General features: G+C 45.2%; 8 protein-coding genes and 1 pseudogene across 10 annotated transcripts; 3 read left to right on the forward strand and 6 right to left on the reverse strand.

Moving 5' to 3' along the window:
* Window positions 1-1,390: 1,390 nt before the first annotated feature.
* Window positions 1,391-7,023, reverse strand: LOC135802621 (slowpoke-binding protein-like). Of its 2 annotated transcripts, none has more exons than XM_065316224.1 (7): window positions 5,199-7,023; window positions 5,056-5,126; window positions 4,649-4,855; window positions 4,279-4,582; window positions 3,913-4,133; window positions 3,479-3,850; window positions 1,391-1,906 (listed from the first exon to the last, which is right to left on the reverse strand). In XM_065316224.1, exons 1-7 carry the CDS (start codon window positions 5,292-5,294, stop codon window positions 1,663-1,665), a joined length of 1,515 nt encoding a protein of 504 aa, XP_065172296.1. In that variant the 5' UTR covers window positions 5,295-7,023; the 3' UTR covers window positions 1,391-1,662. The 2 variants fall into 2 exon arrangements, with proteins under 2 accessions (XP_065172296.1, XP_065172297.1); XM_065316225.1 differs by lacking the exon at window positions 1,391-1,906 and adding an exon at window positions 2,068-3,200 and having other exon boundaries at window positions 5,199-6,642.
* Window positions 7,024-9,904: 2,881 nt separating this feature from the next.
* LOC135802624 (uncharacterized) lies at window positions 9,905-13,026 on the forward strand. Its single transcript, XM_065316229.1, has 5 exons — window positions 9,905-10,401; window positions 11,649-11,790; window positions 11,852-12,202; window positions 12,301-12,415; window positions 12,517-13,026. The coding sequence occupies exons 1-5, from the start codon at window positions 10,338-10,340 to the stop codon at window positions 12,649-12,651; spliced, it is 807 nt and encodes a 268-aa protein (XP_065172301.1). The 5' UTR covers window positions 9,905-10,337; the 3' UTR covers window positions 12,652-13,026.
* Window positions 13,027-13,662: 636 nt separating this feature from the next.
* On the reverse strand, window positions 13,663-18,617 carry LOC135802619 (ubiquitin carboxyl-terminal hydrolase 7-like). The gene is given in 7 exon segments (XM_065316221.1): window positions 13,663-13,985; window positions 14,049-14,214; window positions 14,216-14,570; window positions 14,572-15,616; window positions 15,619-17,020; window positions 17,200-17,405; window positions 17,824-18,617. Coding segments are annotated over 7 exon segments (3,393 nt in total). The 5' UTR covers window positions 17,945-18,617; the 3' UTR covers window positions 13,663-13,887.
* Window positions 18,618-18,745: 128 nt separating this feature from the next.
* LOC135802625 (B9 domain-containing protein 1-like) lies at window positions 18,746-19,460 on the reverse strand. The gene is made up of 3 exons (XM_065316230.1): window positions 19,223-19,460; window positions 18,955-19,164; window positions 18,746-18,895 (listed from the first exon to the last, which is right to left on the reverse strand). The coding sequence occupies exons 1-3, from the start codon at window positions 19,458-19,460 to the stop codon at window positions 18,777-18,779; spliced, it is 567 nt and encodes a 188-aa protein (XP_065172302.1). The 3' UTR covers window positions 18,746-18,776.
* Window positions 19,461-19,610: 150 nt separating this feature from the next.
* LOC135802622 (adenosine kinase-like) lies at window positions 19,611-21,489 on the reverse strand. 2 transcript variants are annotated; one of them, XM_065316227.1, is made up of 4 exons: window positions 21,262-21,489; window positions 20,412-20,895; window positions 20,178-20,348; window positions 19,611-20,094 (listed from the first exon to the last, which is right to left on the reverse strand). In XM_065316227.1, the coding sequence occupies exons 1-4, from the start codon at window positions 21,273-21,275 to the stop codon at window positions 19,729-19,731; spliced, it is 1,035 nt and encodes a 344-aa protein (XP_065172299.1). In that variant the 5' UTR covers window positions 21,276-21,489; the 3' UTR covers window positions 19,611-19,728. The 2 variants fall into 2 exon arrangements, with proteins under 2 accessions (XP_065172299.1, XP_065172298.1); XM_065316226.1 differs by lacking the exon at window positions 21,262-21,489 and adding an exon at window positions 20,962-21,206.
* A 547-nt stretch (window positions 21,490-22,036) lies between these two features.
* On the reverse strand, window positions 22,037-23,159 carry LOC135802623 (tRNA (cytosine(38)-C(5))-methyltransferase-like). The gene is given in 3 exon segments (XM_065316228.1): window positions 22,037-22,561; window positions 22,563-23,004; window positions 23,062-23,159. Coding segments are annotated over 3 exon segments (1,038 nt in total). The 5' UTR covers window position 23,159; the 3' UTR covers window positions 22,037-22,062.
* A 209-nt stretch (window positions 23,160-23,368) lies between these two features.
* On the forward strand, window positions 23,369-27,823 carry LOC135802620 (protein CLEC16A homolog). Its single transcript, XM_065316223.1, is given in 11 exon segments — window positions 23,369-23,890; window positions 23,950-24,089; window positions 24,394-24,772; window positions 24,837-25,531; window positions 25,593-25,950; window positions 26,194-26,320; window positions 26,387-26,537; window positions 26,701-27,204; window positions 27,207-27,332; window positions 27,404-27,464; window positions 27,466-27,823. Coding segments are annotated over 11 exon segments (2,982 nt in total). The 5' UTR covers window positions 23,369-23,687; the 3' UTR covers window positions 27,704-27,823.
* Window positions 27,824-28,225: 402 nt separating this feature from the next.
* LOC135802618 (myosin heavy chain, non-muscle-like) lies at window positions 28,226-42,595 on the forward strand. The gene is given in 15 exon segments (XM_065316220.1): window positions 28,226-28,699; window positions 29,251-29,620; window positions 34,759-34,915; window positions 34,980-35,104; window positions 35,394-35,408; window positions 35,831-35,923; window positions 36,000-36,162; window positions 36,225-36,299; window positions 36,302-36,994; window positions 36,997-39,387; window positions 39,390-40,130; window positions 40,209-40,508; window positions 40,572-40,828; window positions 40,830-41,188; window positions 41,743-42,595. Coding segments are annotated over 14 exon segments (5,880 nt in total). The 5' UTR covers window positions 28,226-28,699; window positions 29,251-29,254; the 3' UTR covers window positions 41,888-42,595.
* Window positions 42,596-45,107: 2,512 nt separating this feature from the next.
* Window positions 45,108-47,104, reverse strand: LOC135802617 (actin-5C-like; annotated as a pseudogene).
* Window positions 47,105-55,500: the final 8,396 nt, after the last annotated feature.

Raw genomic sequence — 55,500 nt, forward strand, 5'->3', positions numbered from 1 at the left:
CGCATTGAACGTAGTTTTCCCTTTGATCTATAAATATTCTGCGTTAACGCGGGATTTTTCAAGATAACAACAAAAAATTACGTCTTCGCGGCTGGTTTCCACATTAAGGAAAAAATACAACGCTATTGAGAGGATAGCCAAGAGCCCGACAGTGGCGTACCACACCGCCGCGGTGAAGGTGACCGTAAAAATGGTCGTCACGAAGCTGGTAGGTGGACGTCGCAGGGTGTAACACAACTTTGTCGGCGGTGAGACTTTTATAAAATCAATATATGCTAACATCATTTTGGTCATATAAGGAGCGGTAACTGTAAAGAATCAATCAATCAAGTAAGACACACAATCTTCAAGGAAGTATTTGGAAGGATACCTGTTAGTAAATAATTGTTATCAACAGATTCCAAGTGTTTGTAATCGGGTACCACCTTAAACTCCGGTGTAATATTAAAATAAGCAAACAATTTCATGATGGGACCGTAGTTAGCTTTGGTGTACGTGTCTGTCCATTGATCACGAAAATCTTCCAAACGTGGTAGAGTTCGAGGACTACTCAAAACAATCGCAACCGGAAGTTTCATACCATTGAAGTTAATGCGTTTTTGTTTCATTTTCAGCAAGTTTAGGTCCACTTTTCTCCACTTCTCCATGTTAACAAGTAATCGTCGTAGATTTTCGAGTTGGGGACATTCCCAAGCCGATATATTCGTGATAATTTAACTAGGATATTTTCATTAGCGTTAATAAACCTCGCTGTGAAAATATTTCGACTTAGTAGGACATCTAGATCCTTCAGAAACTGATCAATCGGGGTGTCATTTTGAATTAATAACAGTTTTACGGCGTTATCAGAGAGAGTTTTTAAACTTTCATTGTTAGCAAGCATGAAATCGTAAATACGGATTGATGTTTCATTGTTGGTGAATTCCGCCGAGGAAATTTTAAGCAACTGCGCTGAATTTTTGAACAAATTTTGTTGTTCTTTGTCACTCCAAGACGAAAAATACAAATCAAACTTTCCATGATTTGATGTGATGAAATTGGATACAAATTCCAGTTTAATACTGAAAGCAATGCCGAGACTTGCAGAAAGTTGAATTTGTAGAATACATAACGCTGAAAATATGAGCTGCCTCATTGTTATGCGTTCAAACTCAAGACTGCGCATAAAACTGTACAATTTTAAATTCAAGCTTAATAAAACTAAAATGCCCAGCTTTTGTTATTTAATAAGGTGTTATAAAGTCGGCTGCAATGTGCAATTTTTCATTGATTTTTACGAATCGTGTCGTTGATTACGGTAATTTTTATCTTGCACATTAAAAAATTGCAGGTATTACTAATGCCTATACTGAAACGTTATATTTTTATAAATAAATGATTCACTTGTCCATTTGCTTGTTTTCTTACGTGATTTAATATCTCATTTCGTTGTGATGATTGTGTTACACTTATAAATATTTAGAATTCAGTTACAGCTTTCACAATCTCGAAAAATTGCAATACAAGGACGAATTTCAGGAGTCTAAACTGCATACAAATAGCACATGCAAAGAACGTAGAATTGCTAGCAGTTCTAGATATGTACATCATTAGAAAAATAAGCGTCCATCGTGTATAACGGAGGCTCTCAATGGCGGCGGCGCGTCGGAATGTTGCATTGCGTCAAATCTCTATCATGGAATTCGACGCGAGGTACGTCCGGCACTTATCACCGTCGTAATCTACGCGGCAAAATGGCACATCATCGTGCCTCGATTGCGACGCCAGGAAGGCGCAATCTTTGAGATCCGTGGTGGGAAAGACGAAAAAGCGTCTTGGCACGTCATCGTCATCATCATCATCATCATCGCTGCAATCACTGTCGGCGTGGGTATCGGCCACGGGCGTGCAACTGCCTAAATAGTCACTGCAAAAAGAGCCATTAAACAACACTGCTAATTGACATGGGCACACAGGGTAGCTCGGATACCACCATTCAGCCATCCGGCGCGCCCTGCATGCGCTGAGGGAAATGTCAGTGGTGTGTACTCGCAATAAAACCTCTCGGAAAGCATCGACGCTTCGGTATTTTTTTTTTTATATTTTGGGACGGTTTTATTGATTGTTTTTGATGTTGTCTTGTTTCGCTTTGTATCGTGTTCGCCTCCGTGTGTAGAATCGAGAAGTGTAGACGCAACGTGTGTATAGACGTGTAACAATGTGTGTTTTACAAAATCTACGGTCTGTTAAGTACATCGATCGGCACACAAATCCACAAGAACGAAAACACGCTACGCACTAGAAAAACGCTATGAAAACCCAAACGTAGTACTCTCCGTACGCATGGCACTTTGAACAAATCAACTTACTACGTGGTAGAGTTATGCCTAAATGTCGAGATAAATCAATCAGTTAGTTATCAACACTACATTCTATCGCTAGGTGGCTAAAGTCTCTAGTTTTGCACAACTTCTTGGTCCAAAATCTTGCATTTTTGGCCTCTTCGAATTTGTTTCCAAAATGTATACGTTTATCTTACAATTTGCGTTGCTTTGCTTTTATACTCTGCGTTTGCTTGCTTCGTTTAATTGGCATAGTTTGCATGTAAATTTTAAATTTCTTGAAAAGTTTAACATTTTGACACGTTTTTCTTTAAATATTTATAAGCATTCTTTCGTAAGAGAATAAATGTCGCTTTAAACTTGATTGCTTCAGAAATTGATTTGCTTCATTTGTATTCACTAAGTTTATATATTGCTTATCATGAATTCATACCAAAGCTTTGAAGCTTAACAATTAACAGTAGACGAGTGAAATGGGACAATGTTCAGTGTGATGTTTGAGGTGTCGACAATCTGAGGTTTTTGAAGTTTCGGGCTGAATTCATGGTAAACGCTTGCTTAAAAATTGATTATCGCTTCGAAAAAGTATTAAGAATATTGCAGATTATAACGAATTTTAGTTTGCTCATTAGATCCTAGTTGGTTTGTTTCGTTGGAACGCTACGACTATAAATCGGATGGTGTTTGGTTGCGGAGTTGCGCGTCGTGCTGCCCTGTAATCGCTAGTGGCCTACGTAACGAGCGCTACTGCGCCGGCGCTACCGACCCAGCTCGCCGACGATCGTCACCGTGAGCGTTTCGTCGCACGCCTCGTAAGCGTCGTCGCCGTGATGGTATCGCCGTCGAAAGACGTCCGTTTCTACCTCATCAGCAACGATACTACAAATGATAACGAACTACAATTACTAAACGGGCTACGAGAACGCAAGAGGCGACAGATAGAAACGCAAAACAAAATACGGAGCTTTCGAACGTAACGCAGCAGGAGAAACAAAGAGACAAGGAGATAGAGAAATAGATTAAGAGAGAGTAGAAAATAGAGACAGAATTTCAGAGACTACGCTATCGGTCAGCTGCCGCTAGGCGCCGCTTTGTGATCGCATTCGCACTCCGCGGGCACGACCTCCTCGATCTGTTTGTGTTTGCGTTTTCTGTACCTTGCGCCCCCGGCCGCCGCCGGCGTAGGCGCACGCGGCGCTGCGGCGGCGGTGGTGGCGGTTGCCGTTGCAGTACCGGCACCCGCTTGCAGATCGCCGATGAGGTGCAGCAGGTCGGCCACCCCCTTCAGCATTTCCGGCTGCAGCGCAGTGGCCGTACGCCGGCACAGCTCACGCAGCTCGACCCCCTTGAACATCTCCTGGCGCACGATGTCGTCCAGAGATGGTCCATCTCCTGGGTTGGTGGCGGCAGACGCATGCGCGTCAAAGATCAACGTGAGCACGTCGGCGATCTGTTCAGGGGCTGAGGATCTGTCCAGTTCGCGTCGCAAAGCGGTTGGGGACGCGAGCAGCGCGTCGGTCGGTTCACAGCTGAAAGAACCCACCATATCCACATATACAGATAACCCTAGAAGGGTACCACGTATACATACCCAGTGGTCATTTCAAAGAGGAGGTGACCGAACGCGAGGACCTCGTCCATCGCCGGTTTCCGCGCGAGTGACAGGCAGAACAACGTGTTTTCCAGCCCCGCCAATCGGGCGACTCCGTTTTGGATAATCACGTTACCCGCATGCAGGTGGTAGAACTTTGGAAAGCTGCGGGCGCGCAGGAACGAGAGAGCTTCCAAGATTTGTCGAGCCAAGTACTGTATCTATAGCAAGAGTGGGTAGAATGTATTGATTTTCAGCATTTCTTGGGAATATTTGAGCCTTGACCTCACTCACAGTTAGAATCTATGAATAGCTCACCCCATGTGGGAAGTGCTGATCAAATCGATCAAATATTGATCAACTCACCTGCCTATAGGGCAATCCACGGCCTCTGCCCGCATGCCTCCGTTCGTAATGCTCCCCTCGATAGATCAAGTCCTTCAAACTGCCATCAGCACTTAGAGGTGATACCACCGCCGCGCCTGCCCCATGCGTCAAGTCCCAGAATTCAACATCCAGGATAGGTAGGACGTAGGGATGATGCAAAGACCGGAAGAGATCCATCAGAATCTGTTTGGTGGCAGCGTTGGGCTTGATGGGCGCCGCGCTGGGTAAATCCACTAAGGACAACAGGCGCTCTGCGTCCACATGCTTATCCTTCACTATAAACCTGATAGCAAATCGATGAAGTTGTGAAGAGGAAAAAGTAGAAGAAATATCCTGAAAAAATGTTTACCATTGCTTGTTGAGTCGGGCGCCGATTTTGCCCAGGCTCCCAGTGAAGAAGTACCGACTTTCCAGGCCAAGGTGACGCTGATATTTGGCGAGTTCCTCATCGACCTGCTGGCGAGGACGGTCCTCGATCGACGGCGCCTGCAGGCAGTGAAGGCCCGCCGTGTTATCGAGACTCACCGCCGTGTATTCATGCCTTGGCACATTGGACCTTCAAATAAAGCCCCATCAAACTCAACAACACTCACGCTTAACATTTAATAAGCAATCAATGAACCACTGAATTAAAAGTGCATTTTTCACATGGGAAGCCATTTAAAATTGATGCAATGGATATTCCCTATTCATCATGCATGAGTTTCCCGTTCACGTGGGAGGAGATGTCTAAAAACAGCAGCGTCTGTTACTTACTTGCATCGCCGGATCCAGAACACGGCGAGCGCCACGACGCCGAGTCCGAACAGCACGCACAACGTGATGAGCTACGAAATTAAATTCCATACGCGCCGAATGAAAGAAACTGATTGGATTAAATTTGAATGCAGTCCACTCACCCATGGATGATGTGCTGGTGCATGGTGCACGTTGGCGGCCGCATGGTGATGCAGCGCCGTGCCCGCCGCACTCGCCGCCGCCACCGACGCTTTCATGGCGAGGTATTCGTGCCCGCATCAACCATCGCCGACGAAACGTCTCCCTGCATGCATGCGAGGCGCAGGAAACACAGCGGAAAATTGATCAGCGTACACGCAACGCGCTCGATTGCTGCAGGCGGCCTGGCGGGATGATCAATAAACCTCTCGTCGTGGAAAACGCGCATTTCCCGACGCAGCGAAAAATTTCCCGACGTTAACACTAGTCGCGCATAGGTAGCGCTAGCGAACCGCCGCGTAGTATTTATCATAAATTTAAACATAAACAGTTAACATGTTTGATTACACACACTCAAACCCACACGCCGGGTAATCACATCAACCAAAATTGAGACAATTGCTCGTTAAGCAATCAACAATCGCTTAGATTACAATTCGGCGCGCACTGATATCTCGTATTGTTTTGTTTTGCTTTTTTCGTTTACACGCCGCCGCCGGGCGCAAAAGGAAAACATCGTGATTGATTTGATATTGACGTGACCGGCGCGCGGTCCTGCTCCTGCACCAGCACAGAAATCAAACGAATCAAGCAGCCGGCGCAAATGAACACAGAGGTCAAATCGCGAACGCGCAATAAAAAGGAACACAACAAGTCGCCGGCGCGCTCCTCGACGCCGTTAATCGATTCAATTAATATCCAATTATTAGTTGGCTTATTGCGCGTTTACATCACATCGAATGCTTGTTGCATGCATTCACACTCCGATGCAGACGACGCTTTTTTTTCAACATGTGCGTGACGATCTCGACTCAAATTAGCACACAATAACATTTATTGTTTATTTGCGTATTGCGAGATTTGGATGAGTGATTGCCCAATCAAGCGTGTATCAAACACTTTAATCGGTGATTCTGGGGTGTCATTTCATTAATTACGTAACACATTCATAGATTTCGTGTGGTTTTTTTCCGTTTTTTTGCCAGCGCAACTGATATTAATATGCATGCGAAACTTGTTTTTTTTTCCACGACATTTTTTTCGGTTGTTTTTCAAATTTCGAATGTGTATCGGTCGAATACCTCGCCTGACCCTATCACGCCATCATGCGTTCTTCGACGATATTACCATAGTTATCTCTGCTTAACATTCCGCTACAAGTTCGCACTTTTAAACAAATGCTAAGTAATTACATGCGGTTGTTATTGTCACTCGACCAACGCGCGCCTCCGCCCGTATTTATTACAATATTTATACGAAATACCCTATCATCGGGTATTAAAGCCTTATCATACAAACGTGTTGTGCGAACTTTTTATGTTAAACACTCGTATGTTGCTGAAATTTGCATGCGTTGTGAAAAACAACTCGAAACTAAAATCCAACACTTTTATTAACATTTCATGATCAATTAAATAAATGTTTTGTGCACCGTTTAATTGCCCGCGCACAAAGTGTAATAATCGTTTGAATTTTGCATTAAATTGAATGAATTGCGTAATTTCAGCGGATTCATTGTGTTCTGATGCAATTACAACGATATCGATAATCTATTACGGGAATTGCCAAATTTCTGATCATCCGATATCGTATGATTCGTCTGCCGATAAATATTGATAAGGCGTGAATGTGTGCATTGATTGTTTAAGTTGTGCTATGCGTTTTGTTTGCATTCCAGCTGCAAGTTTTGAAGTTTATGTAACGCGAACTTGACTAGTTGTTGCCTTGGCCTTAAACTTCAACCAAAACACAAACAGCGCGCGAGCGCAAACTTAAGACGCAATTACCTGTATGAACATTCTAAGTACATAGAGAAAAAAAAGTTTAAACAAGGTAAAAGGCAGAGCGTGCGAAAGTAACGCTTGCGTATGCGGTGACGTCTTTTGTTGGTTAACTTTGTTTAAATACCAGCTAGATATTGATATAGATACAATATAAGTCGACAAGCACACATTTTTTGCGGATGATAATGATAAATTATGTCTGGTGCGATTAAATCATTAAGTTTTTACGACGAGGAAACAAATTGGAATAAATTAGTTTAATATTTCAATCATTAAACATACGAAAAAATTTGTGGCAAATGTTCCTTATTCCAACAGGAAAAAAATTGCATTTTGTAATTCATTAGGTCGAATTGAATGCATAATACAATGCGCAACTTTCTTTCTTGACATGGTAACGCACGCCCGCCTGTTGCCACCGAATTGTGACAATCACGGTGTGTGCAACGCATTTCCAATGATAATTTCGTGCCATATACTTCTATCGGGTTACGTCGGCTTAAGGTTGCGCCCCATATTCAGGCGCAGACGGCATCGAAATCGCATTTGACTTGTAAATCCACGCGCGCCGATTGTTATGCAGTTTCACTACCGTTGCGTCTGTGTGCGCGAATATCGAAAAGATGAAAACGCAATTTTATTTTTGTTTTTACAGCGCAATTAATATTCACTTGTGTTTATGATGTAAATTATTATGAGTCGTCCAATCGTGCGGTTTTGCGATGCAAATCTCGACTGACGTACATCCAACACACTGAAAACTAGCGTGAAATTTGGAAAGCAGAGTTTAAACATTCGAAAAAAAATTCTATTCACAAATATTCCAATAATTTCGAAGGGATAAAAATGTATTGTTTTCAAGCGCACCGCAATGACCTTTTGCGTCTCGAATATTAATAACTGGGCCAAAACCAATACTAACGGTAAGGTTAAAAAGTGAATAAGTAAACATCGAAGTAACGAGCAAATATTTGAAATCATCATCATACGAAACTGAAATTTCAGCTTTTTGATGTACATAAATTATGCGCATCTGTCAAAGAAACTCCGTCGTACATTCAAAACCCGTAGGAGTTGATGAATTCGCCGCTATACAGTTTGTTTTCCGCGCTTGGCAAATCGAAATCAAGCGCCAAAGGTGCCAAAGTGCATACGTTATGAGTTATGAGGTTTCTGCGCCGCCATCGCTGCCTCCGCAACCGCCGGCGTGGCCAGATTCGTCGCAAACAAGCAGCGCCCGGCCTCTCCTGCGCAATAAAAATAAACATATTCACTTTTATTTTTACCACCATCCTCGCTTCCCATCCGATTCAGCGACGGCTGAAAGACGCAAGTGTCTCCGGACATATTTTACAAAATAACAACCTGATTACGGTTATCCTAGAATTTTCATGCGCGGCCTTCGGGAATTGATTAACTCACAGTGTCATGGAAACCTTTGTGTTGTGATTCGAACTAAGGCTGCAGCAATTAGCGACCGAATCACAACACAATTTCGTTCCGCACATGGTAAACGTTGAAAATTGCGGGAAAACGTGATGTGCGCGCTATAGTTTTGAATACCGCGAAATGCTTGAGGACGACGCGGACGTGCGCCGTAGGTGATCGAGGTTTGTTTGATGTCTGACTTGTTTATTGCCCTCGTCGCGCAATTCGCACGTTTTTCGGCGAAATGTGACCGAAATGAAAAGCAGCATTATATTTTCATGATTTTCAGAAAATACACATCAAAAACAAACAAAAACAACTCCGCTCTCCGCTGTTGGTAAACAAATCTTCCATTTTGTTTTACAATCAGGCGCACGTCAATCCGCCGCACGTCAAACGGTTTTTTACGAGCCCCCAAACGAATCAAAATAACAACATTACCCGTGCTCCTCATTCACGTTCCCACCGATTGTCTCTCATGCATGCATGTGCGTCAATTACCGCTTAATTTCTTTAGCGTTCGCTGGCTGCTAGCCGTAGGTAATTAAGAATCATACGATGTTTAGTTTTTGTGTAATTCGAATTATAATTAACATTTAGCGTTTAGCCGAATAAAAAGCGCGCTTTATTTTGTAACCAAATCAAATTGCAAATCATTTCCTTAATTGTAAATAGTTTTTTAAGTAAAAACTCACCTACGAAACGCGGAATGTGCTTCGAAATATGTAACAGTTGCAAGTTATAAACACGTTCGGCTGTTATCTAATAAATAACGAATATTGATACGAAACAATTAATCAAGAATGCGCGCAACATTAATAATAGTTGGAATATGTTGGAATATGTAAATGACTAGAATGTACGGCCGACAATCGGATTGTGACTGGACGCGGACGTATTTTTTGATAAGAATTTAATCGCCGCAAGGGCCAATCGCCGCTGCTGGGAGTAAATACCCTTGAAAACCAGTCGGCTGGGATTAGAATCGTGCGAAATATTTGACACAAAATTTCTTTCGAAGGTGAAAACGAACTTCACCTACTTACAATGCCAATTCCTTTCGATTTGTAGCTTAAAATATAAAAACTAACATTTTAAATCAAAATAAAATGTGAGGAATGCGCGTTGGCTGAATTCAAAACAGAAACAATAAATAATTAAATGGAAGCTGTTGAATTTATTCGAGTTGTTCCCATGTATGCGACACGATCCGAATGGGTCTGAATGGGCTGTAGTCGATGCAATCGCACGCTAAAACTTGGTGGAACCGGGGGGGACCATGGGTTTGGTGGGCGCCCGGTAGAAAATCATACGACATGACGTCACCCAACCAGCGGCATCACACCATCCATACGCAAACGCGTCAGGTGTGTGCGCTGAACAAGGAGCAATGGAGTTGTGTGTGGTTGGGCAATGGGTGCGAGCGGTGCGGCGGCCCCTATATAGCACCGGCGTCCGTGGAGCGGCGAGAGGATCGCGGATCACCCAGCTCGCTACGTTCGCGCCGATCGCGCCTTCGCTCAGTTCGCTCGAAGTCAGTTAGTCGGCAGCATTCGACGTGTTTGCACGCGCACCGGGCCCCATACCTCTATCTCTCGCGCTCCCTACCTGCTGCTGCTGCTTCCACGTGGTCGTGGTCCGACTCAACTCTTACTTACAAAAGTCCAACTCACCGAATCGCTGAAAACCAAACATTTTCTCAACAAGAATTATTATTGCCCCTGTTACGTAAACGTTTAAGAAGATCTATTTATGTGTTAAGACGAAGTATTCAAAGAGAAAAATACTTAAAATTCCAAAGATTAAGTGCGCTAAACGTCACTTACTTACTACTTACCTACAACAACTTACTACCGACCGGAAGTACCTAAAGGGAAGGCCTGAAGAAGAATGAATACTGTGATTAAACAAATCAAAAGGTGTTTTACCATCTATACAGCATTATTTATAACACGTAAGTCGACTTAACTGCTTTATACTTGGATTAGACTTAAGATGAGCATGATGCGCACTGAAATAAATCAAATCTTCGGAAGTAAAAGTCATGCATGGTTTTTTGCACGCACTGTCATCACTCTTCAATGTTTATTTATTTATTTAAGTGCGATATTAATGCTCTTTATCTTAGTATTAAATTTCTACTGAAATAAATTACGTAAAACGCGCGCAATTTTTAATTACTCAATAAAAACGCGATTTTCGAAACTGTTAAAACGTTTTTTACGAGTTTAACTTTTATTTCTGCCCCGAAATCAGCGAAAATTTCAACACTCGACGGAAATTTTGTGGCGGCTAGATAAGTTTTGATTTTATTGCGGCTGGCCTTGGGCGCTGGAAAGTTTGACTGGAAATTTTCGAACATCTTGATTTTTTTTTCGAGTTTCGTACGATTGCATCGCGAGTAAAGTAGGCATGAATGGAGTGTTAATTCATGGCAATTGTGCATTTATCGGCGCGCGTTTTTGTATACCAATTGAGCGCCGTACTGAGCTCCTAATTGACGAATAAGGACGATGATCAATCATACCACGGACCAATAACAGCGCACTGCTGAAAATCGTACGATGCGTGAATCATTGATTTGAAAAAAATGCATCATGCATGCAAATACTATTTGTATATACCTACTACAATATCGCGTGTCTCCTGATAGTCACCCACGCCGGAGAAATGAATTGGTGAATCACTGGCGTAATGATAATCGGTGCGATCACAATCGTGCGAAATACGGCGATCACGGACAACGCTGATGAGTTGTAAATAGTCGCGTACTCTCGCGCGTAAGCAAATTGTGAATTGGCGAAGCGGCGCGCTATTTTCGTGCGCTCGGTGCGAGCGAGCGCGCGCCAGGTGAGGAACACACGTCGAAGACATCGTACGATACGCGTCCGGCCAATCGGCGGCGAGTTTGAGCTGGGCTCGACCGCCGCGCGCGCACCAGACGGCATTCGGCGCGGGCAAAACACTTGTATCATCGGCGCGCCGCGCTTGCTAAACTGATTGTGCGATTCGATTGAGTGCCTTGCGCTCTCATTCACGTTGAGTACCGAATCGGCGCACCACGCTTATCTATCCAGTAGCACTATCAGTTTTCTGGTGGACGCGCGCAATGTTTACGCAGGAATTTGAATGAATGCCAGGAAAAACTTATATTTGTCTGTGACAAACCTTGAGTTGACGTGTTTCTCTGTGTTTTTTCAGTGATTACATCGCGGTTTGCTCGTGCGATTCACACGCACTGCGAGCAGGAGCGACTTATCGAATGCGCCAAGCCGATTTCGCTGATTACTGAATCCGGCATGACATTCGTCTCCAACCGCACGGACCTAGAAAGAGTTTGCCCGTAAGTATCAAATTTTCACGCAAAAAAACAACGAAATTAATTGGAATTTACCTGTTCGCAGAGACTTAAAAGGCGCTATAAGATGTATCCACTCCTATACACGCATGTGCATGAGTATGCACCACCGGAAACACTTCAACAAACTCTTCCAAGGCACCAGCATGGTGGTGCGCGAATTATGCGACAACGCCACCTATCAAGAGGAGTACCTCAAGTATGTGCCCTGTATGAAGCAAGTGGCGGATAAGAATCAGGTCTGCTTCGATCGCTACTCGCAAGCGATGAAGGAAATCCAGGGACGGCCGCGAATTGATGAAGTCGCCGTCGAGGATGTGCCCGCTGTCGATATGGTTGAATATCAACGCAAGAGGAAGCGTCAAATCGCCGACGAGGGCATCAAGAATGTTTGCTGGTGAGTGGTGCGCATGCGCAACTTTCATCTTCACGTCAAATATTTATCGCACAAAAAGTTTCGAAAATTTACGTTTGTTTTGTGCGCTTCTTTTGCAGCACCTTCCAAGAATACGTTGAGTGCTCAACGGAGACAACGGAACGTGCGTGCGGTGCGCCCGCCGCTGAATTTAGTCGGAACTTCCTCGACAGGATGTCCTCGGCCATGATCAAGGTATGTACTACCTGTTTTTCAGTGTTTCTGGAATGGCAGCGGCCGTAAAACACGTTTGGCGGGCGGTTTTTGCTCATGTGTGTCACTCTTGTGCGTTACAGAACCACTGCTCGGAGTACAGCTCGGCGCAGTGCGGATTGGCGTCCGCTTCGAGTTCGGCGTCGCTGTCGGCGAGTTTCTTCGGCATGCTGACGGCGCTGATCGCCGCCGGCCTGCGATACACGCTTATCAGCTGAAGTGATTCCGACTGGAAGTTTCCACACCGACGCCACCGCATGAACAAACTGAACGCGCTCGCCACGTTCGGCTCGACTCAACCAAGACTGATCTTAGCTTATTATATTCGCGGCGCACGCATCGATCCTTCAAAGTGCGCTTTGTTAATTAATTCCTAGTGAAGATTCAAATATCTATTTATTAATTTAAAGCAATTGTAATATATATTTCGTAGTGCAAATGTTGTAATACTAGGGCGCAATAGGTTGGAATTTATTTATTTCTTATTTAAACATGGAAAACGGAAAGGAAAGGAAAAAGATTGTCTCAAACATGAATCTCATTCAAAACTGAAACACTGTATCTAAACAAATAAACTAATAAATTTAAAAAAATCAATTTACTTTTACCGCGACCGGAATTATCAACATGTAATTACCGAAAACATGTCTGCCGAGAAGCGATAATTATAAGTAAAGGGTAGGTGTGGATGACGCACGCACGCGTTTGTGAATTAATAATGATTATATTATTATTATTAATATTATTCTACATTGACATATATGATGATCAATCAATAATAAGTATTTACAAGTTTATTTCCATCCGCACATTGACGACACCTGCTGCACGTTCTTTTAAATCTTTAAATTAATTACTTTAATAAAACTTGCGCTCGCGTTCTCGCATCGCCCTGCATCCCTACACCGGTGAGTCGGCGCTCGATTTCTCTCTCTCCTCACGCACATTTAACCATAGTTACACAAATAAAAAAGAAATTAATAATCGACGTTCGATACTGCTGCGTAGAAAAAAAAAACAAAAACAAATATTATAAATTATATACGATTTTGTGATGATCAGCAGTAGTAGTGTTGGGGGTTGGAGTAGTGCCACGGCGTAAATCCAATCAAATCAGCCATAAAAAATTGTTTCAACTATTCGCCGCCTTCATTCTCTGTGTGTTTGTGTGTGTGTTTTGTGTGTCGGTGGTGTGTTTTAGAGCTGTTTTTTTCTGTTTATCATCCATGTTTTGGGTTACATCTAATTATTTGCGTAAGCTGCGCGCGTTTTTCATCCGCTCTTCTGCACACATAATAATTATAAATTAATTTTCTCATGTAATTATTTAGTAGATAAATTGTTGCAATTATTTATGCATCGTAATATATAACACAGTCCGTTGAATTTGAATTTATCTTGCATTTTGACGTTATTCGTAGAGTTACAACAGCGCGCCGGCGATGCGATGCTGTTCAGTTGTAGATTTTGATCGCCTTTTCAAGACAGTTGAAGCGTGCCCGCTTTGGCGCTTTGTTAATGTGTTCAAGCCCCAACCACGGCTTGTTATTGCCTGAAATACACAACATTTTTTCATATACAATCGTCTCAAATCTAATAAATAATATTCAATTACCTTGGGGCGGCTGCGTCTGAGGCCGAAACTCGTTGAGGTTGATCAAAGCTTCATCGTCGGAGAAGAAGCTGGGGCGATTCATCGAAATAACAGCGAACTTAAACTTCTCGAACTCTTTCTCCGGGAGGTTCAATTTCTTCTGAATGCGCTCGCGCACGCGCCCAAAAAGGCTCGCCCTGTTTTATCTTAATCAGGAAGGGTGTACCAAATGTGGCGTAGATATCTTTATAGAAATGCGCGCAGGACACCAGCAGCTCATCGTCGGCGATGTGCACCTCATCCAGCGGCACCTCCTCAATACGGAATACCTTGTTCGTGCAGATGGCGAGCGCGTCCAGTGAAGTATCCTCCTTGGGACCCAGACTCACCTTATTGGAACTCACCTCGGTGAGGCGCAGTCGATTACTACCGCCTTCAGTCAACTCCACCTGCTTTTTAGCTTCATCTAACAAATCAGCAACAGTACCGCCCTTGCTCGGGTACAGAATGAGTTCCTTCTCGTCCTTCAGCTTCGGCGAGATACACGCACTTGAACTGTTTCTTATTCTCCAGCTCATTGACGCGAATACTTAACTGCTGGTAGAAGATTTTCTTCGGCACCTTCGGTTTCGAATACACGAGTAGGTCTTTCAGCGTACCTTCGAAGGTGCATTTGAGCGGATTGCCGGGACTATCTTTGTAGTTCTGCGTCTTGAAGAACTGCAGCAGGTAGGGATCGGTGCCGACGCGTTGCGCCACCGAGCGCGCGATCTGATCATAAGTCATACGTAGTGACAACTCCATTGTGAAGCCCTGATCATTCGGTATGCACTTATCGACGAAGGTGACCTCCACGCGGAAGAATAAATCCTTGAAGAACTCGATGCACGTGGGCAAATCGGAGAGTTCTTCGCGTTCGTCACGTTCAAACACGAGTATATCGCCGTCCATCAACTCCTCGAGCACTTTTTCAAGCGGATCAGCAAGGCTGGTGATCTTCTCTGTCATGTTCGGGCGTATTTCTTCATACAGCGACAATTCGGTGTCCGCTGAGAACCCAGCGCGTTCATTCAGCAGCGGGACGATGTCAGCTAGCTTCGACGTGACTGGCAGATAACTATGACCGCAGTAATGCATCTTCTTCTGTTTCGGGTCGTAGAGTTTGAAGAACATGAGTACATCGGTGTCTTTATCAAACGCTGGCAGCGCGGGACTGCCGGAATCCGGCGGTAACAACTCGAGGAAAATGTGCCACGGGTTTTGATTCTCGGACGCCTCAATCACGCTCTTGTGTAGATCAGTGTCGAAGTCAAGGATACTGGGACGATAAGTGTTATTGGAACGTGTGGTGAACGGCCACGGCCGGATCTGCTCCAGCGGATACTTGAAACTATCAGCGAGCAGGTCCATCATCTCCGCCACGGTCGCCGATTTCTTGATTTTGAACACCCGATACAACGCTTTCTCTTGATCATAGAGGTCGTTACCTTGGTGGCCGTCGAATGAGTCCTCCAGGACGATGTTGAGCGTCATGTAGAGATGCGCTTCGTTGCGCTCCTTGCGTCGCACCTGTTCCATGCGTTTTCTTCAGCAAGGCGATCGCCTAACTCAGTTGGGATGTCGGCGTCGGTCACCTCCTGCAGGACATTATGCAGTTCGGAATCGCGGATGTACACCAACATGTAGGCGTTGGTGCAGTGCTTCACCGTCATGTTGATATCTTCATCGTGCCCGCCGTAGTTGTGATCGATGGCTTCCTGCTTGGTGCAACGCGAGACAACATCATCGTCGAATTTACACCATTTGCCATCACCTTTCGGGTTGATGAATACAACGTAGTGTCCGCCGTGGTTATCGCCAGAGTGTACCAGCACCGCATGCAGAGTGTAATTCGCTGGGTTGTGTGGATTCTTCTCTTGCAGGTAGGAGTCCAGTGAGATTTTCTCGTAGAACTCAAAACGATCGTTGAATTTAACCGAGCAGTCGGTGATTGGGTCATACTGGAACCGCATCAAGTGCAGATGTAGGACTGGTGGAAAGGCCGAGAAAATGACACCCTTCTCGGCGTCCTGCAGGCCGTGCTCGCCGGCGTCATACTTATTATCGCCATCGAGCGTTTCGCGCGCGATGTAGTCCTTGAATGATTCATCAATGTTCTTCTTGCCTTTTATATTAAGCTGGATGTCGTAGAACGTCTCCGAGCGGGTGCTGGTATAGTCGACGTTCTTGCACCGAATGTAAGACATCATCTTGCCTTCGAATAACTTCGGCACCGTGCCCTCGACACAAGTGCCCTTCATTTTACTTTCGAGTTTGTCGAGTAGAACGCGCAAGAACTCCTGCACGTCATGCTGCATGAAAGAGTCGAGCGCCTCCCAGCCGAAACTCTTCGTCAACTTCTTGGTGCCGACTGGCTTATCGCTGAATTGCAGCTCGTTGAAGACGCGCTGCAGCGCCAGCGCGACTGACTTGGTCGAGTCGTCCGACTCGGTGGGCATTTTGTAGACCGCCTTGCGCAGCTGGTTGGTGAAGTAAAGTGTCTGAAGCAATGAGTTCATGTAACAAGTCGCACCCTGGTTCTTCAACCCGACGAAGCCGGTGTGCTTCTTGCTGTCCCAGGAGACGCCGTGCGGCGCATCGGCGACCACGTGCACCTCCAGTGTAATTGAATCATCCTTAATGTACCCCTTTTCGGCGTCCAAGACGTCGTTCCATGCCATAAAATGTGAAAAACCCCAGTCATTCTCCTTGGAGTAGAAAAGATGCTGGATCTTGCGCGAGAACGGCTCGATCTCAGCGCGTACGGTGAGTAGGCGCAGCTCTGCGACAGCGTAACAGCTCCACGAGGAGGATTCACTCTCGCCGTTGCACTGCAGGAAGAATCCCAGCGAGCGCGACGAAGGTGCACGCTCCTGTCCATGGCTGGTACGTGGCATTACCATGATTTTCCATGGTAGATTTCGCACGTAGCATGGCGGGGAAAGCACCGAATCCTAAAATAAGCGCAGTAATAAAAATAAATCCAACGAGAGCGACACACACACACACAGGAATCTACCAAAGTCATTGCAATGATTTGCACTTTTTTTGAATGAACAATATTGCGCTGCGTGACAGCTGCTAATAGAGAGAGCGGCTTTTGACGAGCTTTTGTCATGCGAATTGCGCTTACCTTAAGCTTGCTGAAATGTTGCACGGAAAAGCGGAAAGTGGCCTCGGAGCGTGCCTCGTCCTCCTCCATGTCGGCGTCCTGCTGCATACTGCCCGTGGTGGCCACCAGCGCCGAATTGGGGTCGATCTGTGGCCCGATGATCGCGTCGCCGTTTTGCGAATCCATCTCACCGCCACCTGCATCTGTCATGAATTCCATTGGAGTGACTATTGTGACCATGATAACGCCGGAGACAAAAATAAACGTGAAATAAACGTAAATATCACGGACGGACGGGGGCGGCGGTAATTAAGCATGCATGAATCGTAAATCTAAAACCTGGTGCAACCGCGGACGCGAACTGCGAGGGTAGTACTTATGTTAGTATGGCCGGCGGTGATCTTGTTTTGTTTCGGGCATGGCCGACTGCGATTCAGATTTCTCTCTCGCAGTAAGGTTAGTGCCGCCGACGATGTCACCACCTCGGCAACCTCACCACCGACCGAAACGTCTCCCGAAGGACGGCATGCATGATCCACGACATGCCTGGGGCACAATGTGTGCACGTGCATGCATTAGAACCGGGAGTAGTAGGAGAGGAGGCGGTGAGGTTAGGGAGGGAGGACAATTGGGGGCGACACTCACCTTCCTGTGTTTCCATCTCTTCGATATCGTTGTGGGTCTGCTGCTGCTGCTGCTGCTGCTGTACCAAAGTGGTGTCGTTGCGACGTCGCTGGTCGTCCGTCGATGTCACGTGGTGATTCATCTCAGGCGGCGGCGTGTGCGCGGGGACGGTGGCGTCTGAGCCGGGGCCGCCGTCGTCGTTGTCGTGGGGCGCGTCGCCGCTGCTGCGGCTATTGCGACGCTGCCTGCTGCGTGGGCCGTCGGGGGCGGCCGGGCCGGTGTGAGCGGCTCTGGCGGCGGGGTGGCTGCTCGCGCTGTGCGTGGTCAACTTGACGAAATGCTTGCTCGCGATGCGCCCAATGATGTCTGCCGGTGTCGTCGCCCCGGGCGCCTCAAGCACATGCCAATCGGCGGCGGTGGCGGCGGCAGGTGCGGGAGCGGCGCACGCCCGCCGACCTCGGGATCGTGGGGCGGCAGCCGGCTGCTCGCCCGGCGGTTTGCTCGATCGCGGCGCGCACACACGAGAAAATAAACAAGATGGTGGTCGCGCGGCTCGCTGCTGTCGCTTTTGTCGGTCAAGGCGCGGTGGTTCAAAAGGCGCAGAACACTACTCACCGATGGGCGCAGGCAGGGACCGTCTAGCTCGTCGGCGCGCCGTCGCCGGGCTGTTGTCGTCGGCGGCGTAAACTTCTGCTGGTGTCTCGCCGGTGTAGCGGGCTCGTTTGCTACGCAGCGCTGGTTCGTTACGACTCTACCGTGGCGCCGTTCTCCACGACTTCTGCGGTGCGCGAGTGTGTGTTCGAGAGTGACAGTGACTTGACAAGCGGCTAGCCAATCCTGGGGATCTTTCCTGGTGACTTTTCTCACTTATCACCAAATGGAGGGGGAATCCCGCATTTGCCATGCACATTTCACAACCGTTACAGGATAACTAAATAAAAGCTTTTCAGCGCTAAATTTCTTGTATTTGTATATTAAACACTATTCAGACTGCGACAATTGTTACTACCGACGTCGTATCCGAGTGACTGCAGATGCTGCGTAATCACATTCAGCGTTAATTGCACCTCACCGCTGGAGACCATTCGAATGACTGGTAAAAAAATGATTAATTAAATTTCAACTGACAATACAAAGCGCAAAACAACATACGATTGCTGCCAGCCGTGGTGGCAATCATGGTCGGGCGCACCAATTCCGGTTGATAGCCGAAAAACGATCCAATGTATCCGAATAAACTTGATGCGATCGGTTTCGATAGATGTGCGCGTAGCTGATGAACACCGGCCTGCAACGGCACGTGCAATCTTCCATAACCTGCTAGCTGCATGTCGCAGTATACGCTCAGGATAATCTGTGGCCCTGCACAGCGAAAAAACGCATTGGTATTGTCGCCAAAAATTAAAAACTCAATACTCACATCCATAGGGATTAGTAGAACGAAAAACTATTTGTATCGGTAGATTCAAAACGACTTTTTCACCATTTTGAACAACATTGGCGATCTGCGAGAGGCCAGCCTGCACGCCGCCGACGCACCGCCAATCAGCGCCGTGTACAAATTCATATTTGCAATGCCAGCGCGATCCGGCGCCGGCAAGGACCTCCAAACACACCACTTGCCCAGCCAGCGATACCATAAACGAGCCCTCCGACATCCTACTAACCGGATTACTCTCCCCGAGCGCAAATACAAACAAATACTGTTATTCTGTTGCCATGGCGACCAAATACAAACTTAAACTAGGGAAATAACTAAATTTTACATCATTTTCAAATTCTCACATGGAAATAACGCCAATCGTAGGTTTAGGCACATGAAATAAGTTTATTTGCTACTCTGATCAGTGTGGAAGTATGTCTGCGACGCTTTTAAGTACGTCGGCGCCGGCCGGCGTGAATATCACGCTGGCGGCGCGCGGTGGGCTACGCTTTGAAGTCGGCCTTGCCTTCGTAAGTACAGCCCGATCGCTGGATAATCTGCGTGGCCGTCCAGATGCCGCAGCGGATGCACACGTCGAGCGGCTGCTCGCGAATGTATTGCGCGAGGAAACCGCCGACGAAGGCGTCGCCAGCGCCATTCGTGTCGACGAGTTTATCCTCTTCAAGACGCACGACGGGGAATTCGGTTATCTTGCCGTTGCTCGCTAATATCACCGGATTGGAGCCGGTCGTGAGAATTACAATGCGCGGTTTCGCCTCGTCCTGCTTCGGCAGAGAGCATATCTTCAACGCGATTTCTTTCAGATCCTTCGTGCCAAACGACTGTTCATTGGCGAACGTCTCTGCCTCCTGGTAACAAAAATGGCGGCGTTAGTAACTTCTAGGGAATTTTTTTTTGCGTGAATGTTTATAAACTAGTCTACTTTACGTACAGTCTCATTTCCGAAGAGAATATCGATGTAAGGCATCGCGTTCATTAACGGTTCCTTATAGAATTGAGAAATGAAAGGAGCGCTGAGGTTCATGATGAACGTCCGCTTCTGTGCGTGAGAGTACTTGGCCACCTCCATGATCGTCTCGGGATTCACAGTGAGGAAGAATCCCTGCGTAATAAAACGTAATCGTAAGATAATACTGTTTGAACAGATTAGATGCGTAATACTAACGGATATGTAGTAATATTGCGCCAACTCCATGAGTTTACGATTCTCCGGTTTGCGGATGTGATCGACTGTGAAACAATTCGCCGCAGCCAGATTGGCGCACAGCGACCGATGATGGCCGGTGATGAGTACTGCGCATGTCCCCGTGGGTTGCTTCACGTCGTACTGATACTGTACATTCACGCTATCTGCGCGCGCGCGCTCCTCAAGAATCTTCGAGTATTCATCCTCGCCGACGCAGCCGAAGAACGTCGCCACGCGCGGTTTGTCCAGAATCCACTGGGCGACGCGCAGCGAGTTCTGCACGCTGCCGCCGGCGATATAATCGGCGTTGTACTTCTCGACAATCTCTTTGTATATGGGCATGTGCTTCTCGTCGGCGAGGATGGCATCGTTCGCTTTCATATCGTACCGCTCCAGGTACGCCTCGTCGACGGACGCGGAGATGTCCAGCAGCGGGTTGCCAATGCCCAGCAACAGGCTCTCCCTGAAAACCGAAACATTCGGATATTAGTAAAGCGTTACTTGGAATTGTTATCGTAGGATTAATTACATATCGTGCTTTTTTGCCATGCTGAGTTACGGCGCGAGACTGACGCGGGCCGCGAGCCAAGCGCTTAAATCTTATCGCGGCGCAAGGTCAAAGAAAGCCCCATTGTCACTGGGAGACCCCGGAGTCAACATTAGCATGATAAGAGCGATTTATTAAGCCCGGCGGGTTATCTTGATTATGCAACGTGTAAACAACCGCTGCGGGACTCCCGACTCCGGGCGCGACAATTCCAATCGTCGCGTCGCGCACCACCGCACGTGTGGGCTACCAGGCTACACAAACCTAACCTTACATTTTTACCTTGGTGCTTCCATTTTCACGAGAACGCTATGTTACGATGAGATTGCGATGCGAGCATTTAAGACGAATAGAGTGTGGCGCGTTTCCCGACCGCCTGTGCCTCGTTTACGCGCTCAGTGGGCTGGAAGCGGCGATATAAATAAACGTCTCACATGTGGTTTTAATGTCAAAAGCGTCGCGCGACATCACTGATCCCTATAATAACACTGGATAGTCGCGGTGACCACGTGATCCGCCAGCGCTGGCTTAGTGTCACTTGTCATTTGCTGCTCGCAGGCCGCGCATACCTACGCGTAAATTACAAAAAGTGGTGGTGGAAGGCGTGTAGGCAACCCAAATAACAAAAGTGAAGGAAATATGGAATTATTTTTTAATTGTGCATAAATATAGCATGTATTATATATGATTATTCCAAATTCTTTACGTTTCAAACAAGGTTTATAAATTTCTCCTCTTGACATGCGCTTTACTATCCAGTGCATGTTACAAATAAATGCGTAGCTTGCGAATTCAGGAATGTCACCAACGACCTTCAACCTACAAGGTCGTTCGCACTGGTGCGGCACTTTCATGTGTTTTAAATCATTGTTTGTTTTTTTAGTTTTCAGATACACTTATCATACAATTATTCGAGATAAAACCGTTTGTTTATAAAATGCACTTTAATATTTACAACCGGCTTACGAGACTGTGCACATGCAGCTTATTCAGTTTAAAATTAAAATGCACGGATGCAAAGCATTGGAATTGTCGTTGTTTACATAAAAAAAATCAATTTCATTCGGTCGTAAAAAATATTCATTATAACAGCTTCATTAACTCGGCAACAACTTTGCAGTTAATACTATTTCCGAGAAGTGTATATCGCTGGCGATTTGTGACGCTTGCCGGGAAGCCGAACTCCTCAGGAAAACACATCAATCTGCAAATTTCTCGTGATGTAAAAAAGCGAAACTGCAACGATTTTAACAACTCCGTCTCGATTTTTATCCGAGTTTCAGGGTCTATTTCATCTTGTGTGTTTTCATTTAATCGCTCATAGACATCATCTACTTCAGCCATGGTTTTTGGAGTAAAAATACTTCCAGATCCTTCAATATACCTTCCATAACTCTTTGTAAAGCAACAACTTCTGTTGGAGTCTTTGTACACAATATCAAACAATTTCGACTTGTTTAATAACATTTTAATAGGCACATTATACTCATCTGTGGTCACATCTTCCAAAATCTTCTCTAAAGTGTATGGATCTTGTATAACTTCATCATTTTGAGGCAAGTTTGCCACTGCAGCCTCATCAAAAGGCTCTTTTAGCCACGCAATAATATCTCCGGCGCCTATTTGGCTCACCCAATTGATTAGGGCTTAACATAAACTCTTTATAATGAAAACCACACTTTTTCAGTGTTGTAATGAACATATTATGCACCTCAGACAGCTCAAAACCCCTCACATTCTCTAGCAAAAGCCTCTTGATGTCAAGTTCTGGTAGAATTCCAAGGAAATAAATGAATGATTTTGTTCTGGGATCATGAATGTCCAATTGCAGACCAAGTTGAGTGAATGGCTGGCATGGAGGAGACATGAAGACGGTGTCAATGTTCATCTTCTTGATTTTATTCACAGTCAGACCTTCTATGTTACCATTGATGCTATTGGTGGTCGGAAAATTGTGCGCGTAAACTTTGTTGGCTGTTGGGTTGATGTCAATTGCACAAACAACTTCTCCTTCAAGATTCGCCCCTAAAATATCAGATACAATTTAATTTTATGATTGAAAATGTTTATTATAAATATTACTTTTGAATGCAGTGTGCATTCCTCCTATTCCACTGTATAATTCTAAGATTTTCATGTTGATTTCGTCGTCAATTTCGTAAACAACTTGTAGTCGCATGCAACTTATTTGGGGTTATGTTAAGTTGTATTTTGAATTCATTTTTTGCTAAAATAAGGTAAAATAGTGGATGTAAGTAAAGAATAAAGGTTTAATAAGTGAAAAAAAGAAACAATCAACAAGTTTCGTGTGTTTTATTAATGATTTTAAAAGAAACTACAAAATTCTCGCTTTGCCCCCACCGCTGTAAGTTTTGCAGGAGCTGCAGGATGAGCAAACGTCAGAAAACAGCTGTTCGCGCGCTTACCGCGAGGCCATCCGTCCACTTGCGCCAACGAAACCCAAATAATGAATCAACCCAAATCAAGCGAGCAAGATATCCAGAGTTTTGGAGTGACTAATTAAAAAGAAAAGTGCTACGCACAACTAGAACAGCGTAGAATTCAACATACAGTGCAAGTGCGTGAATATGGACGCGTAACACTCAATTCGCACGCGGGATCAAAGTCGGCTGGCGCGATGCGAGCAACAGTAATAGTGACATTTTCCTCGTAGTTTCGTTTGCTTCCAACAAAAATTACCGTACGCGATGTTCCGCAGCCGCAGCTGGTTCGGTGGTGGCTGGGGCCGCCCGAAGAATCCGCACTCCCCGGAGCATCTGAAGTACCTCTACAATGTGCTGGTGAAGAACCACACTGTGTCTGAGTACAACAGGGGCCTGCTGGTGGAGTCCTTGCGCTCAATCGCCGAGATCCTTATTTGGGGCGATCAGAATGATTCATCTGTATTTGAGTAACAATTGTTTGATTTTAATTATTAATGTTTTTTTAATGTTTATTGTGTGTTTGCAGTTTCTTTTTGGAAAAGAACATGCTGTCGTTTTTCCTGCGCATCATGCGACAGCGTAGCGGCGGCTCAAGTTTTGTCTGTGTGCAGCTTCTTCAGACTCTGAACATTCTCTTCGAAAATATTCGAAACGAAACCTCACTTTGTATGATATTTGCGATGAAAGCCGTTTGGCCGTCGTCGTTTCGCCGCGAGAGGCGCACATTCACCGCGATTTGATTTGATTTCACTTATAAACATAATGCATGCTAAAGATTCAAGATTGAACTTAGATAAATTAGTTTAATATTCTCTTAAATTGTCAAAATCATCAACGAAGTCATAAATTGTTGTTGCAGCGAATGTGTGCCGCGTCCAAACGACTCGCGACGAATCAACGACGGCGAAACGACCTGTACCCTGATATTTATATTTATTTTTGTATTTTTATTGATTTTACTCGTCTACAGATTATTTATTATCAAACAATCACGTCAACTCAATCATCGTCCATAAGTTTGACTTCTCCGACGAGGAAGTGATGGCTTATTACATCTCCTTCCTGAAGACGCTCAGCCTAAAACTGAACGCGCACACGATTCATTTCTTTTACAACGAGCACACGAATGATTTCCCGCTGTACACCGAAGCGATAAAGTTCTTCAACCATCCGGAGTCGATGGTACGCATTGCTGTGCGGACTCTTACGCTTAACGTCTACAAAGTGGAAGATGCCAGCATGCTGGCGTTCATTCGTGACCGTACAGCAGCTCCGTACTTCTCCAACATAGTTTATTTCATCGGCAAACACATTCAGGAGTTGGATGCGTGCGTGCGCAATGACGCAGAGTAAGAATTTTTATTTTAAAACATCAATTATGATTTTTAACTGTGTTGTTTTGTTTTGTACCAGTCATCAATCACAAAATCGTTTGTCTGACTTGGTGGCTGAACACTTGGACCACCTGCACTACCTCAACGACATCTTGTGTCTGAATATAACCGACCTGAACCAGGTGCTCACCGATCACCTCCTGCATAAACTGCTCATCCCGCTGTACATCTACTCACTATCACCGCAACACAAACGCGATACGCCTAGTTCCACGTCGTCATCGAGCAGTACACCGCCTTCGACTTCTTCAGGGGTACCTGGTGAACTCAACGCGAAGGTATCCAGCGTTGTGGCGCTGTTTCTGCTCTCGCAGGTGTTTCTGATCATTTCCCACCCGCCACTTATTCGTACACTAGCCTGGATTATACTCAAAACAGACAAGGTTTTAGTCACGAAAGGTGTGGATAAATTACTAGAACAATGTGAAGAGGATGCCAAAGACACGCCGACAGGTGGCGTTAGTAGTACACCCAGGACAGAAAAAGAAGAGTCTGAAAAGGATGAAGAAGAAGAGTTGAGTGAACCGGATGTTACGAATGTGACAGATGAAGAGAAGGAAAAAATGGCGACGCCTGTGCCTGTACAAACAGAAGCGGCAGCTATGGCAGAGAAACCTTTTTTGGAAGCGGTGTTAAATGCACTCGATTGCAACGAGAATGATTATGCAGCCCTCTTTGCATTTAGCCTACTCTATGCTATGGCGAATAATAAAGGTACAATCTAACCAAAAACTCATAATAAATAAATAACATTAAAATTATTTGTATTGCACAGGTGTGACACCAGATTTGATCGAACTGATCCTCCGGCCGAAGAAATCAGTCATCGCTGCGTCTAATTCATCCGCAGGCGCAGGCGGCAGCACAAAAGACGTAAAATATGCGTATAACAACTTACTGGTAGATCGAATCCTGCATGTGATGATGCAGAGCTGCCAACCGCAATGTCGCGTACGCCTGGTGACACTCGAGCTGTGCTTGAAGCTGCTGGGTCAGCTGGTCACCTGCGACGGGCGCAACATTCTCAGCGAACCGCACCGCGCCTCGGTGGAGTCGGCAAAGGCGCAGAGCACCGGCCAGGTGCGCAACTTCTACAAATCGGAGGAAATTTTCCTCGACATGTTCGAGCATGAGTAAGCCTCTCTTTAATTAATCATACAAATTCACGAATTCTTTCTTTTGTTGATTGTCAAGGCGCATTATTCAAACTTTTGACGATAACCGGTATCCAGCGTTTGCAATGAGCGACGAGTTATGCTACGAGTCATCAGACAGTAACGCCTGATTCATTTACATTTACTTTTATTATACACTGTGTATTTTATAATATAATTTATATCTACTCACATTTGTTTTGTTTGTGTTTCGTGTGATAGATATTGCGACATGTCGAAAGGATCACTGAACGTTGAATGGCTGTGCATGGACAGCGCCATTTTGTTGCCGCCCACGGGCACGCCCCTTACAGGCATCGACTTTACGAAACGCCTGCCATGTGGTGAAGTATGTCATCTCGGTTTGTGAGGTTAGAAATGTTTGTATTTCATTGATGCGTGTTTTTGATTACAGGTGGAGCGCGCGAAGCGTGCAATTCGCGTGTTTTTCCTCGTGCGTGATCTTGTCCTGCAGCTGAATGGCGAAGTGGAAACGCAGCTACCGCTCACGAATCCGCACGTCTGCGTGCAGATCGACCAGGCGCTGGACCTGAGTATTGCTCGTTGTCTGTGAACGCCACGACGGCGCCGTCGCATTGCTCGGGTTTCCTTCCAATCCAATCACAATCTCACTGAGTAGCGATTGGTGGAAATCCCTAGCGATGCGGCTGTCACAGAAGTGATTTCATTGCGCATACAACGTGCTAATTTATGTTTCTTCGTTCGTAGACAACTCTGACCTCATCGCATGCACGCTGTCGATGAAAGACGGCATGAAACTGCGCCGGTTTCTCGTGATAGACATCCTGCAGTTGATTCTTGTCGAACCGGACACGAAGCGCCTCGGGTGGGGTGTAGCCAAACTAGTCGGTTTCCTGCAGGATATCGAAGTGAGCGGCGATAAAGACGATTCGCGTTGTTTGCATATCACTATTCACGGCCATCTTACACGAACAGCCGGACGTGCAGCGCCATTATTATCGGCAAAGTTTGTGTTTGACGATAATATACGCTGCATGGCGGCGAAGCAGCGTTTGACTAAGGGGCGAATCAAAGCGCGTCAGAAGAAAATGCAACAAATTGCGCGTCTGCTTGATATTCCGGGTCAAACCGGCCCGCCTAGCCCCGCTTATGTGGGTTCGTATAGAGGCGCTGCCTCCGCGTCCGCCTCTAGAGACTCTCGACCCTTGTTCACATCAGGGCGTGTTCCTGGTTTCGCCGCGCCCGTAGAGAACACGGAGTTGTCCATCGTGCGGATGAACGACGTCGGCGTGAGAGCGATAGTCCCAGTCGCATTGCAATGACGAATTCTAAAAAGGAAAACAATGGCGTTACTCGAGCACGATCACGAGAGCCATCTGGTGAGTGCCCCAATCACTCACATTGACTTCCTAAGGTATTAATATATAAAATCTATACAATTCACTGGCAGGAAGTAGAAAATCACGAGAGGGTAGTCCGCGCATGCCCCGCCCTCGTTCCGAGGAAATCCCCTGAGTTAATCAAGCGTGCGCCCGCCTCCGGTATTCTTGACATGTCACCGAAAGTCACAATGCCACGCCCACCACGCGCAGAAACACCCAAGTTGGAAGCGACGCGCAGCGATGACAGCGCATTGGATGTAGAAACGCCCCGAAGACTGCGCAGAAAGATGTGGATGTTGTTTCGATCACTAGTGAAGAAACATCGTTCACATTTCCTGATACACACGGCCAAACTACCACGACGATGACGACGACGACGCGAGCGATCACCAGCGTGCAGGAGGAGACGCCCAGTCGCCGCAGCAGTGCCAAAGGCACCATTGAGACAGTTTAACGACGCTATCATTGAATAAATAAATAAAAATTTGTTTATCATGTTGATTGATTTGTGCGCATGCGTCAGTGGCGTGTCAAACGGGCGCTCTTTTCAAATTTGTAGCATGTAACTTAAATTCAATTCGCCATGGACGACGAGGAGATGCTATCGAACGTGAGCGTGATGAAAATGAAGCAGATTTTAGAACAACGCATGCGATCCAATGCTGAGAGCCGATCGAAGCATATAGTGCGTAAGGATGTGCCGCCGCAGGAGAGTGCAATACCGCCGTAAGTTCGTTGATGTTGCAGGAAACTTTGGCGCAGCGGTTGCGATTTGAATTGTAACATGGCGGTTTGCCCCACCGCTTTTGCGTTCGTGAGCGCTCGGAGGAGGGCGTAGCCGGGCCGGTGGCGCTCTTGTTGTGCGTGAAACCGGTCTCTCCGATCCCCCGGTCGCCGCCGATGTCTTCGCAGGCAGTCGCAGCCGTTACGCTCCGCACTGCGCTGGCCGTGCACAATCGCACCGCTCCATTCCGCCTGAGTACGCGTCCCGTCCCGTCACCGGCGTCGTTCTCATCCGTCGGCCGCCTTCGCGTCAATTACTCCGGCCCGGTCGAAGTGTACGGACGCGCCGCGCCACGCACACCATCGCCAACAAAGCTTACTACTTCCAACTTCGAGCAGCCGCCGTGCCCCAAAAGAGACCACGCCGCGCGCAAGGCCCAGGGTGCTGCGAGGTGTACAATAAACCGGTCCCACCCGGCCCCCGAATGCGAGTGAGTCGGCGACGACCATTCGAACGCGTTGCAACTGTTGTGCCCAGTGCCGTGCGTGCGCCGAAATTCGCGCAAAACATCCCGGAGTGCGTCGCATACAGTTGTGATTAATGTTCAGGTTGGGTTAGCGCGTCGCACACACTAAATCAGGTAATAACGAATGTGTATGAATTGCGTCCGAGGCGCGGACCGCTAACAAAAGACGAGCGGAAAACACACAGCCGGCTGCCCAGACAGGTTAACCAACTTAAACACACACGCCGAGACTACGCGTCTCGCATCTACATAATTCGCATGTTTTCAATTTTAACTGATACGCGATTTCAAATGTGCGGCCAGCGCGCACAATATTTCGTAGGTTTTGTAATGCGCGCCGTCGCCATTTGACGTTTCTTCGGCTCTTCATGCGCGGCTCGCGGTGTCGCGTTCGTGGCGTAGCGCTACCAAAGTACCAAAACCGCCGATCAGGGGTGGAATTATGTCCCTACAACATTAACTACATATACACACGTAAAATCCACAACATACGGGTATATTTCTTACGTTAAATTCCATTAACTTCTTCGCGATTGCTGTACCTCAGCGTTTTTCGTTAGTTTAACCTCTATTCGTCATTCCAAAGGCGTTATTCACGCATGTGCGGTGCGCGTATTTACATTGCTAACTCGAATGTAACTCACACGCCGGCAATTGTTTTTCAGTAAAATGGCATCCGACGACAATTCCAATGCAGCCAAGGATCGCTACGATCCGGAGCTGAAGTACCTCTGCGTGGACCGCAACGTATACAACGACCCCACGTCGCAGGCGGAATGGACACAGAAGCGACTGGTGTGGGTGCCGCACGAAGCGCAGGGCTTCGTCGCCGCCTCCATCAAGGGCGAACGCGGTGATGAGGTGGAGGTTGAGCTGCAGGAGAGCAGCAAGCGGGTGCTGGTCGCTAAGGATGACATCCAGAAGATGAATCCGCCCAAATTCGACAAGGTGGAGGACATGGCCGAGTTGACCTGCCTCAATGAAGCCTGCGTTCTCTACAACCTCAAGGACCGATACTATTCTGGTCTAATTTACGTAAGTTTCACATGTTTTTTGGGTTTAATTTCGAAAAAATCGAACATTTTCGATGAAATTCTTGCGAATTAGTCACGAAAAAAGGTAATAATCAAGAAATTCGTCATTGACAGCCTCAAATCATGAATGTCTTGCTTTGTTTTTCAATACAATTTCATTATCGTGGAAGGTATGCTGAAAAATAAGTTCATTCAGCGACTCGTCATGCATGCAAATCGCGCCAATGATTAATTCGATTGTGTAGACTTTCCAGCCATCGATAAGCGGTGATTAATTCTGGCGTATCAGCTGCGGGTGATTTTATTGTGTCGAATCGATATTGATTTCTACCTTTTTTCGTGTGCGCAAAGGCTTGAAAATGAATGGAAAATACGCGCGCCGTTGGGGCGCAACAAGTTGGTGGTTCAAAGTTGACGTAGCGGGGCCCGATTGCGAAATGTTTGCTCAAATTTCGTTTCGCACTCGACTAATCCCCGAGTGTGTGTGTGCTTCGAGTTGTTGGTTATTGATAAAATAATTTGTTTACCTACGCGCTATCGATGAATCCGCTCGTCGAAGTGAAAACGTCGATCCATAAAAGGACATCTGCGCTCGATGTAACAGTTTCAGCCTTGTCTCGATTTCAAAAATTCACATTTATTTGCCTTCGCCGAACTGTCAACATCTGCGCGCGCGCGCACTGGACTAAAATTTCAAAAAACGCGCATTGGTATTGTCGTCATAAAAAAATGATATATATTTTGGTTAGTTTCGCGCCATATGGTGAAAGAAATGATTACATTTCATCCATATAGGGATTCTTTTAATCTCAGATAGACAAGTTTTTGTTTTCATTTATCGCCATCAATAATTTTTACGACGCGCGCGCATTTTCTGAGTGAAAATCAACGCGCGAGTATTAGGGCCACGGTCAGCCTGCATGTCTGCTGCTGGTCGGATTTGTCCTTTGGTCGGTCCTCTGTGTGCCGGTTGTTGCGAAACGATCATCTCGCATCGCTTGAGCCGATAAGCACGCCGAAGACCATATTTAGGCATAAATCGCGACCAGTCGCTGCTCGCGCAATGCATTACAACTTTTACAGCTATTTACGCGCGCGCGCACGCGTGTCCCCGACGACTTCGCACGACAATATATGGGTCGGTTAACATCGTCAACCCGCTTGCGCGCATATTAAAAGTTGATGAAATTTTTCCAAAAACAAAATGAACGCCGGAGAAAAAGAGTTAGGTAATGATATGGCCGCCGAGGATGACTCACGTGAGGGACAAGTTTGTTTTATGTATCATCCTCTCGCGCGCGCGCGCGGCGGTGAATCAGTCGAAGTAAGCGGTTTCGTTCTCGCAATGCGCGAGAATGCCGAGGATGTGGAGATAAACGCATATGTAATCCGGGTGGGAAATTGTCGCGTTGCGTTTTTTTTATTTGTTTGTTCACTCTCTCACTTCCAGGAACGCGATTGAATACACATTAAACATGCACGAGATAAGATTCGCATGCGTGTAATACTTGCCTGCGGCGCGAATTCGGTGGTGGAAAGTGGCAAATAAAAATCGAACATTTCGTGGGATTGATTCGGTACGGGTGCATTCTTGCGTTCGGCGTATCGGCGCAGTATCAGCCCGCCGCATGGAATGCTGTTCCGATCGCGTTCGAGAGCACTCGGCTGCTCCTCCGCTCAGGGTCAATGCCACGCCGGCGTGCCTCGCCCCCGCGCTGACAATACCGTCCTGTGTCCAACAAAGACTTCGGGGAAACTCGCCGTATCGCGTACTGCACCCGAGGCGCACATTCACTGCTGCGGCTGCGCCGCGATTTCGAAATCGTAACAAGTGTTACGATAAGACTACTTTGGCAAAATCACGCGCGCGCGCGCCTGCGAACAGTTGTTTCATCAACCACGTCCATGTATGGCCGTGGTCCGTTTAATACGAGTTTCGCGTCCCAGTGCGCTCGATCACACGCGCAGAAAACATCTGCACGCTTTGCGTCAGTTACCACCGACCCTTTGCGACCTGCGTTGACAGGACCTCGATGCGTCGACGAGTTTTCCATCGCGCGATGCGTCGCCGCGCGCTATTGCTCACGCGGAAGCCGCACGCCGGCGTGAAAAGAACTTCGAACGCCCACGTGCGACGATTTCGGCTCGGGGCGACCGACCCGGCGTCAATTGATTAATTGTTTTTTATTAAACACATTCGTATGTATGTATATATATGAGTGTGGATTAAGCGCGAATGAGACATGCCCAAGCAAACAGATTGACTCTCGGCGCGTTGACTTAAGTTAAGTCAAGTTAAGTCAAACACAAAGAAAGACGCATTCCTGTTTGACGCGACGAGAGCCAACAAGCTGATGGGAAAACAATGAGCTTTTAAGCAAATGTTAACTCTAAAATCAACCAAAATCAGATTTGAATTTTTTTTTTAAATATGCAGCGATTGCATTGTCCTAAATTCTTTCGACATGTTGCATACATGCAGTAAAATATGTTAATGATGCACATCATTAATTGTGCGCTTAAGCGACAATAACTGCCTGGCGCAGCAATAAAAAAAATATGTTCGGAAAGTAAAACATTTATCACTCGCGTTGTGTGTGTGAGCAGAGAAATGTTTGCCGCGTATTATCGCATCAGGAAAATAAATGTTCGCGATTATAGGACGCGATTTCACGCATCGCACGATAAAACCATGCCGGCAGTCATCGGTGTAATTAAATGATTAAATTAAATATGCGCACGTTGGCAAGGAACAAGCAAAGCAGGCAGGCACAGCGCAAAAAAGCGGGTTACCAGTTTACGAATATTTACATACTGAGTCATCTCTCCAGTTCGTGCGCGGCGTCTAGTCATCAAACGCTTTCGAAAAACTGATGTTTTTTGTGTGTGTTTGCCGCGTCGGGAAATTTACACAATCCGTTTTCGTTCCTTCCGTATTCCCAAAACCACTTGGTTATGTTCAACGTGTCGAAATCTTGGTCGTGCCACGGATTTCCTGTGCGGTCAACTCGCCTAATTATGCTGAAATTAAGCGCTGTGTAAACAAATGATTTCAGCGACGAATTTCATCCACCACGATTGATTTTGCGCGGTTTGCGCTCGCATCGTGCACTAATTGCTTGACTATTGACCTCCGATGCTTGGCCGAAAGGAATAATTGAATAGATGAAAGCCGCCGGTGCGCTGTGTTATCTTGCACTCCTCGCATTTTGCACATTTGCTGTTTAAAGTGCAAACGACGCAAACAAATTTACGACTGGCGACTAATCGCGCTAATCGAACGCCGAAATTTTTACGTTTTATTAATCTCCGAGCGACAATTCTATTACAACTCAAGATAAAATAAAATAAAATCAACTAGAAGTCAATACAACTTTTATTAATCGCATATTTCGAGTACACGTACAAGTTTTACTTGGAAATAAGAAAAAATTTCGGCTGATAAGCGCGGTGCGATATCCGCTGCTGCTTTTTTTTAGGTTGAAGCAAATGAATATTCCGCGCCGGAGGCGTGCGTCACATGTTTTTTGTTTTAATTTTCGGCTATGCGACGAAATAATTTAAACAAAACATTGGAACACTGCTTTAATAGCAAGAATCAACAAAAACAATGCGATGACAATGACAAAGACGACGCGGAATGATGTCGGCGACAATTAAAACTAAGTGTTTTCTACCTTGGGTTGGCAGGCACAACTAGTTTAAACAATAATCTTTTAACGAACGCTCGTTAACAGCGACTTGCAGTCGGTACGCGTGCTTGACTTCGGATTGATACCGCACCGCACATGCTTGACGCGTGATTCATAACAATCTCTAATAAAAAAAACTTGAAGAAATGCAGCGGAAAAATGCTTTCTGCGCGCAACCTTCGAGTAAAAAAAGCATAGAAAGGTTTTTGCTTGGAGAAATTAAAAATTTATATGTTTATTATGTGGACAAGGTGAAAAAGCAAGGATTATATCAGATTTTTGCATAAAATTAATAAAATTTTGAGCTAAAAATGCGAATTTTTGAAATGGCGCATTTTTGACGCGTGATTCATAAAAATCTCGACGAAAACTTAAAGAAAAGCAGTCGGAAAACACATTCTGCGCTCAACCTTCGAGTAAAAAAAGCTGCAAATTCGTCTAAAGTAGTTTTCACTTTGAAAAATTGAAAATATCTATGTTTATTATGTGGCCAAGGTGAAAAACATGTATAATATCAGTTTTTCTAATAAAATTTTAAAATTATTAGCTAAAAACACGAATTTTTGACATAGCTCATCCTTAACGCGTGATTCATAACAATCTCGAAGAAAACTTGAAGAAAAGCAGTCGGAAAACACTTTCTGCCCTCAATCGTCGAGTAAAAAGTGGCAAATGCGTCTAAAGAAGTTTTTACTTTGAAAATTGAAAATATCTATGTTTATTGCGTAGCCAAGGTGAAAAACATGGATAATATCAGTTTTTCTAATAAAATTCGTAAAATTAGTAGCTAAAAACGCGAATTTTTGACATGGTATATTCTTGCCGCGTATTTCGAGAAAAAAGAAAATCACTTTCTGCGCTCAGTTTTCGAGCAAAAAGCTACAGAAGTTTTCACATAGAAAATTGAAAATTTCTATGTTTTCTATGTGGCCAAGGTGAAGGAGCCAGTATAATACCAGGTTTTCGCATAAAATTCATCAAATTATGCCGCAGACACGCGAATTTTCGACATGGCGGTAGTTATAAACAAATAATTATGCGACTTGTGGCGGCATGCCGGGATCTATATTTATATTTCAGCTTCTGAGTAATGTTTTCGAAATGTTTTAATCGAACATGTGTGTGCCGCGCACATTAAGGCAGCGCTTTGATGTGCGGCCGGTCGACATGACCAAATAAGCGCCAAACTAATACATAATCCGAAATAGCTAAATACAGCGGGCTGGCGCGGTTCGCTTTCCTCCGATTTGGTAAAACCAAGAACAAACGCGCAATTACTTACGCTCGAAATGGTAGCGCGCTCCGTTTCCATCAGATCGCGCAGACTCACGTAGAAATATTCTCGACGACAATACCAATGCTCTTTTTCATTTTAATTTAATTTTCAGCGATTTTTTACCGAATTAAAACAATTTTCTGATGTTTTTTGTGTTGTTTTTCTTTATAGACATATTCAGGTCTTTTCTGCGTGGTGGTCAACCCCTACAAAAAATTGCCCATCTACACGGAGAAGATCATGGAACGGTATAAGGGTATTAAGCGACATGAAGTACCCCCGCATGTTTTCGCCATCACTGACACTGCATATCGTTCAATGCTTCAAGGTAAATTCAACATCACTTCAATAACATGAAGAATTTTTGTAACTTTTTACATTTTTATGTTTAGATCGTGAGGATCAGTCGATTTTGTGTACGGGTGAATCCGGCGCTGGGAAAACAGAAAACACCAAGAAGGTGATACAGTATCTGGCGTACGTTGCCGCCTCCAAGTCGCCAAAGGGATCAGGAGCGGTAAGTTAGCGACAACATTTCACCTCACCGCTGCATTTTATTCATTATTCAAGTTTCATTCTCATGTCTAGGTGATATTATGATGTTTTACGTTGATGTTTTATTTTTACAACTTGTGTATTTAATGATCTTACTTTTGACCTTTTTTGCATGTTCATTCTCACACACAAATATCAAAAAAAATTATCACTCAACTACAACAAAATTACGATTGGTTTGGTGTCATTCTTCTATGTCTCTTGTTTTCCGGGGTTCCGGGCCTCTTTGCAAACATTCGACACCCGAGCAGCACAAAGATCTCATTGTAAGTATTTTATTTCTTTACCTCTGCCGCCGTGCGCAACCAAAACAAGCGCCACATGTTTGTTTTGACTGAACACGACAATTAATTAAACAGAAACAGACGATTGGCCATGTATAAACGAGTGCTGCCTGCTAAATTTCTACATATCACAAGAAAACAAACACATTTTTTAGAGATTTATTATTATCTACCTGCTGGTTATTTAGTTTATTTAGATGTGTAAATTGAGCGGCGAATTTCCTTCCTGTTTTCCTACAAATGAGTTTTCGGTATATGTTGGAGCTTTTTTTATTATATGATATATCTAGATTTGACTAGACGCACACGCACATACGGCCAAACACGTTGTTTTTGCATGTTTTGCACACGTTCCGGACTCACTCGGGCTAAATCTGTGAGTTATCCTGTGTTTCTGTCTGTAGGGTGGTTTGGAGCAGCAACTTCTGCAAGCCAATCCCATTCTGGAAGCGTTCGGCAATGCGAAAACAGTGAAAAACGACAATTCTTCACGTTTTGTAAGTACATTTCAACAAACAAACTTTTCCCACAAGTTTCTCACATGGGTATTGATTATTTGCGCGATGATTACAGGGTAAATTTATTCGTATCAACTTCGATGCGTCGGGTTATATCGCCGGCGCCAACATAGAAACTTACTTATTGGAGAAATCACGTGCCATACGACAAGCCAAATTCGAGCGGACCTTCCACATCTTCTACCAGTTGCTGGCTGGCGCGTCCACCGAACAAAAAAGTATTATTCAACTTGTTTTTATTTTAGAATATCGTCTAATATTGTTTGTTTCCGTCTTGCAGAAGAGTTTATTCTGGAAGAACCCAAGACTTACCCATTCCTACGCGATGACAACCACATCGTTCCCGGTGTTGACGATTCCTGGAGTTCACCAACACAGTCAAATCGATGAACATCATGGGCATGACCAAGGAGGACTTCACCGCTATCTTCCGCATTGTGTCCGCTGTAATGCTATTCGGACGCATGGAATTCCGTCAGGATCGTAATTCTGACCAGGCGACACTTCCGGACAACACTGTCGCGCAGAAAATCGCACACCTACTCGGTCTTTCCGTCACTGACATGACCAAAGCGTTCTTAAAGCCACGTATTAAGGTGGGGCGTGATTTTGTCACCAAGAGTCAAACGAAGGAGCAGGTAGAGTTCGCCGTCGAGGCTATTTCGAAGGCATGCTACGAGCGCATGTTCCGATGGCTTGTGACTCGCATCAATCGCTCTCTGGGGCGCACCAAACGCCAAGGCGCTTCCTTCATTGGCATTCTTGATATTGCTGGTTTTGAGATCTTTGATTTGAACAGTTTTGAACAACTTTGTATTAATTACACCAACGAGAAATTGCAGCAGCTCTTCAATCATACCATGTTCATTCTGGAGCAGGAGGAGTACCAACGCGAAGGCATCGAATGGAAGTTTATTGATTTTGGGCTTGATTTACAGCCTACCATTGACCTTATAGATAAAAGTATGGGTATTATGGCTTTGTTGGACGAAGAGTGCCTTTTCCCCAAAGCCACGGACAAAACTTTCGTTGAGAAACTTGTCTCTGCACACCACACCCGAAGTTTAAGAAAAGCGATTTCCGTGGCGTTGCCGACTTCAGTATCATTCATTATGCAGGCAAAGTTGATTATTCCGCTGATCAGTGGTTGATGAAGAACATGGACCCGCAAAATGAGAACGTTGTGTCGCTATTACAGGCATCCCAGGATCCATTCGTGGTACATATCTGGAAAGATGCTGAATCTTTAGGTCGCGCTAAAGGTATGTTCCGTACTGTGAGTTATCTCTACAAGGAACAACTTGCTAACCTTATGGTAACACTCCGCAACACAAATCCTAACTTTGTGCGTTGTATAATTCCGAATCATGAGAAACGCGCGGGTAAAATCGATGCTCCTTTGGTCCTGGACCAATTGCGCTGCAACGGTGTCCTGGAAGGCATCCGTATCTGCAGACAGGGCTTCCCGAATCGTATCCCATTCCAAGAGTTCCGCCAGCGTTACGAATTGCTCACGCCCAATGTGATCAACAAGGGCTTCATGGACGGTAAGAAGGCATGCGAGACGATGATCAAATCGCTTGAACTCGACAGCAATCTGTATCGCATCGGACAGAGTAAAATCTTTTTCCGCGCTGGCGTGCTAGCCCAGCTTGAGGAAGAGCGTGATTATAAGATTACCGACCTGATCGTCAACTTCCAAGCATTCTGCCGTGGCTTCCTCTCGCGTAGAAACTACCAGAAGCGTGTACAACAGCTGAATGCAATTCGCATCATCCAACGCAATTGCTCGGCTTACCTCAAGCTGCGCAATTGGCAATGGTGGCGGTTGTACACAAAGGTCAAACCTTTGCTGGAAGTTACCAAGCAAGAGGAGAAGCTGATGCAGAAGGAAGACGAGCTGAAGCAGGTGAAAGACAAGCTGGACTCGCACTTGAAAGCAGCGCAGGAATACGAACGCAAGTATCAATCGGCCATTGAGGAGAAGACTATTCTCGCAGAACAGTTGCAAGCTGAAGTAGAGCTGTGCGCTGAAGCTGAAGAGAACCGCGCACGTTTGACTGCCCGTAAGCAGGAACTCGAGGAAATCTTGCATGATTTGGAAGCGCGTGTTGAGGAAGAAGAAGAACGCGCGAATGCTCTTGGTAATGACAAAAAGAAACTACAACAGACTATTCAGGATCTTGAGGATCAACTGGAGGAGGAAGAAGCTGCCAGGCAGAAATTGCAGCTGGAAAAGGTTCAATGCGACAATAAATTGAAGAAGTTGGAGGAAGATGTGGCTCTTTCCGAAGACACAAATCAAAAGTTAATGAAGGAAAAGAAGCTCCTGGAAGAGAGGAGCAATGATTTATCGCAGGCTCTTGCGGAGGAGGAAGAGAAAGCGAAACATTTGGCGAAGTTGAAAGCAAAACACGAGGCGTCCATTGCTGAGTTAGAGGAGCGTTTGTTAAAGGACCATCAACAACGCCAAGAGTCCGATCGCTCCAAGAGGAAGGTAGAAAGCGAAGTAAACGACCTAAAGGAACAGTTGCAGGAGAAACGCACGCAGTTGGAAGACCTTCAACTGCAGCTCGGAAAACGTGAGGAAGAACTAGCACAAGCGATGGTTAGAGTTGATGAAGAAGCAGCTGGTAAAGCAGCCGCTCAGAAAGCCCAGCGTGAACTTGAGAGTCAACTCACCGAATTGCAAGAGGATCATGAAGCTGAGAAAGCTGCACGTGGTAAAGCCGAACGCCTAAGACGTGACTTGAATGAAGAATTGGAAGCGCTCAAGAATGAATTACTTGATTCACTGGATACGACCGCCGCGCAGCAGGAATTGCGCTCTAAACGCGAACAGGAGCTTGCTACTTTGAAGAAGAGTCTTGAAGAGGACACGCAGTCCCATGAAGTCTCCATGAGTGAATTGCGTCATAAACACACCACGGAAATTGCGGCTATCAATGAACAACTGGAGAACTTCAAGAAATCAAAGGCACAGTTGGAAAAGACCAAGGCTACTCTCGAAGCGGAGAATGCTGATCTTGCTTCGGAATTGAGGAATGTTGGTGCTTCCCGCCAGGAAGGTGACCGCCGCCGCAAGCAGGCTGAAGGACAATTGGCCGAGGTGCAAGCAAAACTTGCCGAAACCGAACGCTCACGACAAGAACTCGCTGAGAAGGCCGCTAAATTGCAGTTGGAAGCTGAGAATGTTGCACAACAGTTAGAGGAAGCTGAATTGAAGGCGTCCGCAGCGCAGAAGAGCCAAACCACGATTGAGTCGCAATTCACCGAGGCGCAACTTGCGCTTGAGGAAGAAACCAAGCAAAAGTTGGCGTTGTCTTCAAAACTGCGTCAATTAGAAGCGGAGAAAGAGCAACTGCGTGACCAGCTTGACGAGGAAGAAGAACAAAAGAAGACCTTCGAGAAACAACTCGGTGCTTTGAACGCCCAGCTAATTGAATTCAAAAAGCTGAAGAGGAAGCTGAGCAGTCTGCCATCTTGGAAGAGAGTAAGAAGAAGCTCGCGAAGGACTTGGAAGCTTTGCAGAGGCAGGTTGAGGAGTTGACTGTCGCCAATGACAAACTAGAGAAGAGCAAGAAGAAGATTGCTGCTGAACTTGAAGATGCCAACATTGATTTGGAGACCCAACGCGGAAAAGTCGCCGAACTTGAAAAGAAACAGAAGAACTTCGATAAGACTCTAGCGGAAGAGAAAGCTGTATCGGAGAGGATGGCCCAGGAACGCGATAATATTGAACGTGAAGCACGCGAGAAGGAAACACGCGTGTTGTCCCTCAGCCGCGAGTTGGATGAAAGCTCTGAGAAGCTCGAGGAATTGGAACGCGTCAAGCGACAACTGCAAGCTGAACTTGATGAACTTGTAAACAACCAAGGCACTGCTGATAAAAACGTGCATGATTTGGAAAAGGCTAAGCGTGCTTTGGAAACACAATTGGCTGAATTGAAGACGCAGAATGAGGAACTCGAGGATGAATTACAACTCATCGAAGATGCCAAACTTCGGTTGGAGGTGAACATGCAGGCGTTGCGTACGCAATTCGAACGTGACGTGCAGGCCAAGGAAGAGCAAGCTGAAGAGAAACGTCGTGGAATTGTGAAGCAACTGCGTGACTTGGAGGCTGAACTCGACGAGGAGAGGAAACAGAGGAGCGCTGCCGTTGCTAGCAAAAAGAAACTTGAAGGTAGGTGGATTTAAATAATTGTCATAGTTTGACAGTGTGTCAGTATATTTGAAAATAATTTAAATATGTTGGGTGCAGGCGATTTGAAGGAGATGGAAGCGCAAGTTGAGCTTCAATCGAAATACAAGGAAGACGCGTTGAAGCAACTGAAGAAGAGTCAACAGCAGTGCAAGGAAGCGACTCGTGATGCGGATGAAGCTCGTGCTGCCCGTGAGGAGTACGCAGCTGCCAGCAAAGATGCCGAGCGCAAGGTGAAGACCCTGGAGGCGGATTTACTGCAGATGACTGAGGACTTTGCGGCTTCGGAGAGGTCGAGACGTGCTGCGGAAGCTGAACGCGATGAGCTCCAAGAAGAAATGAATAGTAATGCCAACAAAGGTATGAATAATATAAACAATTCTCAGTCAGTGTATAAATATAACTTTTATTTTTATAATGTAGGAACCCTAATGATTGATGAGAAACGCCGTTTGGAGGCTCGCATCGCCACCTTGGAAGAAGAACTTGAAGAAGAACAGAGCAACAATGAAGTGTTGGTAGATCGCGCTCGCAAGGCGCAACTATCCCTCGACCAGCTCACCGGCGAACTGGCCAACGAGCGCTCTGCTTCCGCCAAGCAGGAATCACTGCGATTACAGTTCGAACGCCAGAACAAGGAGTTGAAGGCCAAGCTCGCTGAGCTGGAGACTTCGCAGCACCACCAAGACGAAGGCCACCATCGCCGCGCTTGAGTCAAAGATCGCCAATCTCGAGGAACAACTAGAGGTCGAAGCGAAGGAACGCTTCGCACAGCAGAAGACCAACCGCAAATTGGACAAGAAGCTCAAGGAGTTGATGATGCAGCTGGAGGACGAGCGCCGTCACGCCGACCAGTACAAGGAGCAACTGGAGAAGGTCAACGGACGCGTCAAGATGCTCAAGCGCCAGCTGGACGAGGCCGAAGAGGAAATCTCGCGCGAGAAGGCGCAGAAACGCAAATTCCAGCGCGAGTGCGAGGACATGTTCGAGTCACACGAGACGCTCACGCGTGAAGTCAGCAACCTGAAAAGCAAACTGAGGTAAGCCACGTTTTCAACCTAACCATCCTGTTCACATCCTTACCTCCTATTTACTTTAGTAGGACGTCGCGCACCTTCTCCAGACATTCTCTCCTGATATCATCATCGTTCGTGTAAGTCCTGTTCCTGTTCCTTCATTATTTACGAATGTATATGACCCAAGCGTGCGTTGTTTTGGAATTGCCATCAGATGAGTAAACCATGCTGTTTCTTTTAGTTCCAGCTGGAAAACATGAAATATCACTACTCTATAGCTACCTACATATTACGAATAATTAATTTCTACTTAGAAATTTAGCATAAAACGTGGTATGTCACAGGTGCGTGCTTGTTGGACTAACATTGGCATGTTTTGTGTGTTTTTCGGCAACATTTAAACACACACGATGCTTCAACATATAATGTTTTGTTTTTGCTTGATTTTTACCATAACATGAAACGGTCTTGCGCTCTTTTATCTGCAGTGTAGTGATTTTGATGTTTTTCAATGCGCGTGTATAAGTTTTTTGTTTTTAATGCGTGATGAGAGTCTAATAAGTTGGTTGTTTTTTTAGGAGGAATACGGGAGGCGTGGGTCTCTCGTCGCGTCTAGGTGGAGGCGGCGTCAAGCGCGGTTCGCTGCAGCCGGCAAGCGGTAACGGCTCCGGCGACGACTCGGCGCAGGACGAGAGCATGGATAGCGAAGACCAGCAGAATTAGGCAGTTTTTGGGGCCTACGAACCAGCGCCGCCCCCAACCAGCGCAGCGAACATGTAAATAATTCCCAGCGTGCGCACCAGTACTTAGCAGCAGCGCGCCCGAACAATAACCAATCACGAATTGACAATGATTTTTAATAATTTATATACATAGCTAACCCCCCGCAGCAACTAGCGAATAACACGATGGACAGACGAGGATGCTTTTGGAGTGCGGTTCACATGCGGGCTAAACAACTAAAATGATTATCTTATTAATTTTTTTTTATCGTTTATATATAAAAATATTATTTTCTCCTCTCTGCGCGCGAAACATATTTAATAATCAACGCAACAAGAAGAAGAGTTATTTAAACGTGGAGCTAAGAAATTTATACGATACATATTGCAATGACGGAGAGCAACGCAAGTAATTTTACACGATTTGTATGGAATTTTTGATAATGATGTAGTCTTTCGATACGAGTTTTACATATTCTATCAACAACGTAGGTGCTAGCCAATTTATTATTATTATTCAGTATGAAAATTTACGTGATCGGATCCAAATCGCGAGTGGCGTTGATTCCTTTTTACTATTTATGTTCATCTTTACTTTCTACACTCTGCATTTTATTTTATACATGAAATGATGTCAAATGGTTGATTAATCTTTGTACATACCTATTACATATGAAGCATTTACGAATTAATTAATTGATGTATTTCATCGTCTGTTTTTTTCTATTATCTTTTGTATTTACTTAATTTTTTGGGGTTTCGGGCTCACTTAATTATACATTGTAACAATAATTATTACCAATAAACGGTTTACAATCAACACATTTTAGTAATTAGTCACGTTTCCGGCGCTTTACACGATTGTTTAAAGAAGTTAACAAAGATAAGTTTCTCAATTTCAAAGAGGCAAGGTTGTTATAGTAACCGTAGGTGAATTTAGATGGCGCTGCGATGTCGGTTGAAATAAAAAATACGCGAAACTTGTTCTTTTGCAGCAACACGAGGTTGTTTGTTGGTGGTAGTGAACGTGCATAGAGATAAACGGCGATAACACCGCACGAGAGAACTCTTGTATGTAAACAAATATAAGCACGTTTTTAACTTCTGTGCATTAAATTCTTAACTGAAATTTAATACACATATAGTCATGTGCTTATTGGTTTATAAATAAACAACATTTATGTTTATTTATTCGGTTAAATGGCAATGCTCTGCAACGCATATAATTAATTAGCACTGATTAAGACAGTTTTAATGTTTATTTAATAATTGCTTGAGTTACAATAAGCAAAATAATGCATTTATTGCGAATTTAGTGTTGCATAATGCGCATATTCTTCATTTGAAACTTCGTGCGTGCCCGGGGCTAATCGTCTAACTAGGCAACTGATTGGTGCGCTTTTTTGGCATCAGCAAAAACCGTTAAATTTCGACGGTTAAAACAATGTAGTCATCGTCGACATCCAGTTCACGTGCTGCACCAAAATTTACATTTGATTCGAAGCAGAGTTCAATACTTGCTAGTACTCGTACATATGACTGAGCTGTTTGTTACCAGTGATAGAGCACAAGGGTGCATTAAGGTAAATGGCAAGTTTTCCTTGAATATATTCTATTTGACTACTGCATTAAGTGATGCAGACCTATTCAACCGTTATTAGTTAGTTGTTTGAGTCAATGCACACTAAATATTGGCAACAGCAACCAAGCCCGCTGCACGTCACTGCACGTTAAAAAGTTGCATCCAGGCCCGTGTGAGCTGAAATAAATGCTGGGCATACTTTTCGTGTTTGTTAATAAACCAGAGCGTGGCCGCGGCATATTGTTTGCATTAAATGTAAAAGTACATAAATTCAAATGGCGGCCATGCATCTTTTGAAATCCCTTCATAAAACCGTTGAATTTTGATTATGATTTCGTAGGTAGTTTAATTTAGTCTACGATTTTAAAGTGACGAGTAAGTTTACTCTGCAAAGATTTGAATTAAATTCGAATCGCGTATACTAAGCATGTTTTGTTTGTTCAATGAGGTGTTTGGCGATAACACTGGCCTTGTGCACGCACCTAAACGGCCATACCCAAAAATAACAAATTTATTTAACCGAAGATGGCGCCTGTATGCGCGAATTCGCATTAAATTGACTTTCCTTCGACCTTATCATACGAGAATCAAATCCAATAGATATGCTGCTTGTGTTTCTAGAAATGTAAACATAACATCGGATGTTATTTACGTGTTACCCACAAGAAACAAGAGACTAGCGCGCTGCGTACCCGTCTTTGCGCAGGTAACACTTGTTATCAGCACGCTGGTATTCGGCGTGCGTTGTTTGTGTCTTTTAGTATTAGTCGAATATCTTATTGTAAGACATCTCGTGCTTCGCGTCTGCTAAAGTGAACCTTTATTAATTAATTCAATAGTACCTACGATTTCAATACTACGATAAAGACTAAATTTATAATACTGTGAGAAGTTAACACCAATTGGACATTACCTCAACACGACCAAAGTTTCATCGTTTGTCTACATTCCGCATTCTTCGCAGCGACGGTAAGCAACAGAATTATTATTAGAGAACAAAACAAATAAAAATGGCGAAAACAAACTCGAGTGTATTTTTAATTAGTTATCTTTCTAAATTAATATCTTCCAAGTATTCTGGCATGCATGAAATGGCAAGCAAATGAATTTAATTGAAGCAAGTCATGAACTTTTTAAAACTTAGCGATTTTCTTGATGTTCGGCTTGGTTTGGCGTTGCGTTATCCATGCGCTGAAAGAAAAGTGGCTGCAGAAGGTAGAAATGCATCTCGATATTCTTTTATATTTTATTATATCCCAAGTTAACCTAATAATTAATTATAAATGTTGTTATCTGTTGTCGTCGACTTGGATGTTCCGTCGGGCTAACATTCAGTGTCTCGCGCTAGTCTAGCGACGCCTGGCTTCTCGTCGTTCTAATACAATCAATAAATATAGTAGTGTACGTGTATGTCGTAAAAGCAAAATTAATCGATGTAGTGTTCGCCGGGAACGGAATTGGGCGATTAGGCAAGGGATTTGGGACGTTGATGCTTTGGCTTCGAAAGAACTTCTGGCGTGGGAGGGTAGAGCGCGCTACCGCCCGCGCCCGATGGCAGTAGAAGTTGAGAACGAAAGTAGAGTGTGGTGGCGATTTAGGGTTTTCTCCCAGCTGGAATGTGCATTTTGGAATCGTCGCATTGTTGTTATATGTATATGAATCGTGTATTAAATAAATGTGTAGAATTAAAAATTTCTGATCTGCATGTGAAAACAAAGCAGCAGCAGTTTAGAAGCATTTCCTGTGGACGATGGACGGGCCGGACTCGTCGTACTCCTGCTTGGAGATCCACATCTGCTGGAAGGTGCTCAGCGAGGCAAGGATGGAGCCACCGATCCAGACGGAGTACTTGCGCTCCGGTGGTGCGATGATCTTGATCTTCATGGTCGACGGGGCGAGGGCGGTGATCTCCTTCTGCATGCGGTCAGCGATGCCTGGGTACATGGTGGTACCGCCAGACAAGACGGTGTTGGCGTACAAGTCCTTACGGATATCAACGTCGCACTTCATGATGGAGTTGTAGGTGGTCTCGTGGATGCCGCAGGCTTCCATACCCAGGAACGAGGGCTGGAAGAGAGCCTCTGGGCAACGGAAGCGCTCGTTTCCGATGGTGATGACCTGACCGTCGGGAAGCTCGTAGCTCTTCTCGAGCGAGCTGCTGCTGGCAGCGGTGGCCATCTCCTGTTCGAAGTCCAAAGCGACATAGCAGAGTTTCTCCTTGATGTCACGAACGATTTCACGCTCGGCGGTGGTGGTGAAGCTGTAGCCACGCTCAGTGAGGATCTTCATCAAGTAGTCGGTCAAGTCACGACCAGCCAGATCCAGACGAAGGATGGCATGCGGCAAGGCATAACCTTCGTAGATGGGTACGGTGTGGGAGACACCATCACCGGAGTCAAGCACGATACCGGTGGTACGACCGGAAGCGTACAAGGAGAGCACGGCCTGAATGGCGACGTACATGGCTGGGGTGTTGAATGTCTCAAACATGATCTGAGTCATCTTCTCACGATTGGCCTTGGGATTGAGCGGGGCTTCGGTGAGCAGAACGGGGTGCTCCTCGGGGCAACACGCAACTCATTGTAGAAGGTGTGATGCCAGATCTTCTCCATATCGTCCCAGTTGGTGACGATACCGTGCTCGATCGGGTATTTCAGGGTGAGGATACCACGTTTGGATTGGGCCTCATCACCTACGTACGAGTCCTTCTGACCCATACCGACCATCACACCCTGATGACGCGGGCGGCCCACGATCGAGGGGAAGACGGCGCGAGGCGCGTCATCACCGGCGAAACCGGCTTTGCACATACCGGATCCATTGTCAACGACGAGTGCGGCAACTTCTTCGTCACACATTTTGTTAGATTACTGCAAGTAAAGAAAAAAATACAGGTTAGTTTTCAATGCATGGCGAGAGGATGCCGGCAAATTGCAACGTGTTTGCGATAATAGTGAATGAATTTCGCCCGGGCGACAGTTCGAACGCGATGCTTATACATTGCCCCGCCCAAGGCAAACCATTGAGCTATTCATTCATGAGTCGGAGCTACGTCACGCTACTATGCGTCGCGCTACGTCATCACACGGCGTTCCGAAAGCGTCCGAAGCTACAACTACGTACAACCACCGGCTAACCGGCCACGATTCACACTCAAAATTGCAAAGGCATGGCATGCATAACTTGGATAAACTCTTGAAAATTGATCACTTTGATGAAACAATGCAACTGAATTTTGAATTGAGGTTGAAATTGAATGCAATTAAATTGATTTGGATGCAGAAGCCTCGAATTTCAAATACCGGACGCTCTCAAAGATGGGTGCCACACCCCGAAACGCCGGTTGATTACGGGCAAACCACGCGCTTCACCAACGGATAATTCATTACCAGCAACGGCACTAATTCGCAAACCCGAACTGAACTTCTTCCGTTTAAATTGAACTAATATTAACAATGTCGATGGAGAACACTTACGTTTTTATTGGTAAAAAGTTTAGTAAAAAATAAATAGTATTCCGTGATAGCGGAGGATGCACTGCACGACTGGCAGACGACAGACACTCAACTGACTGACGAACCAGACGTGGGCACAGCTTATAAAGGGGCCGGCGTCCCACCCCTGTCGCGGCGCGGCACGGCACGAATGTGAGCAACGAGGCGGCGCTTTCGAAGAGAAAGATGGCGCGCACGGAGCGCACAATATTACCATATATGGTCTTGAACATCGCCTTTTCGGAATCGCCACGATAGTAAAATTGACTCATGCCCGCTATCGTTCCACGTTCGTATTGTCGCACTTGTATCAGAAAAAGTTATGCGTAGATTAATCGCACCGTGCGATAAAGTAAAAATTAGCACCGCGAGTAGTCCTATTGGATAAATAGGAATACTAGAGCTACAATTAACGCTATATTGGTGAAAAATACCAATTCCATGCGGTTTTAAAGGGTGGTCCCTATTGGGTCTTATTGGAATGTGGCATGCATTGGATTTTCCGCGACAGTTCGAACGCAACGCCGCAAAGGTGCGGCGGAATAGATATATTGTATGGATGAGTAATTAACAAACAAAATATGAATAATGCAGATTGAACGCATCGTTGATTACATTTTGGGCGCGGGGTCGGCCCGATTAGACGCAGTCGGCGTGGTGGCCGCCGACCACCGGCTGGCGTCGCAAGCCGGCATTTGCGAACACGCCGTCGTCGGCGCCTGAACAAGTGGCCGCCAGGCTAAATATAACCCGCCGGCCGGCGAAAAGGCGTGCGACCACCTTGCAGCGCGCCGCTTCAACCGGCTCTTCAGGAATATATACATACGGGGGTGCGTGTGTTAGAACTTACGTTTTATGCTGATCAGCGGAACAAGCGGAGAGAAGTTGGACGTACGGAGACGAGATGCACGGGACACGTCACACAACAGGCGGTTAACAAACGAATGGGCGACGTGGGGCGATGCGAGCGCGCCGATGATGCCGGCTCTTCAGGCGCGCACCAACACGCGCGCAGGCCGTGTCACCGTGCGCGGGCCAAATGGACTCGCCCATCAATTCAAATCTGCAAAAAGGTACCATTGACACCGGAAGTGGCCAAATTCTGTGAAAATCTGCTGGTTAACCAGATGTAGGGACATGTCTATCATCAGTTAAAAACATGCGAGGGAAATAGCGAATGTTCACATTTTCATCGTACTCATGGCCGGCACATGCGGCGCTACCAGCGGACTCCCTCGACATGGCAACCTCGGAGGCAGTGTTGCAGAGTAGTGGGGCGGTGTGTTTGTGTGAGAGCCGCTGGAAGCACGCCGAACGTTACCATATATGGGCATAAACGGAATCCTGGCGTTCGATTGGCTGGCGCTCGGCTGGACGGAGTACCGCCGGCGTGCTGCGGCGTTTTCAAACGGCAGACCGTTACGGAACCCACCCGATGATAACGCCAGAGCATTGGTACTGTCGCCGTGCAAAGCCGCATCATAAAAAAAAAACCGCCATGGTATAACATAATTGCCTGCAAGTTTAGCAAAGTTTCACTCTTCGCCATCGTTTCTAATGCAGGCTATAACTTATCATAGATTGTTTCTGCACTTCTGCAGGTACTGCTATTTCTTTCTACTTGTTTAGAAACAAATCAAGTTATCAGGTAGGAGGTTTAGGTATACGGCAAGTGCAACTTGCTTTTCACCGATCGCTAGCGGCATGCCGGGCGGGATTTCAGGTTCGTCCGGTGGTTTTCTGACCGGACCGTAAACATGGCTGGATATTTCGCATGCGAGGAGATTCATCTCGACGGTGCAATGCAGCCGCACATAACAGGTTGGATGCGAGAGCAGCGTGCGGTCGAGCCGGGCCGCCGGGAAGCCTTGAACTTGACTGACAGTTATTTTTGTATCGGCGTCGCGCTCCCGCCTTTCTCCGCTCGCGTTTTTCTGGATCTGGAGCAATTCGATTCAGTTTCGCCGCTTCGCGTTCTCATCGCGAGAACGCAAGTCGGCGAGAATTTACACGTTTTATTGTTTGCCGTTCGGCATTAGCGGTCGCATTAGCATAACTATTATATTCTCCTCGTCGTCGTCGTCGTTGGAAGAAATCGTTAGAAATCTCGATTCCGCGTAGCCCACTCGTTGGCCTGCGAATATACTGACTGTGTGTCTTATTGGATTCGTTTTGTTGGCTGGCAGACACAACATGAGAAACACGATGCAAGGCGGCGGACAGATTGGCGAGAAAAGGGATCCGCGTAGGGCTGCGGCCGCTCGCTCGCCGCCCGCCTTGCGCGTTTTGCAGTTGTAGAGCTTTTTGCGCCCGGCTGGGCTGGGCCACGTCTGCCCGTAGTCTAGTCTGCGCGGCTCTAGGCAGCCGTGCAACTTCCAAGACGACCTAGTGAACACCGAAAGGTGCATCAGTATCGCGTGGCTGCGCGACGACGCCTCGATCGATACATGACTCGATTCCTCCGACACGTCGCCACATCATCTCTCTCATGATGTCTACGAGGGCATTAATGTTACGCACACATTGCCCAGCACCGTACAATGGGAATATATCTATTTGTTTGGCAAGAGCGAGCATTTTCGAGCCACCCGCATCGTATTTGCCACCCTCGCTGTTCAACAACCTCCGATGCTTTTCGATTCGGGGGTGATTCAGAATGACTCATTGAATAAAAATCACGCGGGTTGATTTTTGGGGAAGCGCCCTAGAATGTGCCACGTCGTTGCGTGGCACTTGTCCAAACATTGGGGTAGGCTGTATGCCTGCGGGCTTCCACCGGTCAAATAATTTCGTTTCCTTTGCTTTCGTTTAGATGCGATTGTTGGGATCGCCGCATGAGGCACGTAGCACGAAATGTCAGTCAGCCGACGAGGGCAAAGGGACGATATTATCCAGGCATGTTTGTCACTGTCCGAAACTCCAAATTGGAGAAACATGTAGTCGGGGGGTTGGTTTTGTTTTTGGCGTTTTACGACGACTTTGCACTCGAACATTTCGGCGCAATGTCGACATTTTATCATGCTGTCCGCATGAAGATATATATTAGTAAATGAGTTGAAGTCGGCTTGGCAGGCGGCATGGAGAGTGAAGGGAAAAGGCACTGAACTGTATTATCTTGGTATGCAGAGAGCCGGATATGCATACAAACCGCATTCACACACAGTACCAGAATTGTACCACATGATGAAAATTCGTGTGCGAAACACATGTTTCGTTGGTTTCGATAAATGTTTACATGAATTTCTGTGAATCCCGTCGATAGATCAAACATTTATTGAAATTTGTCGAAATTTCCATGACTGTACCAAGTTTTTAAATATTCTTTATCGTTATCTCCATTCATGCACTCAAATAAATTCCCAAAGAACCGGAAACGCAAGCATCATAAAACCCAGACACGACAACGATAAACAGCAGCCAGATATTCAATATGTTTTGACTCGTCAGTTCATCACGACTAGACTAGTACTTCTGCTACAACTTCAGCCTTAATAATTTAAATTTAATTACGCTAATGACTACTGCATACGCTTTGAAACTTGTATGCGCAAGCGAGGAACCGGAAATGTCATAAAACACAGACATCTCGATGGTAATCGTTTCGACTGCGTGTAAATAAAGATATTCAATCATTTTCTTTCCAAACATCGTACGTCGTCAGCGGCACGATACTCGTTAAAAATCTACGTTGAAGTTGTTGATTAATGACTAATAACTAAGAAATGATAATGTTATTTAGCGAATTCGCTTATTCACTGTTGATTCTCGAGTGGAGTGATGATGCATATCTCTCCCCAGCTTTCGTCGTTATTACCGATCAGAATTTCCAAATGTTATTATGATCAGAAATAATTCGCGGCTGTGGGAATCGATGACGAATCTTATGTCACCTGCTCGCGTTGTCGTAGACAATTGCTAAAAGCGCCATGGCCGCCGCGCGCGCATATATTAAAACGCAAACATTTGAAAAATGTTACACGCGCATGATATGATCGCATGGAATGGAATAGCATTGTAAAGCATGAATGGTGATGACGCCTCGGATTCGGATTTGCATGCGTCAGCCTTGGCGCGGCCGAAGGTCCAGCCGGACGAAGAAATTAGCTGTGAGGTAACGCGTGATGACAAATATGCGCGTCGCAAGGCTTGTCGACGTGCTGCACATGGTGCAAATTGGCATAACGCACGTTTAACCCATTGATGGCATTCGCCGCAAATCGGTCCATATATGGCCCTGGTGGTATCAGGCAGCGAGCTGATTTGATTCGGCATCGATCGCACCGATTGATTTAGTCATGTCAATCAGCGCGCCTGATATGACTAAATCGGTCGTGGATTGTGTTGATTTTTGCTTGTCGAATTTAATGTTGTCATTTCGGAGAAATTAGGAATCAACGATAAGGGAAATATCTTCTTGACTCACGACGATTGATTACGAACGAAACAAACACTTGGGTTATTTAATTTTCGTGTACGAAAACAAAGGTATGCGATATTAAAATGCTACTATCTTGGTTATCTAGCACTTACAGTATGAAAAAAAAAACGCGAAACAATAATGATAGGCATTTTGAGTGTACTGGGAGATTTTCGTAAGTGCTTTCAACACAGTTGATAGCCGCTAATTAATTATTTAATTGGAGTAATTCGCAGGTAAAATTAATGTATGCATCGAGAGCGACGGTGCCGGTGCGACTTTAAGCAAATCGGAAATAATGGGAAGAGCAAGTAGAGCGCGGCCGCGCAGGGTGCCCGTCAGCTAATTAATTTAATTAAATTATTGTTAATTGTTGCATTGTACGAGCCAATGCGCGCATAAGTATGATAGGTACGCACGCTCCGGTTTCGAGGCGCGCGCTCGCTGGCCCGTTTGAATTCGGGGACGAAATTGAAAGAGCAGCCGCGTTTTCGCCTTATATGGGCATGCCGGGGCATGCTGGGCGGCGGCGAACAGCTGATGCACAGACCGAAACGGCCCAAAGCGAAGAATGAAATACGCGCAGCGATGCAGGCGACAATACCAATGCGAAACACGAATCTCATGCATTCCGCGTGTATTATCGCGAGAAAAAAAACTTAAATAAATGTTGCTATTGCGTCGTACATTCAATCGAAATCTTATCACCGGAGATGATTGCGAGGTGTACTCGCAACTAGTTATGCCATCAAGGCTCGTGCTTGTTGATCATCGATCGATTAATCGATGCCAATCTCATTCGTCGATTTAGCGGCTTATGTAAACTTTAATTACTTCGCATTACGTGCTCTCGAAATCTCATGTTGTGCTGTTATCGGCGAAAATTCCATAGGTTGTTGAGTCATGTAAGCCTGATTAAGCCTTGTTATTGCGGTCTCAAGTAGGCAAGGTTTTACAATGCTCGGGCATTTTCAGGCGTGATGTAAGATTATTATACGAGTTGCGCCGGTAAAAAAGGAATAATAAAATAAAGAATTCATTTCCGATGCGCCGTACAACGCCCCAAGCCCAGACAGGAAACGCCTAACGCCCGAGAGCGCATTAACATGCGACCCTGTACGTTGGCTCGATGTAAATTCGTCGAAGACGAAGTCTCAAGCGTCGAAATTAATTTGATATGTTCGCTGTTCGCATGATAATCGCAACAGAAGCCGCGAAATCGCTACCAAAAGTATTGAAGTGCGATGCAATATTGTTCGACGGTTTCTCCTAGAATTCATGAATCTCATGACGCACGAGCCGCGCGCTTCTTCTTCTATTCTTTCGCGGCGATGCTTCTTCCTCCTCGACGTTTGGTTGCTTCGCGCCTTTGACGCGCTTATTGTTGTTGCGTTGATTTTTCGGTTTAATTCGGTTAGTGACCTCCTTCGCGGCCCGCTTGCTGCCCGCCTGTCTGCGGCGAGCCGTTTTTCGAACAATTTCATAATTAACTTAATTAGCTTTGGCGCAAATGCGTGCGCCTTTTTTCGTTTATCAATCTTTTATGAACTTACTTCGCACGAAAATCATAATTACCAACATTTAACAGTCCGAAACCAATCGCGCAATTAGTGGCCGCGATCCTAAAACCATGCGCCGATTAAACCTTAATTTAAGCCTTGAAATTTTAATTCTTCTTGCACTGCGCTTGACGAATGAATGACTCCATTCTAGTTCATACATTTATTCATGTGCACTTTTATCAAGGTCAATGTTTGCCTTGTTAAACTTAGAATATTGACTTCAAATCCGATTTACATAAAACTGCTAACATTTTGTGGTGATGTGAACGTGCGTTTTAGCAGCCCGCCTTGAAGAAGTTACAATTTCAATGGCGACTTTCCTGCAGTGTGTACGCGCAGACACAGCGCAAATCTCAATTTTCCGAAAGCGATTTTCATTTCGAAACTGCAGGTCTGCAGCGCAAACATCCAGGCATTAAAAATTTCTAATGCCAGCTCGAAATCGGCAACTAATCGGCCCATAAACGTCAATATGGCTATATAAGGTCGGCCTCCTTATTTTAAGCGTTTCGCCCGGTCAGCCTGTGCGCACGTTTATTGCCATTTTTAGCATTTTGCGAGCCGAGCGCGGTGCGTTTCTTTTTTTACTTTTTATAGTAAAAAGTAACAGTTGTCTTCCCGCGAAAACATCGCGACGTTAACAAGCAAACAAAAAACAATTCAGCGCATTTTCCATTTCGATAACGCAACGCCTATTCCACGTCCTGTTCTGATTTTTTCCGTTACAAATGGAATTTACCATTTAGTGCGATTAGATAACGTCTCTTGAACTGAATCATACTGCGAATTACTTTTCTGTAAAGTGAAATTATGATGAAATCGTTAGGCATATCAGCATTTTGACGGAATCTTTATTTTTTTTTGCTGAAGTAAATTCCTATGAATCTTTCATATTTCCAGAGTTTTTGTTTATATCTGACTTGATTCTAGATATGGAATCTTAATCAATAAAAATCTATTTAGGTGTTGCAATCTAATACAAATTGCGATGCCTTAATTTGTTTTCACTTGTTAAGTTATCTTATATAATAAGATTTTGTTAACTTTTAAAATATTCAAGTACGATTGCAATGTACAATGAAACAATTTACCTAATGACATTAATAGGAAGCTTGTGGTTAAAATTAAAACCAATCTAGATTACGAGTACGGTATTAATTGAATCTGATACGTCGCGACTTATAAAATAGCATATAAAATAACAAATGACAAGGTTTTGTGATAGGCAACTCGAGTACTTTACAACGTTCCAGATTTCTCACTGACTGGTGCGTTCTGTATTTACAACCGATTACCCACTGCCAGCTACTGTAACATAGGTGGGGCATACTCTAGCATTCATGAAGTGTGTAATGGAAATTTAGTTTTCAAATAATTTTCCTTTTATTGAAGGCTATCTTTTTAAATGCCACAATTGTTTTCGAAGTGTTGCGCGAAAACAGTTTTCTATTTCATTTGTTTATTTGACCTACTAGTTGATTTGAACTAGTCTCATTGCTGAAATAGAGGTGGTTCATTTAATGAACTTGTCATATCCTTAACAAATCGATTTTTACGATTTTTCATTATGTAGTTTGAACTATATGTTATCATGTTAATGATCACTTCCGGCTGCATCGAGGTTTGTGTATAAACAATTATTTTATCGCTTTGAACCAGCTCCATGCTATTATGCTGTTGATTTAGACGTTTACGTGCATCTAAACTATCCCAAAAAGTTGGCAAATTGTAAAATTATTGTTCAGGGCACCGTACGAGGGCAGCGGTAGAAGTGACTCGTGTTCAGGGCACCGTACGTGGATGATTGTATAGCTGACTCCCATTTGCCCATTTTTTCTTATGATTTCCTTCTTTCTTTCATCTCTTAAATTACCAAATTATTTAACTTATTTGGTAGAGATTAATCTTTAATCCGTCTTGTTCTATCGAATTAAATATCGCTAAAATGGGTCAGAAAATTCTAAGGCCCAGTATAAGAACGTTGAAATGCACTAGCCTTAAAATTTTATACGCACCAACCCATTACTATTTGATTATAAATTCAAACTGGGATCAATTATATTCTAATGTTTCTCTTTATTTTATCCTTGCATTAAGATTTAATTGTTTCGAAGCAATTTGAACACTTTAAAAAGGGTAACAAACATTTATATTTTCATTGGACGAACATACACGTCCAATGTATGTATGTGGTAGTGTCTAAACAGCCTTATGGTCTCACGTCGTAATTGGAATCTGACCGGTTTGCTCTTATCTCTTATTATCAGGTGATTCTTGCGTACGATATTCGTGTATAGTTTTGTACTATATACGCGACCGTGTGATGGCGCTGCGTGTATCGTTTGCCCACGCTGCAGGAATAAAATTAGTTTTGCTGCATCTGACGGATGGTTCGCACGCGGTCGTCGCGATTCTCCTCTCTTTCTTCGAATTCAATTCGGTAACTCTTATTATTACTTTCGGTGTTCTTAGTGATTATTGCTGACTGTTGTGTCTCGTTAATGAGTTATTTGCTTATAAGGATGTTCAGTAATACGTAACTGAACGAAGTACAATGTA

This window comes from Atheta coriaria, unplaced genomic scaffold, assembly GCF_025399875.1.
Source record: "Atheta coriaria isolate IRGN ID8LTWV9N9 unplaced genomic scaffold, Caltech_Dcor_3.1 hic_scaffold_42_pilon, whole genome shotgun sequence".
NCBI lineage: Eukaryota > Metazoa > Arthropoda > Insecta > Coleoptera > Staphylinidae > Dalotia > Dalotia coriaria.

What these genes read in the sequence shown, in the direction of transcription:
- LOC135802622 (XM_065316226.1), bottom strand. Translation starts at nt 20,981, where the DNA reads ATGGCAAAAAAGCACGATAT. An exon ending in CGCAATATTACTACATATCC is followed by an intron (nt 20,349 to 20,411) that starts GTTAGTATTACG and finishes TTTATTACGCAG; the next exon opens with GGATTCTTCCTCACTGTGAA. An exon ending in TTCTCTTCGGAAATGAGACT is followed by an intron (nt 20,095 to 20,177) that starts GTACGTAAAGTA and finishes TTTTGTTACCAG; the next exon opens with GAGGCAGAGACGTTCGCCAA.
- LOC135802624 (XM_065316229.1), top strand. Translation starts at nt 10,338, where the DNA reads ATGAATACTGTGATTAAACAAATCAAAAGGTGTTTTACCATCTATACA. An exon ending in GGCATCAAGAATGTTTGCTG is followed by an intron (nt 12,203 to 12,300) that starts GTGAGTGGTGCG and finishes CTTCTTTTGCAG; the next exon opens with CACCTTCCAAGAATACGTTG. An exon ending in TGTCCTCGGCCATGATCAAG is followed by an intron (nt 12,416 to 12,516) that starts GTATGTACTACC and finishes TGTGCGTTACAG; the next exon opens with AACCACTGCTCGGAGTACAG.
- LOC135802625 (XM_065316230.1), bottom strand. Translation starts at nt 19,460, where the DNA reads ATGTCGGAGGGCTCGTTTATGGTATCGCTGGCTGGGCAAGTGGTGTGT. An exon ending in TTCTACTAATCCCTATGGAT is followed by an intron (nt 19,165 to 19,222) that starts GTGAGTATTGAG and finishes TTCGCTGTGCAG; the next exon opens with GGCCACAGATTATCCTGAGC. An exon ending in CACCACGGCTGGCAGCAATC is followed by an intron (nt 18,896 to 18,954) that starts GTATGTTGTTTT and finishes TTTTTTTACCAG; the next exon opens with TCATTCGAATGGTCTCCAGC.
- LOC135802621 (XM_065316224.1), bottom strand. Translation starts at nt 5,294, where the DNA reads ATGAAAGCGTCGGTGGCGGCGGCGAGTGCGGCGGGCACGGCGCTGCAT. An exon ending in CTCTTTGAAATGACCACTGG is followed by an intron (nt 3,851 to 3,912) that starts GTATGTATACGT and finishes GGGTTCTTTCAG; the next exon opens with CTGTGAACCGACCGACGCGC. An exon ending in GCGGCGGCCGGGGGCGCAAG is followed by an intron (nt 1,907 to 3,478) that starts GTACAGAAAACG and finishes CTCTTTTTGCAG; the next exon opens with TGACTATTTAGGCAGTTGCA.